Source organism: Chanos chanos, chromosome 8 (genome assembly GCF_902362185.1).
Source record: "Chanos chanos chromosome 8, fChaCha1.1, whole genome shotgun sequence".
NCBI classification, from domain to species: Eukaryota; Metazoa; Chordata; class Actinopteri; order Gonorynchiformes; family Chanidae; genus Chanos; species Chanos chanos.
The window spans coordinates 20,727,531-20,799,619 of NC_044502.1; the positions used below are offsets into that span (position 1 = coordinate 20,727,531).

A 72,089-nucleotide genomic window follows, 5' to 3' on the forward strand; every position below is an offset into this window, starting at 1 on the left:
AGTCTGCAGGCTTTGTCCTCGCAGAGACACTGTACTGCTGGAGGTATCTCTGGAGACCTGAAACTTGTTCTTCAGTTGCTCACTGTAAAATGCGTTACCACTACCACATGTTTGTCCAACCCATTCCAGTGCTTTTCCTGCAGGGTGTCGAATCCAGTTTGTACAGTAGCTGCTATCAGTCAGTGAATAACCAGAGACCTTACAGGACAAAGTCATGGTCTGATCCGGCTTCACAACCATAGAGCCAGGCTGAGTCAGCTCTACGCACTGAATTCCTGTCAGAGCACAAACACAGACAAATATAAATAATTTAATTCACATTCCCCCTGCACTTTTAAAATACAGGTGAATTCATTGGTGCTCACTGTTTACAGCTGCCAGCAGCAGCAGCAGCAGTAGCAGAGAGGAGGAGACCATGGTCTAAGAGGAGACAGATGGGTTTGGAGCTGGTTTTTCTCTGCTTACATACACTCAGACATGGTTTAAATATGAAGATGTGGGATAGTGAATTTGTTTAGAGCAGTGTCTCTCATCCACTTCACCACTGAGAGTCACATGGCTGTTATCAGTTAGACAGGTTTACTCTTAAAACCCTTATTAAAAGCTAAGCAGTTATACCATATATTCTAATGTTAAATTTCAGTCTAATTTCACTGTTGGAATTTTGTTGTTTCCCACAACCTGTAACATCAAATGAACGTCCAAGTCTATTTTAGGCTGGGTATTTCCCTTTTCTCTTTTAATAAAACTGACTGGCACCACCAGGGGGCATATTAAGTGATGAGTTGCCAGCAATGGTGAGCCATTAACCTATTCTGTCCTTTATTGATTTTGATACTCTTTACCTTCCAACTAAAAAGTCAAGGAGAATGTTGAAATGCTGAAAGTTTCCAGAGCTTTAAATATTCTGAGGTGGTGTGGTGGATTATAATTCTTAAACTTCCTGTTCACTCTTGGCCCCCCCAGTCAGATACTCAGAACAGTCATTTTGCTTAGAGGACTAACACAGCAGAAGGGACCTTCACACTCAGCTGTCTGCCAGTAATTTCCTTCGTTTTAATTCACTTGCCCCAGAAAAGGTCCTCTGATGTCTTATTGTATGATGACTTTTGACAGTAGTAATTGAGATTTCTAGTGGCTGTTGGAGAAATAAAGTGTTTCTTTGTTTTATGATAATCACTGTGACAATTATGTAGCCATTTTTATGTGAGTTAATCAATGTAATCATTTGTATTAAGATTCACAATGACATAATGACTCGTATTAAAATAAATATTGAAGTTCTTTTTTATTCAGAAATATGACATATGTGAACATATGTCAGGAAGGACTCAAGTGCGGAGTAACAGAAGGTTCTTTAATCACAAGACGGTGGGTGTACAAACTGGACACAGATGGAATATAAAGAGCAAACACACAAAATACTCGGTAAAGGTACGGGGTTACCAGGGGACCGAGTTGAATACAATGGCTTGCAGTGAGAATCAGCTTAGTACACACAGGAGAGCAGACCTCGCGGGGAAATGCACCAACAGAGGGAATTAAATAGAGAAGGGTATCAGAGTGAGGGCAGGTGTGAGAGATGAGAGTGACCAGACCAGTGATTAGTAAACCGGCAACGCCGAGCAAGTCCTGTTGTAAGAACCGAGGTCATTATCCCCAGAGACCTGTAAACAGACAGCTAAACTACTACATGAAAGGAAAAAAAATAAACCAGTATTGTCTGTCATGTAACATTAGGGCATTAATGTTGTTCTTCTTGTTTAACTTTGTATCTGACAACTATGTCTGGTAAATAATTCTGTGATTTAAACAATTTTTCTTCCACAATGAACTATATGTTCTTTTGAAAATATTTTTATGCATCTTTGCTGGACAAAGCATCTGTAAAATGTTCGTGTAGATGTTATTTATAGTCTATCATGAAATTTGCTGAGAGTGCAGGTGTTTCCTGTGGGTCATGCTTCAGTTCTTCTGAAGTGAGTCTCATATTTCTTAACAGTATTTCTTAAAGTAAAAGATACAAACTACTACAGTAACTTAGTATGGTAGATTAAATGTAATGGGTGTTCAATTATGAATGTCTATATAATTTACCAATTGTGTATAATCTTGTAAGGAGAAGAACTAATAAGTTCTTACCTAATTGTACAAAGTGATGGAAATAATAAAATTAAAAGATACAAAGAAAAGAAAAAAAATGATTGAGAGCAATGCTGATGTTGAGGAATTTTTAAAACACATATCCCATGAAAACACACACACAGACACACACACACACAAAATATATGAAAGAAGAAAGAGCATAGTGTGACCTCAAATAATTATAAAACAACTTCACATTAGAGAAGTGAGAGATAAAAGATATTATAGTGAAAACAAGTTCTTTTTATTTTTAGAGGCACTGAGTTCCAGTCTCCAGCAAGGCACCAAAGCATTGCCACATTTAAATGTTAATTATAGGATTTTGGACAAAAAAAAGGGAATGAAGGTTAACAGAATTTGTAATATTTGTTCTTTTCCTTCAATCAACAGTGTGACAAGTCAAATACTTTACAGAAATACACTCTATAATGTGGAAATGAAATGTTTATGTAAATGACTTGAAAACAGAACTGAGGGACTTCCCCATGCTTTAACTGTGTGAATACAGCCTGCTGGTTTTGAGGACAGTGATGACCCAGCAGGCCTAGACTTTCATCATCTAGGGGTCAAGGTCATTTGATGTTTGATATTATAGATTCTGGGGGGCATTTTGAACCCCAGTTATGTGCTGCTTTATTAAAGTAATTTATTTCTTATTTTTCGAAAAAAATCAGATCTGTCTCTACAGAGCCTATCTTGATAGAGTTTGACTCCAGGCCTTAAATTTTATCATTTACAGGACAAGGCCATTTGACCTTTAATATTAGAGATTCTGGGGAGGCATTTAGGCCATAAACCAAACACTCAGGCTTTAGATCCTTCAACAAAAAGGACACGTCGTTCACTTGGCTAAGCTACTTAAAAACAAAATACCCTTAAACCTGCTGTAATCTGCAAGTTTTCTAAAAAAATAAATAGATGATATGAATACCAACTATGTGGTGCTTTATTAAACAGACTGCATCTATTTCTCAAAACATCCATTTTGATGCATGCAGTGCCTTTCATAAAGGAGTCCTTTAGACGATGGTATATTCATTCACTCTCACTCACTCACTCATTATTTAAGCCGCTTATCCTAATGAGGGCCTCGGGGGTGCTGGAGCCTATCCCAGCGCTCATAGGGCGAAAGGCGGGGAAACACCCTGGACAGGTCGCCAGTCCATCGTAGGGCAGACACACAGACAAACACACTCACACACACATTCACACCTAGGGGCAACTTAGTGTCTCCAGTTCACCTAACCTGTATGTCTTTGGACTGTGGGAGGAAACCAGAGCTCCCGGAGGAAACCCACGCAGACACGGGGAGAACATGCAAACTCCACACAGAGAGGATCATGGCCGCCCGGCCGGGAGACGACAGCACTACCTGCTGCGCCACCGTGCTGCCCTGCATTCATTCAGTGCGGTGAAAATATGATACATATGAATATTACAGCATGCACTCAAAACTTGTATGTGTTTCTTGAGTGAGATATGAATCTCTAAATCATCACTACAAAATACACATGAGTCAATTTAAAAAGTTGTTGAACTGTGAGAACCAAGTCTTTTCAAAGTAATGATGACTTTGGCCTTCCTGTATCAACACCAGATATTTCATTGGTTTACTGGATCTCCGTAAAAGGTTTAGTTGACATCACCTTGCTGAAATGAAGAAGCCTTCCCTCTTCAGTGCAAGGAGCCAGCCAAACACTAAGCATACTAATACACAGTAAAGGAATGCATGCCTGGTATGAGTCTGATGCAGGCATAATTTCATCACTGGTACCTGTGATTTCTCTCCAAGATACTGGGCACTGGACAGGAGGGCCCATTTTAATCAACTGAAATGGAAAATGGAGAAAAGGTTGAATGCATTCAAACATTTAACGGCCATTGAACATTAAACACTAACAGCTATTAACACTCTCTCTCTCTCTCTCTCTCTCTCTCTCTCTCTCTCTCTCTCTCTCTCTCTCTCTCTCTCTCTCCTCTGGAGCCTATCCCAGCAATCATAGGGCAAAAGGCAGGGAAACGCCCTGGACAGGTCGCCAGTCACACTCACTCACACATTTATACCTAGGGGCAATTTGGTGTCTTCAATTCGCCTATCCTGCATGTCTTTGGACTGTGAAGGGAAACCCACGCAGACACAGGAGGCCAGGAATCAAACTCAAGACCTTTTTGCTGTGAGGTGACAGTGCTACCCACTGCACCACCATGCCACTTATTAGCAATTCGATTTATATATTCAGAGTTACATTTATATATTCATGAATTCTATTTATATATTCAGAGTTGCATTTACATATATCACAAACATTTATATACTACACACACACACACACATATATATATATATATATATATATATATATATATTCAGAGATTATATTTATATATTTAGGTTTTCATTTTAAAAATTCAGGCCTATTTTATATATACTTATATATACAAGCTCATATATTCAGAGTTACGTTTATATATTCAGGAATCATATTTATATACTCAGCTTATATTTATATATTTCCTGTTTGGCTCTTCCCAATACACCAACACACACACACACACACACACTATTTCGCATGAATAATCACGTTTGCAAATAGTCTTCTGGTGTTGTGTTGTGGGAGCATCTTATTATTCAGAACATGTGCTAATGATAACTGAAATTAATCTGTCCAAAGGTCATAAAAATCATATAGTGGTTGAATCCATGTGAAATCATTCGAATCCATGTAAAATATTTTCCTCTCAAAAGTATGCTCTTTGTTTTAAGTATTTTACACACATACACTTCCACTAGTGATTTCATCAGGTTTTTGTACAGCACTTCCTCCTATTCACTGTGACTCTCTGGTACAGCAATACATGGCTGTTATGAACTGGGAAATATAATGTTTGTGTGATCCATATCACACTTTTTTTCTTTGATTTCTGAGGGACACCCACTGAATATTGTATAATTTAGCCTTTAGAACATAACTGTGATCAAACTTCTGGATTAACATCAGGGTCATGCAGAAGAACACAACTGTGTTGTGGGAGCATCAGGCAAACAGGGGCAGACTCCCCACCATCACACTCAGCCTGACCAGTGTATTTGGAAACCCTTAATGTAACTGGGCCACCAGCACAGCTGAAAGGGAATCTGGATGAATAGTGTGAGTCTCCACATATGCTTGAACAGTGACAGGTGAAAAGACGACTTAACTGACTTTTCATATAATGGAGGAGACAAACTGTCACAACCCAATGCTCCCCTTCCCCGGAATTCTAATGGACTTTTATTTATGTGTGTTTTACTTTCTTTGTTTTATTGACTCTTGCCCACTTGTTAGCTCATTTAGTTCTGTGTATTTAGGTCTCTGTTTTCTCTCGGGTGTTTGCGAAGTCTTGTGTTCTCCTCTGAAAGCATTACTGAGCCGTGTTATACTTTTGACTATCCTGTTTTTTTTTATTCTCTCTCCTGCTCATTTGGACATCATCTCTTGGATTCACTGTGATATTATCTTCACCCCTAATTGACCTGGTTTTTTTGAATTGTTAATGTTTATGGATCATCCTATTAAACTCTGCAACTAGATCGCATCGTGATTGGTGACACAAACACCAGTCCTCACTCTCCCGCACTGGTGCTGGGCTCATGCAGTGACAAGGAGATGCAAGAGTACAAGGAACTGGATGTGCCAAACTGGGACAAAGAAGGGGGGGGGGGGGGGGGGGAAATAAATATTGCATCAAAAAAATAAACCTCAGTAAAAAGAACAAAACTATATTGAAACTTTGTATATGTTTGTGTATACGGTCATGATTATATACATAGCTGTGTCTTCAGGCTGCATGTTCTGTCCTTGTAAAAGTATTGTGTTGCTGGGAATACTTATGAAGTCACTAAACTTGTTTTCCAGTGAATCTTTCTGAGCTGCATTCCCATCGTAGCAAATGACATTGATCCACTTCATAAGTTTACCTGCCAGATGATGAATCCAGCCTGCACACCAGCCTCCACTGTCCGTGATGGATATTCCAGTGACTTTAGAAGTGATTTTCATAAACTCAGTTGGCTTTAAAAGCAGTGAACTTGGTCAGATAAGGTCAGTATCAAAGTCCACATCTAAGGAAGCAAAAAAAGAAAGCATATTAAATTAATTATATACACAAATTAAATTATATGCACGCAGAGACCACAGCTCAGAAAACACATGGGAGGTGTAGACTTTGCACTGACTGATCCAGTGGAGGGGTTTAAATAGCGAGAGGCAGCAGGGAAAACTAAAATGAAAGCAGGTGCGCAGGATGAGGGTGATCAGACTGGTGATTAGTAAACCGGCCACGCTGAGCGCGGGATGGCTGAGACCGGCGAGGGAGGAAGCAAGGTCATTACAGTATTCACGCCTCCATGTTACTCTGAAGATGGATCTATCATATTAGTGAGGAGAAAATGATCCCATAAACAATACTAACACAAACAACGATAGACGAAGGACAAGTGAAACACAAGGGCTTAAATACAGAGGGAAACTAAACAGGGCAAAACAGGATTGGTTCAAATTAACAAGGTTAATAATTAGACAAACAGGAACAGGTGAGGGGCGGAGACAGACAGAGCAGGAGCACAAAGACAGAACAAAACAAAATGGAGGTGCAGGCTGTGACAGAGCCCCCCCCTTAAGGGGCGGCTCCCAGACGACCCAAAACAAAAACAAAGTCCAGAACAGACCGGGTGGGTGGGGGGGCGCACAGAGGGATGACCGAAGGTGCTGCAGCCGACGGGCCCCCTCTGCGGCCGAGCAGGTGAGGGGTTGGCTGGAACAGACTTTCCAAACCGGCAGAGGAACAGGAACGGAGCAGACTCTTCAAACAGCCTCGACGTCGGCTAGAGGGCTGAGCTGGGTCGGGGAAAGGGCCTCGGGAACAGGACAGGGCGTCAGCATGGGAGCTGACCAGGACAGGGCGTCAGCATGGGAGCTGACCAGGACAGGGCGTCAGCATGGGAGCTGACCTGGACAGGGCGTCAGCATGGGAGCTGACCTGGACAGGGCGTCAGCATGGGAGCTGACCTGGACAGGGCGTCAGCATGGGAGCTGACCAGGACAGGGCGTCAGCATGGGAGCTGACCTGGACAGGGCGTCAGCATGGGAGCTGACCAGGACAGGGCGTCAGCATGGGAGCTGACCAGGACAGGGCGTCAGCATGGGAGCTGACCAGGACAGGGCGTCAGCATGGGAGCTGACCTGGGCCGGGAAAGCGGCCTCGGGAACAGGGCAGGACAGCGCATCCTCCATGGTGTGCCGGGCAGCGCATTCCTCGCGCTGGGCAGCGCATCCTCCATGGTGCGCCAGGCAGCGCATCCTCCATGGTGCGCCAGGCAGCGCATTCCTCGCGCATCCTCCATGGTGCGCCAGGCAGCGCATTCCTCGCGCTGGGCAGCGCACCCTCCATGGCGCGCCGGGCAGCGCATTCCTCGCGCTGGGCAGCGCACCCTCCATGGCGCGCCGGGCAGCGCACCCTCCATGGTGCGCCGGGCAGCGCATTCCTCGCGCTGGGCAGCGCACCCTCCATGGTGCGCCGGGCAGCGCACCCTCCATGGTGCGCCAGGTAGCGCATTCCTCGCGCTGGTGAGCGCACCCTCCATGGTGCGCCAGGCAGCGCACCCTCCATGGCGCGCCGGGCAGCGCATTCCTCGCGCTGGGCAGCGCACCCTCCATGGTGCGCCGGGCAGCGCATTCCTCGCGCTGGGCAGCGCACCCTCCGTGGAGCCTTCGGAGTCACTGCTTGAAGGGGATTCAGGGTGGCAGAGACAGGAGACCCAGGAGCGGACACAGCCCTAGAGATGGTTGGGCCCAGCACCACAGTCCATGTGGTGCCTGGGTCTAGGGCTGGGAGCCCCCCCCCCAAAAATTCCCCCCCCGGGTTAGGGGCTGGAGAACCTACCGAGAGAGGGAGCCCCGCCGCACCACATTACTAAAGCATTTAAAACATAAATTCACTTTAAGGAATCTTCTAGTATATAATGTCAGGAATCAGAAAACTGATAGACTTTAGCACATGAGGACTGTGCTCTTAGCAACAGATTCTAATTTTGACTCCTAAAATCACTGACTCCTAAAAAAATGAACATTCTTTATGTAAAACTGCACCTGTGCAATTTTAGTGATGTTGTGGCAAGGTGATAAACAGTAGTCTACTGTAAATCTGGAGCTGGTGAATAATACGAGGTTTCATATTTAAAACTAAAACAAACAAACAAAATTTGATAAACATATCACTGAGAAAACAAAAAAATATCAGAGCAGTCAGAAAGCTTGGTTTGGACCATTTCCTGCAGATTTTCCAGTAGTATGATTATTTTCTACCCAAAGGGACCCCTTTTTAAGATTTTGGATTAACAACTTTAGAACTTGTCTTATCTACTACCTGTCAGCTTTCTCTCTGTAACGACTTCGTCTCCTCCCGCACCAACTCCAGCCATTCAGCGATCGGCGTCGCCGGTTTACTTATCATCGGCCTGGCCTTTCATCATTCACACCTGTGTTCACTTTGTTTTCCCTGATTCCCCCCTCTTTATTAACCTCAGTATTTCCCTTAGTTGTTGTGAAGTCTACACTTGCCCATGTGTATTCTGAGTGCTCTGAATCTTGTTTGTATTATTCCTAGTGTAATTCTGAGTCTTGGTCCTGGTTTACTTTCCAGTTTAGTTTACCGTTTGCTTTTCTGTTTTTTATCTACTTAGTTTTTGGAATCTGTGTTTGTTTGTATTCGCCTGGTTCACATTAAAAATACATCTATGCACTTGCCTCCAGCTTCCTGGTGACTTCATGACACTCTCTCTCCTTTATAGTTCATGTGAGGGAGTCCAGTCCCCATTGATGCCACTTACAGAGCTTAACTCACACCTGTCATATTCACGTCTGTAATAGTATTCAAATGATACGGCTGTCAGCCAATCATATAAAAGGCCTTATATTTGCTAATTTGTTCAAGTTGTTTACATGTAGTTCACTGTGCCAAAACTGTGTATTATTTGCTATAAAGTCTGTGTGTATGGTTATGAAATCTTCATTATCAGTCTTAAAGAACAGACATATGGAGATATTCATGTCCACATGGTCAGTATGTGACTTGCCCCAAATCCTGGTCATTTTCATGGAGCCAAACAGGTCATATTTAGAGGTCATTTGTGTTAGGTTTTCAGGGAAAACACTGTTTAAAAAGTTTCTCTCAGTGACTCCATATGATTTTGACTTACGAGGATTATCCATTTATCTCAATGGCCTTCTACCATAATCACAAGCATCACTTCAGATTCTTATTGAGATAAATGTTCCTTTTGTGTTTTTAAAGTGAGGAATAGACAGGAAAGCGATGGACTGGCAACCTGTCCAGGGTTTTCCCCGCCTTTTGCCCAGTGAGTGCTGAGATAGGCTCCAGCATCCTGTGACCCTAATGAGGATAAGTGACTTTGAGAATGAATGAATGAATGAATGAATGAATGAATGAATGGTCAAAGGGGATGTGAAGTACATCTGTCATGTTCAGAGAACTAACACTCAGAGGACACTATGGAGGAAAGAGATAAAACTCCAATGTTAATATTATAATACTGCCATATTTGTTAGGGCCGGTGAGGCCTGGTTGGCTGTGGACCCAAAAGCAGACTCAGAGCTCAGAGTGAATTTTAGTTGGAGTTTAATAATTACAATGATTTCCAAAAATCCAAAGGGATGAATCACAGTGGTATCAGAGGGGCAAAGACAGAGGCAGAGGTCAAAACAGGCAGAGAAGGTCGAAAGGCAACAGGCAAAAACACTTTTTCCAAAAACAGGCAATGGTCCAAAGGCAACAGGCAAAAAACTCTTTTTCCAAAAACAGGCAATGGTCAAAAAGGCAACAGGCAACAACACTTATTCGAGAACAGGCAATGGTCAAAAAAGGGGAACAAGAAAGAAGCGAGACAAACCAATACATGGAACAGGAAAGATGGCTAGATAATCCAGCAACTGGAGTGGAAACAGACAGGAAACAAACAGAAATCAGGCAGGGAACAGAGTAAGACATGGACCGGAGCATACAGAAACAGACAGACAAGACATATATGACAGGACACAAGGAAAACAAGGACTAAGATCTGGAGGAGCAGGGCTGGACCGTGACAATATTAACGTTGGTCTTTCTGGTGTTGATTTTGTACCTGATATGTGTGGTAAAAAATTATAATACTGTATTCTCTGCCATAGTGCTTGAACAACTGTTGCCATGGAAACATCACATCCCCCAAATAAATAATTTCCATTTTATTTCTTCTTTAGGGAATTCTTCAAGGGTCCCTACTTTTAAGACTTTCTTCTGTTGATGCATTTTCATTTAATCCATCTGTGTGTTCAGGTGTTTCCTGTGGGTCATGCTTCAGTTATTCTGAACTGTCTCAGATTTTTTAACAGTACTCTAAGCTTTAAATCACAATAGAAACTTGCTAAAAATGTAACTAATATAACGGATGTGCAATTTTCAACTTCCACATATCTTATTGAGAGCTTATGTACTCTGTAAAAATAGGAAATTAATCAGGTTTCTGTACAAAAGTATTTTAAAAAAATCATTCTCTTACAAACCAGCACATTATCTGATGAAGCATTTTCCTGCTTTGTAAAACTCAATGATGGGAATAAAAAGACGACAAAAGTGGTTAAAACAACAACTTTAAAAGAGACTGCATATTTTTTTCCCATGCAAATACTGAGGAGTCAAACCACTGCCACCTATAAAAATATATGACTAACAAAATCATTTTGAGATTGATTTTGAGAGATCTTTGGAGGGAAATGGAGTTACAGAAAAAGGTATTTGTTCTTGTTTGGACTTATCTCTCAAATGAATGTGTTACAATTCAAATATTTTATGGAAATACGATGTGTGAAATGGAACTGAAATGTTTATGTAAAAGACTTGAAAACATGAAAAAGGGATGTCCCCATGCTTTAACTGTGTAATTACACTCAGCTGGTTTTGAGTTTAGTGATGGTCCAGTAATGTTACACCTCTCACAGTAATGAAACAGTCCTGCATTTTTACACATGCAAGTCAAATATGTGAATATAGACCTGTAAGTGAGAGCTGTATTGGTACTGGACTATGAGGCACTGGTCGTATTTGTCACCGGCCTCAACCTGGGGTGTCGGCCAGAACACCACTTAAGGCCAGGATGCAACTTAGGGAACAGCAGAACCGTTGAGAGAGAGAGTTGCGACACTGACTGATCTCGCCGCTACGCGATCACGTGGTTCATGTACACATTCAATAGTTCCAAAACATACCACGCGCTGTCAAGTTCTCTATAGGACAGACAGCAGCGTAAGCGACATCAAACGGTAAATATTAAAATATTAAACCATTTGTGTGTATTATTAACTGCCTTTACACTTACTGTCTATATGTTAATGTCAGTTTGGTATGTGGAGAGGCAGAGTGACAACTTAATCAGTTTATCATTATTTACATCATTTTTGTTTTTGGAGGGAAAGAGCTTGTTCATGTTAACATACATTAAGTTAGCATACCTTACATAACGCAAGATCCTGGAGTAGTCGGATTTAATTATTTGGCGTGAATCGACCTCCCTTCACTTTCCTGAGGATTTCAAATATTAAACGGGTTTTGCCAGATACTAAGTATCAGTTATATTATTGGTTTCATAACATTTTTCTGCATTGAGCAGACACAAAAAGACACTACCCTAGATCACTTACCTGCATTGTCAAAGATCAAACATTTGATGTTGGAATGTGTTACTGAGTGGGCATTCAGTCTGTTGATGTCCAGGTTTTTGATGAGACGAAAATGGCAACCCTAGCTCCACCACGCATCACTGATATTATCTTAAGACTTTCACATACAACATAAGAATGTATCATAACAAATAAATATCAATGAATGCCAATAACTGCTCAAATTACATAAGCAAGTTTGGTCAATAGTGCAAAACATACAAGGCAACCAACTACATTCAAGAAAACAATTGTAACACATGCTATGGCCCGGCTGATGAGACCACAACATAAAAAGGGAGACTGACAAATATTTAGGTTTTAAATAAATAATAGAATTTATTCATTTATAAGACCACGAAGACCAAATCTCCTCCAGCATCTACAGCAATGACAACCAATCCACTACCAAGCACCTTGGTCGTTGCCATGGACGTACTTGCTCTGTCGATTCCTAGCTCACCTGCAGCTTCAAGCTATGCAGGGTCGGTGAGCCTAGTTGCTCAAACAGCCTCATCATCGCTCCACCAGCCTAAATAACCACCAGACAGCCTGGTCATTGCCCTCCCGGCCTCACCATCACTTTGGTTTACTGTGTGTTTTGTAGCTTTTATTAATAAGTGTTTGTATGTTATTTGAATAACTTTCCCATTTTTGTTTAAATGTTTTCTTTGATCATTAACTCTGTTAATAAAAAAATATTTTATGGATGGAAACACATCTCCTCTCTCATAGTATAATGAACCTGGGTGCCTTTTTGAGTTATCCATACCGGAAAGTAAATATCAGATAAGCCCTTCCGCTCTGTCACTCAATTCATATTACACAGAGATAAAAAATAACATGGTATAGGCATCAAAGACCCAATAAGCCCTACTTATTCACAATGATTGCACCCCGACTGAACAAAATGCAATGATCAGGGTAGCCTCTGTGGGTGAAATTCTCAGCCTGGGCCAAATGAGACTGAGTCCCAACGCCACACGATACCTGTTCTGTGACAAAAACAACAGAAATCTAACAATGAGTCAGATGTAGTGTAAGTTTATTGTATAGTTCAAAAGGCATACAACAAACTGAGTCAGGTCCCGGGGAGTGACTGACATATTCTCACAAAGCACCGATTCTTATACCTGTTCATATCAATTCCCCAAAAAAGATACACATTACCTCATCTCTTTGTAGTGGGGCGCCTCTGCCGGCCCAGCCTCACAGATTCCCTCTCAACTCTGTATGACATCACATCATTATTTCTTATTTTCCTTTTGCTCGTAAAACAAGTGGTCACCAATAGTTTCTGCCCTGTTCATTAGTGGTATATGACGTGCCATGAGACCTTGAACGTTTAGCCATCTGCCTGCGTTGCTAATGACAACACCACTCTGGCAGAGGCTCCTTCCTTATCTCACAGGCAGTCCTTAAGGGCCTCACTGACCTCTTCTTTTTGAACACAGAGAACTTGATATTTCTTGTAATACAAAAGATTGTATAGTTATAACTTTTAATATAAATGATTACATTGATTCACCCCTATAATAATGAATACATTGTGGTTACATTGTTTATCATGGTTACTACGGTTAGCTTAAAGGAGAGTAATAATTTTCCAGCACCTCTCCCACCCTGTCTGATGTTCACCACAAATTAATTGGCAAACAACAGATAGGCTATGTTCATAAAATGTATTTCATCAAGAACACATTCTCGTTTTTCCTCAGTTTGTCTAAAACCAACGAGCTAACTACCTAATATCAGATTAGCCAAATTACATTAGCCACATTAATTCTCATCGGGTGTACTAACATGGTAGTGAAATGGAAACGTTAGCCTCGATAGCTGGCTGAGCTACCTTCGATCATAACTATTAATTAGGATACACATTAATAGCACGTACAAAAAAAACAATATTTACTGAATTTATGGCAGACAATGCATTAAATATTTTTTTTAAAAAAATCCTATTTTATCAACTTACCGCTGGAAGCGCTTGGCAAGCAATGGAAATGCATGCTGTTCTATGCCGTGAATATCAATGTTTGGAACTATTCACTGTCCCCATGACCCGGAAATTGGCCGGAATTGTGGCCGCCATTTTGTACAATGGTCCCCTATGGGAGTGTCGCAACTCTCTCTCTCTCTCAACGGCTCTGGGGCACAGGTAAGGACTTCACAAGGACACAGAATAAAGACTGAATAGTAGTTTTATTAAACGTAGTATATGTGTGGTTCTGTGAAGAAACAAAGCAAGCAATAAGTACAACTCTACAAACAACATTGCACGTTCATACAGACTTGCATACCACATTTTATCAATGTCTAACAAATGCGCTCGAGAAACTACGAGCGGAGACTGTTTAGCTTAAGTTACATAGCAAGCTAACTGTAAGTGAACGTTTCCGTCATACCAGAACTCTTGCTATTCACAGTCAACTGCCTATGCGAACTATATTGGTGTAGGAATCACAACTCACTTTTTTTCATTAACGCACAGCTGATAAAGTGAAATCGTAACAATCCGTAAATAACCATATAAACAGGAACGCGGCACACCAGTGTAAAATGTCGTTCTTTTCTAAACGAAAGGGGGTCCATTAATTATGACTTAGGCGCTGCACTTAACTCGAGCGCCGCCCCATTTATAGATTTAAGGACTTAAAAGGTATAAATTAAACTTCGTCATGCATGAGGCCATCACAAACCGAAACTATATCCCCCGTCTAAACCTACGTCAACAAACAAACACAAAACGAAACCAAACGGTTTACGGCCTTTTGTACAAGACCAGTGTATTATTCATGACTGAATAAAGGCTTTTCATGACTTGTCATTTGACGCAGTTCTTGCCAGAATCATGAAATATAAATTAAGTCTTTTGCCATAATTTCACTTTGAGACTGAAAGAACAAATGAAAAATATGACTGTGACATTGTGACATGATATTTGAGCTACAGCTGTGTGTGGACGTATGGATGTATACAGTATTTTAAAAGAGAAAAAATACAGCCTCCTTTCCATCTAAAAAATTCTCCCCCATCCAGAACCAAAAGGAAAAAAAAAATATCTGCTTGATATTTGTGGGTGTGTTCCCCAATCGAAACATGTCCACAGCATAATCACTGTGTCTGCCCTCACTACATATCTATTATGGATATGTTCTCTATTCTCTATTGAAGACACTAAATAGACCACCACAATATCTAAAATATTAGTGTACGCTTTATAGTTTAAATATCACTGTGTCAGACCGTCAGTGGTGAAGCATGAGGAAGTACTTTATGTACAGCTTTGTGACTCTTCTCTCTCACTGTTTCTAGTAATACACAGCTGTCTCTTCACTCTTCAGACTGTTCATCTGTAAATACAGTTCACTGCTGGAGTCATCTCTGGAGATGGTGAATCTTCCCTCAACAGACTGGGGATAGTGGGAGTCATAGCTGTTTCTATAAGTACCTGTTTTACAAATGCAATCCATTCCAGACCTCTCTCAGGAGCCTGTCTGATCCAAGCCATACCATAGTCTCTGAATGTGAAACCTGAAGTTGTACAGGTCAGTTTACCAAATTTAATGGTCACTGATTCAGACTCAGTCATTGTATGTCCCTTTACGCCTGTCAGCAGGAAATAGGACAATTTAAAGAGCAAATTCACAATCATTTGAGATAATATGTGGTTCTTTTGACACACAAAGAAAAAAAGAGTCACCTATTAACCACACAGTTAATAGAAGGAGCTCTGTGAGAGTCATGGCTTTAGTAGAGAAATCAGTTTAAAGCCAATCAAACTGTGCAGCTGTGGGGCCGACGAATTTCTTTGCTACGTCACAAAAACCAAACTTAGTAAAACTTTACAGATATGAATATAAACGCTGTTAGCCGACGTCATGGTCAAAAAGAAAGGGAAAAATTCTTTTATCCCTTCTGACCATGCTACAAGAGAGATTTTGGCTTGATATAAAGATTTGCATTGAAATTGTTTTTTTTATGTAATATTTTATGTTGAGCCTTATTTATTCTTATAGTTGGATTTGGTCAGGGGTTTAACTTGAAAGACTTGAGCTGTATGATGCCTGCTGCTTTGCGTAAGTACAGTTGCCTTTGATGGGCCTGTAATGGCCAATGCATGTTGGATGTCTACCAATACAAGTGTATACAAGTGTTTCTTATTCAGTTAGACTGACATTATATCTAAGTTTTACATCATCTCTCAGCATTAGTAACATGTCCCATATTGTCCCACACAAACTTACTACTTGTCCCCCATTTGGTCTGTTTGCATCTGGTCACCCTGTACCTTTGACCCCAAGTAAAGGACAGTTGCATAACCATCAAATATGTAATTAATGAACCTCTCATTTAGACTTTTTTAAATTATGTTTTCAGTGTGTTTTTGTATGCTCCATTTGAAGTGTCCATTGTAATTTAGCTGCGACAGAGCAATGACATTAAAGGCTACATGGGCCTACCACTGCTATATTATATACCACGCAACACCTAAGAAGTTTGTGTGGTTATCAAAATATAGCCTAAATATTACATATAGGCTAACTGATAGAAAGTTACAGTGAGGAAGGGGGGCAGGCTTCTATACCCAGTCCCACCTAGACCACTGACTGTTATTAGCATTTGAAAGGCCAAGCCATCAGCTAACGACTGCGGTCACGCGGATGCCTGAAAACTGCCGTCTAACAGCTGTATTCGGACATTTGCGGTTTTCAGGTCCGCATGACAAAGTTCTGCGGGCATCCGAATACCTCCGGAAAACAGCAGGTTTAGCGGAAGTTTACTTTGTCCGGATATTTCCGAATACACCACTTTTCACGCAGTGACAGATATTCTGAAAAACTATTTATAGCTCAGCGCTCTGAACACTGAACCTAGAAATTATTCAGGATAACTCTTCATTAGCCATAGATATAATAAATAACAGCGTTAAAGTAGCAAGTACAATAACACTCTTCGAATTCAATACCTCTAGCTAAGTTCCTGGATCACCACATTCAGTAACTTGGAAATAATTTATCATGTACTCAGAGTAGGAATACATTTCAAAAACGGACAGTTTTAGGACTAACAGGGGGATGTGTAACTTTTATGTTTCATTCTAATGTTGAATTCCGTTGGGGCTTGTGTGAGTACTTTTGGGTTGCTCGCTCTCTCTATCTCTCTATCGCTTTCGCTCTCTGCTTCTGTTGCAGCCCAGCCGAAGCAATCTGTAACCCTAGTGACGGTTGGACCAGGCTATAAAAAGGGTGATGGTCCAAGATGGCGGTCTCTCTTCTCCCTCCGATTGCTTGCTGGTTGGTGCCTGCAGTGACGAATAACTTTGCCCGATGCTTGCGATTCTGTTTCCAAAGGAACTTACGAACTCTTTATACTGCTGACGTGAGCGAGTTTAAACGGACGTTACCTGATACTTGCACTTTGCTTGTTCTTGCAGTCTTGCACCCGAAGCTGAAGTAACCTGTGGACTGGAACGAACACGCTATGGAGACAGAATATGGCCAGTCGCCGGCTCGCTCACCCGAGTCAGAGCCCCGTTTACGGAGGGAGCCTACACCGACTGCTATCTAAGACAGAAACTTTTGTTGGTGATAAGGAGAGGAGGGTTTGTCTATTTTATGTCTTTTGGCGTCTGTTTTATAGTTTTATTGGGCTATTTTAGATTCGGTGCTGCTTATCCAGCGGGTAAATACCTCTGATTTGTAGTGCGTTTTGTGTACAGTGCAGTCAGTCGAGTAAAAGTATTTATTAGCGTGTTCACTGTGGTGTGGGTTGGGTTTTCTTTTCTTATGATTTTGCGCACGGATCATGAACTGACTGCAGTTTGGTTATTGCTGTGCCAACGCTCTGTTCAGTTTTCAGCCGCTGATTGAGTTAGTGTTGTTAGAGATTTGTTTTATATGGTTTTACGTCGCGGAGGCAACGCCTTTAGGCCCCAACCATTTCAGCTCATTGTTTTATTTTTAGTTATTATTTTATAAATTTTATATGTATATTTTGTAACTTTTTACTTGTAATAGAAACAAACTTTTATTTTCTGTATCTGGGTCTTGCTCTGTCAGAATGTGTGACAGTGAGGTCACACATTCTGATGGCCTTAAGTTGTCAGCATGAGGTCAGCTTAATTAGTTGTTGGTTCTGTTTGAAATGCACAAATAGGCTACTGTGCAATCAACAGCATTTAATCTGACAAGCAGCTAAGCCTTTATTATGGAAACCCGAAGATGCCATCAGTTTACATTTAAAATTTGATTCCGTTTTCTCATAATAACGCTTTATTCTTCTTAGTTTTCTCGATCTCGAGTTAATTAAGTCATTATCATGAAATAACGAAACTTTGTTTTCCTGTGATAATGACTTAATTAATTCGATATGTCGGGAAAACGGTGCATTGTTCATTTAGTTTCGTCATTTTGTGATAATGACATCAATAAGTCAACATCTGGAGATGTCAGAGGAAACAAAGAAAAATAACATGTTATCACCAGAAAACAGAATTAAATATAAATTCACAGCATCTTATGGCTTCTGTACTTCATGATGTGATAAACCAGCAATTTGCATAACAAACTTGTCTGTGCGAGCAATTTTAAGCTGCCGAGTAGCAACAGTGCCTACTAGGGTCACAGAATTCGATGGTCACAGAATTCGGTGTAACACCTGTTAAGTCTTTTAGCGTCACGAATCTTCGTAGTGATGATGAGGCTGGGCTGATTCTTCGCGGAGACAAGCAGGTCAGAACAGACGGACTACATTACGGCTGATACAACTGGAGCTCAACTGACGCTTAGCTTAACTGTAGCGTGTCGGGACCTAAAGCTGAACTGTAGCGTAGCTGAACTGTACGATAGCAGAGAGTCTGGCATTTTATCTGATTTGCAGATGGGGGGGTCGCTGCCTGAAACTAGGAGACACTCCTTGGAATTTGGAAAGTATTAATTTGAGCTCGAAATAATTTTACATAACTTTTTCCCATTAAAGAATAGTTCAATTACATCTGCGTAGTAGTCGTATCCGCTGCATTTTATGCTTCTGAACCAGACCAAATATGGTTTCTTTATCATTAAAAACAGCATAGTTACAGCGATGGTCATAAATTTAGCTGCTCGTGACTTGTCTCCTGGTTATTTTTAAGTTTTACCGCGCTTTTATGACCACAGGAACAGTTATGATTCGTTCTGCGTACAATATTGTATGGTTAGTTTCATTTCTCATTTGTTCTACATAGTTTGTGCCCGAATGAAGCAATGCAGATGGGGCCTGTGGCATGGTCTGAATTCCATTCTCACAGGGAAATTAACCTCCAGAGGTGATCTAGTCTCCTTCACAATTAAACGTCATCAGCATTTGACCAAATGACTAAAACGTCTGGCCTGGCGTCTGTTAGGTGTTATAGCGAGTGGTTTCTGCTTCGGTGTGCATTGGTCCTGAACGCAGGGAGGCCTGGGCCATAAAGAGAGAGCTGGGATCAAAGGGGATAGGGATAGAGAGGCAGAGTGAGAGTGATAGAAAGAGATTAGGAAGGGTGAAAAAGAGGGAGAGGGTTTACACAACTGCAACTTTAATTACTAAGGAACACTTAAGGTTAACAAATGTCCTTTTCTTTCTGAAAGCTGCACAGTGTCCGCCCAACAAGATTAAGAGGACAGAATGTGATTTCATAGATCATTATGCATGTCAGTGACACCTCACAGCATCTTCAATGTCCTTCCCTGTATTAAGTCTCACGTGTGGGAGAGACTCCAGGGTCAGGGCCAGATACGACCGAGTCCCTACTCCACACTAAATGCTGTACTTCTTATGCTGAGTTTAAAATGAATTCTAAGTCTCAAAAAGCAGTCGAAGTCTTCAGAAGTCCGATGCAGTGCAAGTTTATTGCATTCAGTAGTGAGCAGAATACAACAAACTGAGTCAGGTCCCAGGGAGTGACTGAATCTAATACAGAAAATCACTTGCTTATATCTAAAATTTTATCAATATGCTAAACCTATGCATCCAATAAGCACGTGACATGGTTGTATGGTAACACCCCTTACATCATCTGTTTTTGCATGGTCCAACCCCCTCGCTTCCAGAATTTTCCCAGAATTCATTGTTCAGTACACCACTATTTCTTAAGTTTTCCTTTTTGGGTTAAATAAAAAATAATATTCAACCATGTCCCCATCTCACCTCAGATACTCTACCCATAATGCAGATGTTATCTTTCAAGCGATGGGGCTTGTCCATGCAAGGCGGACACTGAAGCAGCTACATCATGGCCATTACTTATGCTTCCCTGTCACTATGACCTAGATTTTACCCTGTTCATATTGCCTTCATATTTTGCTGACCTTGCATTTTCCCTTTTTTGGTATACCGAGGCCCCCTTCCGTTGGCCTCAACATTCAGAGGCCTTCTTCCATTTCTCCAACACACCAATGCTGTGGAAAATGTTTTTATAAGTACAACACAGATCAGGAGCCTCATTAATAAATCATGTGTACTGTACTGCAATGTTCCCACTTGTCCTTAGTTTCCTGAATTCTCTGTGACTATTTAGACATATTGTCCAAAATGAAATGTCCACAAATCCTTATTAAGAAATGGAACGTATGTTAATGAAACTCCAGACAATACAGTTCCCGCTAACACAAGTGTGATTCATTAACAGTTTTGTAAGTCTTAAGAGAACAGCTGTAAATAATGAAAGGCATTAACTGTAATTTATCCTTCAGGTAAGTCAGATGAATTTTCTTTTGGAGTTTTGTGTTCTTTCTGTAATTCTTCAGGGTGGTACTGTACTTTTTGACTGACAGTAGAGTTATAGATTACTACACTATGTTGTGTAGAGATGCAGAAGACTCTACACTGTTTGTGTCAAGTAACCATGAGAGTGTTATGTAGAACTTAATGACATCCATCACTTGTATGGTTTATATTACACTTAGAAGACTTTACAGAAAAATAATTGTTGTACCCATCACTACTGCTTTTGGCTTCCAGTCTGCCAAATCAAAGTCCAAGTCAGAAAAAACACAACAGCCAAACCCTGGTTTCTTGGGAGAAAATATTGACATTACTCCACATTGTTAAAATGTTGTCATTATTATGCATGTATGCCAGACTGTAACATTGAAGATGTTTGTGCTCAGACTTTCAGCTCGTTTGTAACATTGTGTCTGGCGAGCACAGTAATACATAGCTTTGTCCTCAGTCTGCATGTTCTGTCCTTGTAAAGACAGCGTGTTGTTAAAAAGGAGATCCTGAACTTGTTTTTCAGTGAGTCTTTGTAGTCTGTGATACCACCACTACAGATATAATCAATCCATTCCAGCGCTTTTCCTGCAGGCTTTTGTATCTAGTGAGAACAGTAGCTGTTATCAGCCAGTGAATATCCTGAGACCTTACAGGACAAAGTCATGGTCTTACCAGCCTTCACAATCATTTCAGTTCAGTTCAGTACAGTGAAAATCAGTAGAAGCATATTAGAGTAAAATTATTATTTAGAATTAATTATACTGTTTCAAAGAAATCAATATTTGTTCTCAGTGTATGTAGCTGTCAAAACCAACAAGACCGCAGATATGGTGCACATGTTTTTTGTCAGAGCAGAACACAGAGGAAGTGATTTTCTCTCATTTCTACAGCTCAAGGGAAAGTTACAGGGAAAACATTGCATTAACTGGAGATTGAAAGAGAAAGAGTGGCCTCTACATGTGCCTAGTAAGCAAGTTAGAGATCCCATTTTAGACTTGTAAGTGTGATATATTACAATGTTATGTAATTTTTGGAAAACTCTGTAAAAATTCAAATTAAATTATCAGTCATCATGGTCAACTGATTAATTAACGGCTCTCTCAAGTAAATGCTTTCTCTTTTTTGTTTTAAACTAGATTCCGTATTGTTGATATATGTTAGGTAGGGAAGATGTGATTAGTTTTGTGTTCCCATAGATGATCCACTGTTCTGTGGCAAGATCTGAATGTGTGGGCTGGATATGTAACAGATAAAAGGGTGAAATCTTTACCTTGCTACACAGTCTGTTCTAATTTCCTTCTATGTTTTGTTTGTTAATTGTTAAGGTTTATGATGAGTGAGTGAGGTGAGGGGAGCAGTAGTGCAGACGAAAGATGTGAGGAGACAGTGTTTCAGTGAGGACTGGAACAGAGACCCAGCAAACTGATCTCACCAACTCCAGAACAGAGAAAGTCAACTGTGCACTTGGCTTTTTTAACATTTTAACAGAGACACTTCCCTTCATGGCTAAGACAGTGTGCACAAGTCTGAATGAGCTGCTAATGACTCAGCATCACATAAGAAGAAACAGTATTTAGTGATTAGATTATTCCATTAGGTATTAAATCATAAAAAAAAAGCAAAGTCTTCACATGTAGGGTTGTCGTAATACAATGAAAAGCTAGTTTCTCTCTGTTTCCCCTCTCTCCCTCTCTCCATTCATGTCAGGAAGGTATAAATATCTATTCATATACAACAGCGCTGCCCAATTTGGGGCCTGCGGGCCACATTTGGCCAACTCTCCCTTTGTTTGGCCCACCATGACATTTGACAAGTCTGTGCTTATGCTCCTCTCATTTTGAAAGTGTTGTAAAATCCTAACTGTAATGACTACGAAATGAAAATTTTGTGTAGCTATAAAGTACACAATCTGAGTTTTACAGCAATGCACAGTACAGTGCTGTTAACCTCTTTGTGCAGTTAAGCTTCCCCATTAAATTACGTACATGCTATCTATGAAGAATTACGGTATTCTCTCTCTCTCCCGCGCTCTCCCCTCTGTTTTTCATTTTTAATATTTTGTTTCCATATAATGTTTACACAACAACAGAGGGGAGTGATAATCATAAAATATTGATCATATGAAGTATTGAGGGTGTTTCAATATTATTATTTTTAAAGAAATGCTCATGTGCTGTGTGTGTATTTTACATCACTGGCTTTGAATCAGCCAGTCAAGATGGAGCAATGGAGGCAGTGGCACATTGATAAAAGAAAATTTAGAAAAAATTGGCAAGACAACAATTTGTTTTACAGAAATAAATTTGACAGCAGTTTGTTTCGTTTGAAGTTATTATTCGATGAAGTTATTAAGAATAAAACAAGGTGCGGTAGCATTTTTCGGGTAATTTTCATGGGACCAAAATGGTATGTGGGGTAGTGTTGGAGAGACTACCAAGTCAGGGCCAGATGTGACTGAGTCCCAACACCACACTTTAGCCTTTCTTCAATGTTACATCTTCATTAACCCTTCAGTGTGGAAGTTCTTTTAACAGTTATACCCGTCGCTGAGTACGTTTTTTTGCTCGTGCGCCAGCGTTCCACAATAAAATTCGAGAAGCTGTTACTTTGAATTGGATTTCATACTTGTATTTGCTCAGTCGCTAAGTTAAACAAAAAAAATTGTCTGCGCAAGCGCTGAATGCCACTGGCCTGAAACTGCTTTGGTGAAACTCTGGTGGTGTAAAACTTCGGCTCTGCAGACGTGGATATGAACCTGTCGGTTTGAAACTAACATTATAAAGCAATATATAATCTAAGCCGTTTCCCACAGTTTGCTCGGAAATCAACTGGACAGTATTTTATCTTCTTATGTCTATGGTAGGCTATTTTAATTATATTGAACAACGTCGCTGCGTCACATAACTTGCAAGCCACGTGGCACACCGCTATACAGTAGGCTAGCATACAAGGCAACAAAACACACGTCAAAAACAAAACCCAAGGGTCGGCTCATTTCAGGAGCATTACATTTAAAACCCAAGCCGTTTCCCACAGTTGGCTGCTGCCGAAAGACGTTCCTCAAACCAACAGGAGCTGCTGCTGCTGAAAATGTAAAAAAAAGCGAATGGACTGCCATCTCCTGTAAGTACGAATCCTGTTTTTCATGATATAAATGTTGAAATGTTCCACTCTGCAGGGAAAAATGATGTAGACTCATAAGCAAAATCTGAGACTGGTGCTATTTGTAAAACAGTGAAAAATTAGTTGAAGTGAGAATGATGTAGGATTGTGAGAAAATGGACTTTATGTCTGGTTTTTCTAATTAATCATTGCAGATATTACAGTCGAAAAGGTTTTACAAAGCACCTGCTATATGTTTTATGCCATAATATTATATGTTATATTACATGTCAGTATGATTGGAATGATTGGAAGCTGTCACACAAACTAGAGAGGATCTTAAAGAAAATATTTATTCAAAACATCCCAGTCACACTTTCACACACATACATACTATACTAAATACTAGGCTTACAACTGCTACAAAACTACTTCTATATAAGTACTATACTATAACTACTAAGTACTGCTACAAACTACAACTATATAACTACAATAAATAATATGCTAAAACACTACAACTACACAACAGTACTACTTCCACTATTACTACACTACTACCTCCAACTACTATTTAAACTCTACAACTAAACAACAACGACAACTACTACTAAGTGCAACTGCTACTACTGCTACTACTACTAAGAGTTACTAATACTACTACTACTACTAAGTCCTACTAACAATAACATTTATTGATGAATATAATTTAGATTATACTTTCTAATGATATTCTATTTTCTTTTGTGTTGCAGGTCTGAGCATAGATCTAAAAATGCTTGAGGGTATGATACTCTTGAAAACAGGGGAACACACACAATGGTGTGTTGCAGGGAACACGCATGTACTTTGTCAGCCTCCTCTGCTGTGGACGTCTGGTGGTATTCTGACACACTTTGCACCTCCGCCTCGTTCTACTGCCTTGTCGTTCAGTGGTCATCACTGGTGTGGGGAAGTGACGGCCAGTGAGGTGGGATTGTCCAACGAAGGCCGTCCACTAGATGATGACCGCCGAGGAGTGTGGAATTCTTCCAACAGCTGGTGGATCATGTTCACTCGAAATTGGTGATAGGTGAGCACCTGTCCTGTGAGCCTGCGATGGAGTACGTAACTATTGAAAGTAGCCACATCCACAAGATGGAAAAAAAGTTTTCTGTACCATTTCAGGGTTTTCCTTGTGCACTCCACAAAGCTGTTCTGTTTGTCAAAATTGTCAACAGAGCCCATCTTTTGATTATACTCAATTACACACGCTGGTTTTGACACTCTGTTTCCTGTGGCATGGTTTACTTTGCCTGTGACCTGCATTTCAGCTTTGTGCACTGTGGACAACACATGGACATCTCTCTTATCATGCCACTTTGTTGCCAGCATGGTGCCGTTGTTATAAAAAGCCACCTCACCCCTGCCCATTTTTTTTTTTTTCAAATTGTGGCATCCCCTTTCTTGTGGGCCTTACGGTGCCACAGGCCCCAGTTTGGTTGTCCAGTAGGCGCTGGAAGAGGGCAGGACTTGAGTACCAGTTGTCCATGAAAACGGTATGCCCTTTGTTTAGATAGGGCTGCAAAAGGGTGAGGACAACCGCTCCAGACATCCCAACACCATCAAATGGAAGAATATCTGTGGAGCTCCCAGTATATACGATTAAGTCTTGGACATAACCGGTCAGGACATCACACAGCACAAACAGCTTCACCCCAAATCTGTGCCGCTTTGAGAGGATATACTGTTAAAAAGACAGTCGTCCTTTCCATTTCAGTATGGATTCATCAATGCAGAGGTCCTTGTGGGGGTAGAAAACGTGGGAGAATGACTTTAAAATTGAATTCAGAATATTCAAAGTCTCAAAAACAGTCAACGTCTTGATGAGTCAAAGTGTACAAAGTGCCGATGTCCCTCCATGTTCCCTTCATACATGGTCAAAAGCATTGTTTTACATCCAGGAAAAAAAAACATCCATGGCAAAGAAGCAGTGTCTTCCCTTATTATCTCTACTTGTATGTGTTCCAGGCTCTGAAATATTGATTGGAGTAAAGAAATACATGTTCTCTCAAGACTCATTTTACTGTATGACATTATTCAAGCTATATTCTTTACTATCACGGCCTCATTTTAGAAAAAGGCAATAACTCTGATAGATGCTATATTCAATTGAGTGGTTGAATTTTATACCCCATATTTGGGCTTCACGGTGGCCCAGGGATCGAATCCAGGCCGTCTCGGGTCCTTTTTGTGTGGACTTTGCATGTTTTCCCCATGTTGGTGTGGGTTATCTCCCATCGCAAAGACGTACATGCTAGGATTATCACTCCTGTCAATGACATTGACCAAGGCATTGACAAAAAGACCTGAAGTTAGTTGTGTCTTTACTTGTGTTACCTTTTACCTCTTCACTTGGACCGAGACTACCGGCTGGCTCGTTATGTGATGCGTTAAATTTGAAACCAGACACATCAGCAGCTCTTGAGATATCCACATACAATACGGGTTTTCCCATTGTAGGTGATGAGACTGAAGGAACAGGACTGCGGTATGACAGCTTTTATTGCCTTTATTTTCTTTCTCACAGGAACTGTTGAAGCCCTAAGATGCCATCAGTTTACATTTTAATTTTAATTCTGTTTTCTCGTGATAACGTGTTATTTTTCTTTGTTTTCTTTAGTTTTCAAGTTATTTATGTCATTATCACGAAATAACAAAACTTTTCTTTTCCTGTGATAATGGCATAATTAATTCATTATCATGTTTTCTCAAGATCTTGAATTAATTATGTCGTTATCTCAGTCACAGCCAAAATCGATTACATACATGGCACTCAGGTCAGAAAGGGAACATGGCAAACCCAAAATATTTTTGCTCTATTGTCTTATTTTGTTTGTCCTCTTCATGAGATTTTCACATAGAGAATAGCTCCTGTTCAGTCCCATATCAGTGTTTCTCACTGAGACATGCCTTAGTAGCTTTTGTTCAGCACAGCTTTTTGTGTGACTGTGAGTCTCTGGCACAGTGTAAATAATTACCATGGAGGCTTTACTTAGTGTTTTGTTAGTTTTAATTAAAAACTCTCAGGCAGCAGAACAACATATATCAACACCTTTTTAACTCCCTCCAGGTCACATAGCCCCCTATGCTTTTCTGCACCACTGTACACCCCACAGTATATGCTCAAGCATATTATACTACCGTATATGACATCTCCCCCTCTTGTGTTATTTCGATAACATATAAGGAACAGTTTCATAGAAAATGGCTATTTTAACTGTACATATCATAAACCAAGATTAACTCAAACTGAGAAATTTAAGCATATCAGTCTCTTTTTTACTCAACAAAGGTACTGTAATATTAGTGTCAGCATTATCAACATCAGCGTCACAGTCTGACCAAGTAGAGGGGTTGTGGGTGTAGCCACAATCTGACTGATAGGAACAGTTTCTAACATGGTGGCTCCGTCAGAGTGGGCATCTTTCCCTGTGCTCTCACCAGGCACTGCTGTGATGGGCTTGGGGACTGGCCCTGGTCGGAAGTGACAGCGGTTCCACCGCAGCTCGACTCCTTGCTGTGTCCTGATGACGAAGGATCTCGGGGTGGTGCTCTCACTTGAGATCACAGCTGGCAAAGATCACGACTTCATGGTCCGACTTGGAGAATACAACATCCCCTGGTTGCAGGGCAGGTAGAGGCCTGGCTCCATGATAGTGGTTGAAGTAGTGAACCTGTTTAGTCTTTTCTCTCCTATCCTTTTCTTTCACAGCTATTCTGCTGGGCCATTTTGATAGGAGATTTTTCTCCAAAGTGGGGAGTGTGATTCTGATGTTACGTCCCTGGTGGAGTGAGGTATCTAGGGGTACGTAAGGGGGATGTGGCATAAAGGAACCCACCACCTGTGCTGGTTTTGGGACGGTGTGATGGGGAAGGAAAACACGGACATGGGGAATTGTTGTGAAAGAAAAGTGCATGATATATACAAAATATTTACAAGGACACACAAAACACGAAGGTGGGAGAGGACGATAAACGGTGCCAAAGAAATGAAACTAGTAAAACAAAAACCACTCTGTCTACCGAAAAACACACACTAGACTACAAAACAAGAAGGTGGCAGGGCCAAAGAAAACCTGACTACACTAACTAACTAGTAACAAAAATACAAGAGTGGCACCCGCCTCTAACCTATCCCTATACAGCGTTAACACTACCGCAGGGATCCCCTTCCTTACCTGTCCTTCTCCCCGCAATAACCAAAACACCAAAACCAGAGCGCAATCCACAAACAAAGCCAATAAACGAGAATACAGGGTCGAACACAGAATGGCAAGTTTGTAATAACAGCAAAAACACACGAAAAGCCAAAAGGCAACAACGAGATCGAAATCTACAATGCAGCACATCTAGCCTCTTTAAATGTTGGCGCTCCGCCAGATGGTATTGCCAGCCCACCACAGCTGGGTACCTGTGTCAGGAGAGAGAGAGAGAGAGAGAGAAAGAAAGAGACGCAAACGAAACAAGGCATACAAATAAAACACACAGTGTGCCGCACGTAACACTGATTTTTCTCCCCATCAACAGCTTGGCTGGGCTGAAGCCTATGGTCGAGGGGACCTATAATTCATTAGAGCCGTCACAGGATCTTCTTGCTTGAGAATTTTGTTTGCCGTCTGTATGGCTCTCCCTGCATGCCCAGTGTTAATTTTGGCAGCTGATTTTGATTCAGTCTTAGTTTTAGTCTTTTTTTCTAAAATACAAATTCGTTTTTGTCATATTTTAGTCATTTGATCATTATTAGTTTTAGTCTAGTTTTAGTAAATGAAAACTAGACAAGTTTTAGTAACATTTTCATCAATTTGCATTTTTTTTTTATTAAATCATAACAGTGATTTCATCAAGCACACAGATATTCTTAGGCTTGCCATAGGTATGCAAAATTAACATTACCAAGTCAAGTGAACAAGAAAACATAGCCGTCTGCTTCTAGCTAACAAAGTCAAGCCTTAAAGTTGATTTTGATAGAAGTCTAACTTTTTAATCATATATTTCTTGGTGGCGTGTCTTCAAATGCCTCTTGAGGTTTGAGGTATTTTTCCAATCGATTTTGCACCCACATTGTTTGCAGTGCATTTTATTTTCAGTTGTATTATAGTTAAAAAGAATCACAAATCCATTCTTTTTCTTCTTCAGAGAGTAGCCATGATATGAGTTGCCAACAGCGTTGCCAGATGGGAAATGTTAAAGAATCGTACCAGAGGCTTAAAATTATTGTATTTTGAGGGAAATTATCATATTCGAGTCATAACCAAGACAGCAAATATGTGTAAATATGTAATTTCAGAAAACACATATCCACTGAGACGAACGACTTTTTGACACCGCCGACAAGCCACATAGTTTAAAGACAAATTTTGCCTCTCTCTTGTCCCCACCTTCCTGTTCAGCACCTTTTTTTGCTGTTTTCACATGGATGCAGCAGTAAGTTATATCTAGTGCAAACTCTCTTCATATGAGTGGGCGCTCATTTGACGAGCTCATTTGACTTGTAATATTATAACGATAATTGCATTGCACTGGGTAAATATAGTACTGGCCCATAATTTACTGCAGTCAGTATAAAATACCCCAAGCTTCTGATTTGCAAAGAAGAATCGATTAATGGTTAAGTTAACAACATTCGTGCTCGTGAGTTAATCATCACAACAAGAATGATTGGCTGGGAAGAGTGTGAGAAGAGATGCGTAAACACAGACATAGGATCCATATTTTACTATCCTGATCATGTCGGGAAATGAATTAAAATGAGATAGCCTATCCTGATTACAACTACTAATGCTAAGTGTCACAAAATGATCAAATTATCCTATATTGTGGGACTTTTGACTGGTTGCCAAGTTAAGGTTAGTTAAAATGTTTAACGTTCGATTTCCAGAGGAGGCAGGCTATAATTGCTTTTCCATTCGTCTGTCTCTGACATTATCGTTTCATTAGTATTCGGCAACGAAAATGGTAATATATTTCGTCACAGTTTTTATTTTCAAAGGTGCATTTTTATTTAGTTATCGTCTTGTTTTCGTTGACGAACATTTTTCGGCACAGTTTTCATCGACGAAATTAACATTGTGCATGCCCATTGCCATGTGGATGGTGAGGGCTGGATATGCAGTGTTTGACGTCGAGATGCCTCACGAACTCCTGGAACTCTGCACTCGAAAACTAGGGTCTATTATTGCTCACCACCTCATCTGGAATACAAAATCTGGCGAAGACTGTTTTTAGCTTTTGGATAACTTGTGCACTCGTCGTTGAGGGCAGGTGCAGTATTTCTGAGTAATAGTCTGAAACTACTAGGTAGTTGTGAAGTTGCTGTTCACAGATGACCATTGCACTTCTCTTCTAGGGTCGCTCTGGAGGCGGTGTAGAGATAAGGGGTTCTGATGTGCATAAGGCTCTGAGGAGAACAAACCCACGGAAGGTGGCTGTCCCAGAGTGTGCATTCAGTTTGCTCAGCAGAGCTGGCTGATGTGTTTACAGACATTCAATCTGTCCCTCAGGCAAGCCTCTGTGCCTTCCTGTTTCAAGTCCACCACCATTGTGCCGCTCCCAAAGAAAAGCATCATGACCTGCCTGAATGACTATCGCCCTGTGGCACTCACTGCAATTGTGATGAAGTGTTTTGAAAGGACAGTCATGACTCACATCCAGGAGATCATTCCAGACACTTTAGACCTCCTGCAGTTTGCTTACCAATGAAACCAGTCTACTGATGATGCAGTCCACACTGCCATACACACAGTCCTCACACACCTAGAGGGCAAGGACACGTATGTTAGAATGCTGTTTATCGACTACAGCTCAGCATTCAATACGGTCATCCCCAACAAACTCTCTGAAAAGCTCCTCACCCTTGGACTGGCACCCATCCTCTGTAACTGGGTACTGAACTTTTTAACAGACAGATCCCAGTCAGTCAGAGTTGGCAGCTGCACATCAAGCACAAGAACTGTTAGCACTGGGACCCCCCAGGGCTGTGTGCTGAGCCCCCTGCTGTACACACTCTTCACGCACGACTGTGTGGTCTCCTAGAACAGCACCAGCATCATCAAGTTTGCTGATGACACTACAGTCATTGGACTGATCACTGGAGGGGACGAGACAGTGTACAGGAGGGAGGTGGCAGATCTGGTGGCCTGGTGTCATAACAACAATCTCTCACTTAATGAAGACAAGACTAAGGAAATGATTGTTGACCCCAGGTGGAGGGGGGAGCTGCACATAGGTGAGACTGAGGTAGAGAGGGTGAAAACCTTCAAATTCCTCAGCGTACACATCAGTGATGATCTCACCTGGTCTTACAACACACAGCACATCATCAGGAAGTCCCGGCAATGACTGTACTTTCTAAGAAGGCTGAGGAAATTTGGCATGTCAGCCAAAATTCTCAGCAACTTCTACAGGAGTATGATCGAGAGTGTCCTTACCAGCTCCATCACAGTCTGGTATGGAAACTGTACTGCTCAGGACAGGAAGGCTCTTCAGCACGTGATTCAAACTGCACAGTCCATTTCAGGAGCAGCCTTCCCCCTGCTGCAGGACACTTACAACACTAGGGTCATCAGGAGGGCCCACAACATCACCAGGCACAGTACACACCCCCAACATAACCTTCTCACTTCTACCATCAGGCAAGCGCTATAGAAATGTGAAGTCCAGGACATCAAGACTGACAAACAGCTTCTACCCACCAGCAATCAGGCTTGTGAATGACTCTTTCAGACATGGCCCCTTCCAACCTCTTTGACTGGAGGATCACTGACTGACACACAAACATTACTTAATGAACAATACTCAACTCTGCACACACAACACAGCTATTATTGCTGCTGTCCCACTACTGTCATCTTGCAATAATGCACAGTGCACTTTATGACCGCTGCTCTCTGCCCCTTTGCACACACTGCACATGTAACTGCAACATTGCACATTCACTATAACAACTGCACTTTAATGCTAATACTCCAATTACTAAGTTATATAAAATCCAAATTTAGCATTAACTTTAGTTTCTCAGTACAGTATGGGGAAGTGATGAACATGAGTTAGGTGATTAATATTTATGGTTTTTTTTACATTTATTTGATTCTTTATTGTTAGATGTCTTACAGTTTTGAAAGTCTCTTTTTAAAGGAAAATACTGTAATGTAAAAATAATATGAATATTAACATTGTAATTCTTATAATTCTTCTCTGTAAATCTGTTAAATTCTTAATCACATTCACTATTTAATCAGCTGTAGGCAGAAAGCAAGGACGTTCCACCAAACATCTTAAAAGTTCTGAATCGGCCCACACCAGCTCAGTATAAACAACATTCCCTGTTTCTGTGTTACTGCTGGTAGTGGTGTATGTATATGTGTTTTGTGTGTGTGTGCGCGCGCGTGTCTGTGTGTATACATGTGTGTATGAATACATTTGTTGCCTGTATGTGATCTCTCACAGTTGACAAATATGATGTTAAAGTGAAATGATAAACACACTAACTCTGCTGTTTTAAATGTAATAATTAATTAGTGTGTCATGTCTGTTGAGACAGGAAGCAGCTACCAGCAGTAACAGTGAAGATGCAGATAACACAGTTCTTCATGAAAATGACTAAAAAAATATGTGTGTATTTCTGCAAAAGAAATTAGTTGTGGGCATTTGCAAATTTCAGTATATATTTCTTATTTGACAAGTATGATAATAAAAAAATTAAATTATCATTAGACTAGATGTGAAACAAAGATCATCATGTGATAGGATTCTGAGTTTTCACTTAATGAACTGGATTGTATTTACTGTATTTACTTATTTACTTTGTTTTGTAGAGTTGTCTTTTCTTTCTTTAAAAGTTCTGTCTTTCATTACACTTTAGTTGAAGGATTTCTGAAGTAATCCTCCTACTATAGATGATTTGCTGCAGATGCTTTCCAATGGCTCCATTGGGTTTTTGTACAGCACTGCCTCCCCTTTTCCCACTGTCACCCTCTGGCACAGTAATACACAGCTGTGTCTTCAGTCTTCAGACTGTTCATCTGTAGATAGAGCTGATTCTTACTGTTGTCTCTGGAGATGGTGAACCTTCCCTGAACACCACTGGAGTAATGTATGCTACTACTGTCAGCACTGATATATGACACCCATTCCAGTCCTTTTCCAGGAGCCTGTCTAATCCAAGTCATCCAGTAGCTACCAAAGTTAAACCCATAGGCTGCACAGTTCAGTTTATGAGATCCACCAGGTTTAATGGTCACTGGTTCCCACTCAATCAGTGTCTGACCCATCACATCTGCCAAAATAAGAGAATATAATAAACAGCTGAATAAAAAAAACATCATGTGAAATTTGAAAATATTCGAATTCTCTCAACAAAATTAAATTAAATATTTAGAAATGTCTTACGCTGGTTAAACGTCAACATGGCTATGAAAAGTAAGGTATGTCTTGACTCCATAGCTGAGTTGATAGGAGCTGCTCCTGTAAATACTGTACAAACTGACAGAGATGAAAAGAGACATGAGATTATAAAGGACTGAAGTGGAGTATAACTTTGCATAGTCCACCCTCTAGAGATACAATGAAAATTAGATACACTGAAAAGCAACACGTTCAGAGTTAGGAATGAAAGGACACTTGCAAATGTTTAAGATTAATATTAAGAATTAAATATTAATATAAACATTATGTATTAAAACATTATGTGTTAAGACTAATGTTTAGATTAATACCAACTAACCAATAAATAAACAGATATGTGAGTACAAAGATGAAGTACATGAAGTACAAATTCAGTAGTTTGATCACAAGCATAAAAATTTCTTAAACCCTAACTAAAAATAGTTTATTTAAATCTCTACTGCAAAAGTGTTTCTTCAATAATTTTATGACATGGACACGCCAAGCCAAGAAAAGTTTCTCTCAGGGCTGTCAATCCTTGTGGACTCTTATTTTAAATTGGGTCATGAAGCTTTTCTATTCTAAATAGCTAGTTCTACCTCATTCCTAAGATGTTTACTTACCTACTTACTTACTTAATCCTCTTCGTTCCCTGTGGAACATAAGGCTGCAACTATCTGTCTCCATCTAGTCCTATCCTGTGCAGCATGTTGTGCCTCGCCCCAAGTTAAGTTAGCCTCTTGCAGTTCTAAAGTTAGAGTTTTCCGCCAGGTTGTTTTTGGCCTCCCTGGTTTCCTCTTTCCAGGTGGGGTCCATCTCAGGGCTACTTTAGGAATGCGGTCCTGGTCCATTCTAAGGACATGTCCAAGCCATTGGAGCCGTCGGTGTTTAATTTCCAGCACCACATTGCGACAGTTGTGTTTTTATATAGGTCTTCATTGGATATCTTTTGTGGCCAGAAGATGCGATATATCCAATGCATTGTGGAATGCATTGATCTTTTTCATGTCACTCTCAACCACTCGCCAGCATTCTGAGCCATACAGCCAAACTGATTTGACATTACTGTTGTACAGTCGGATCTTGGTTTTTAGGCTGTACTGCTTTCCAGATAGTTTGGAGTCTTGCGAATGCACTGCGAGCTTTCCCGAGCCTTATACTGATGTCTTTGCTGCATGCATTGTCTTTACTGAGGAGACTTCTCAGATACGTAAAGTCCTCGACATATTCGAGAGGGTTACTGTCCACAGTGATTGGTGCATGTGGTGTTGAGTTTATGCACATCACTTGAGTTTTGAAGATATTAATATTCAAACCCAGCTGTCTGGCACATCTGTTAGTCCTGTCTGTTTTCTCTTGCAGGTGAGTGTGATTTGTGGAGAGAATAGCCAGGTCATCAGCAGAATCAAGGTCTTCTAGCTGGGTAAAGAGAGTCCACTGGATGCCTCTGGGCTTGTCTGAAGTGGTCTTTTGCATGGTCCAGTCAATGGCAAACAGGAAGAGTATCGGGGAGATGATGCATCCCTGGCGTACACCAGATTCCACGGAGAACCAATCAGTAAGGTTGCCATTTATGATGACACTGCACTCAAATTGATTGTAAAACATCTTCATCAATGTGGTCATCTTTGGGGGAACTCCATATGATTGCACGATCTTCCACAGGGTGTCACGGTGTAAGCTGTCAAAAGCTTTCTGGAAGTCAATGAAGTTGATGAGTACTGGATTGTTCCACTCCAGGCATTGCTCAATGATGTTCCTTAGAGCAAAGATCTGGTCTGTGCACCCTCTTCCTCTCCTGAAGCCTGCCTGTTCCTGCCTCAGTTTGGTGTCAATTGCCATGTCAATTCTGCCCAGCAAAACTCTGCAAAAGACCTTGGATGGTATGGACAGCAATGTGATGCCTTGGCAGTTTTTGCAATTTTGTAGATTGCCTTTCTTTGGAATTTTGGCAATCAGACTTTTTGCCCAGTCCTCAGGAATGACATTTCTGTCCCAGATGTTCCTGAACAGATCAGTGAGAACCTTGACCGAGGTGTCGAGGTCAGCCTTCAGCATCTCAGCATGAATGGAGTCAATGCCTGCAGCTTTTCCATTCTTTGTTGTTTTAACCCTCTGGAGTCTGAGGCCTGTCAGCCACTGCTGAGGTAGTCTGACATGCCTTGACATTTTTATATATTTCACCTATCTAAAAACATTGATCCCAAAGTGTTGCATATGCTTATATTCACCACAAACTCAGCACCAGTAATCTGAGAAGCAGTAAGAATTTCATAATCTATTTTTTGTTTAAATCAACTTTAAACATACACTTTTCAAAAACCTGTTTTCAGAGGTGCTGAGATATTGTAAAAAACACATTATAATCCTTTCTGGCCAAGACTTTTGAGCTCTGAACCATGTAAACACAGTTGTTGGCTACACATAGGTGAGTAAAGCATTCAGAAATTTCATGTTGTTTGACCACTAAAGTCTTATAACTTTGGACTGACACTATTTTTTTCAAAGTCAGTGGCCTACACAATGAATATTGATGAGGTAGGTGTCACCACACCTGTAACAGTCCCCCGCCCCACTGTCAAAGCTAATGGTCCATCAGTCTGGAATGTCATTGCCACCTGTCATTGTGTTTGGAAAGTCAGTGTGAGTTGTAAGAAAAGAAGAGACAATAAAGGCCTTTTCACAGTTCATTGAATATGCTGTGTACGAACCCAAAGATACAATAGATAACAGAAGGTCACATTTCAAGTTTATTGTCATATACTTGATAACAGTGCAACATCATTACTAGTAATGCATTACAATAGCCTACACTGATGAGACTAATTGTCATAGTAAGGGCAGTATAATCTCCATGAGTCTGATTTATTTGGCTCCAATGATTACAACACTCTTATTTTGTATAGCACACACTATTACGCTACAGGAGCCTGATATGTTACTCTGAACACGGAGGGAAAAAAACATTGTATCCAACTACTTCCGCTGTGTACAATCCGTCGTCGTACCACTACTTCCCCCATTCATTTTCAGTCGAAAAATAACCGATTAAAAACGGCAATAAAAAAACAACAAGTGGGCCAACTAAACAAACAGCAGTCAACATCATAATACTTACAAACAAGAGCAAATACTCCTATAAAAGCACTATACCTTTTGCAAAAAAACAAGTGATTCTCAGCCACAGATAGCAACGCGCTGGCTACGTGAGGTTGTTTACCCAGCAGATCACGAGTTTTGCCAACAATCGTCAGGCTATGTACATTCAGCAATCACATTAATAACTCTAAACACGATCAATCGCTTCGCGGATCATTGAATCCAACTATCTGCTGCCGCTGCGTGCAAACCCTCCGAGCCGTAAAACTTTCCCCACTCATTTTCAGTGGGAAAATAACAGTGTCTTTTGTTGCCATAACAACAGCTAACAGGCTAGTTTTGCTAACGACAAGCAGTAAACGCAAACACTTACCAGAAACTCCGAGGATTCGTCCAATTTGACTCAAAACAGATAGATGCGTGCTTGTGCCATCGTGTAGCTCCTTGGTCAGTGTAAAAACAACCCAAACATGTGCTCTTGTTTACAGGACTCAAACTGGGCGTTTACAAGCATTTTCTTGCCTCGTACTGACCCAATAACGACTCGCGAATTACTATCCCGTTATCATATGAATAGATCTATTTGCAAATGGGTGGGCCATCAAGAGCTACTTTCTGACTCAGAGACTGAAATGTGCATGTTGTTCTTTTTATTCCCCTCACATATTTCTACAAAATAAATTCACGTTTTATCTATATACATTTTAAAGTAGACCGTTGAAGGTTTCGGATGATATGCTTTTCATGTTTCTAGGACAAAAACTGGCGAAGTTTTTGAAGCAGTTTGTCGAAATTTCTGTTGCATTCCGCCCGTGGAATGGCCGACTCCAAAGGGTTAATGGTACTCTTGACTTCTGTTTCAGTTGGGGGGCTGGTGTCGATGTTGAGTATGCTATCTGCAGGTGTGGGGTCAGCAGGATGTTCTGGTTCAGGGCGGTTGAGGATTTCACAAAAGTGCTGCGCCCATCTTGCTGCCTGTTCAGCCTCTGTTAAGAGAGTCTTACCGTCCTTACCTTTTACAGGAGCAGACTGGCTGATGTTCTTGCCACAGAGTTGTTTGGTGAGTTTGTGTACTCATTTCGCTCATTTCGTTTTTAACAGCGACCTGTTCTGCTTTGCAGGCAAGCATCTCAACAAAGGCCCTTTTGTCATTCCTCTTTTTGACCTGCTTATCTTTGGTCTTATAGGCTTCCTGGACTTGTTCAGCATCTTGGCCTTGAGTTGTTTTCTTTGTTCTATTTTCTGCCAAGTGCCAGGTGTCAGCCACTCCTTGTTCGTCTTTTCTCTGTAGCCCAGGACCTTGGTTGCTGTCTCACCATAGGTGTTCTTGATGGTTTCCCATTTGGTGTGAATATCAGGGTCCTCATCAGTTGAATCAGCCAAAGTATCAAGAGCACCAAAGCAATTTCTCAGCTCCAGCACAAACTGTTTGCTGATATTCTGGCATTTCAGTTTGCCGATGTCAAGTTGTCTCCTGCGTTGACCCTGCTGTTTTGCTTTCTGGAGTTTCAGCTTGATGTTAGCTGTCACCAGATAGTGGTCACTGTTGACATCCGCACCACGACAAGCTCTAACATCTTGGAGAGACCTTCGCCACTTCCCGTTGATTAAGATGTGGTCGATCTGGTTAGTTGTAAGACCATCAGGTGACCTCCAAGCGAGTTTATGGATGTTCTTATGTGGGAAGATGGTGCCACCAACTACGCAGTTATTTTGAAGGCAAACGTCAACAAGATGCTCACCATTAGGCGCTTTCGCACCGGAGGAACTTTTCATAGTTCTTAGAACTGTTGGAGAAAGTACCCCCTTTTTGGCGTGTTCGCACCACAGGAACTTAGAACGATTTTAGTTCTAAGAACGCCGTTTTGAGGGGCTTTTCTCGCCCCTACTCCAGGGTAGGTACTTTTGCAGCACAATAGGAACCTTGTGACGTAGGTGTACAGCCATTGGTCCAGACGCAGGTATACGATGATTGCAACCACCATTTTTAAAGATCCGTGCAAAATATGAAGTCTTAGAACGTATTTCATTTAGCTTTTGATATTCATGTCTCAAAATGTCTGGAATTGTAGGAGGGGGCACATAGTTTTTATGTTTTATTTTACGGGTATTTTATATCCCCCAACAATGACCATTTTGCAACGTCCAATGTATATTTGTACATTGAAGAGGTAGCGTACACTCCGCTTCGGTAGGTGCTTGTGTGTCCGCTTGTGTGGCTGTGATCCGCATTTTAACCTAAATTAAGAATGTGTTTATCCAGCTTACGATTTTAGGGCTGCAGCGGGGAAAAAGGGGGAAAAAAAAAAAACACGATGCCGCGAGCAAGGGTCAGGCACAAGCGCTATGCTAGCACCCGAAAAGTACTATGCCCATCAAGTCATTCACTGCTACTGCGGTGGTAAATGCATAAATGCATTGGGAAATTATTTTCTCCATTGGACCGGGTCTATCGCCATACAGTTTTATTTTCGTTAATGAGAAGGCAGTTATAGGTTATCTAATGTGCAATCAATATTTCTGTCATTCAAATTCAATACAACTCATTGCGTATACTGTAGTCTAGTTTGTCGATTTCTTTTGCCGCAGTAATGGTTCTTTTTTTCCTTTTGGAGGTATTTAAAAGGTCTTAAAAGTCATTAAATTTGTACTTCAAAATGTGCAGCTATCCTGGTTAGTCATAAACAACAGCTCTTAGCTGCTATACCGTCGGCCGGCTTACGTCACTTCAGCGTTCCTACTGGCGGTGCGAAAGCAAACAGAAAAAAGGCCCTAGAACGAATGTAGTTCTAGGGGAAGCTCGACAGGGGGTAGTTCCTATCGAATTAGACCCTAGAACTGTTCGGTGCGAAAGCGCCTATTGTTGCTCTTCACACCACAGCCGTGGCTCCCTATAGCTCTGTCACAGTTGTCATTATTGGTTCCAACCTTGGTGTTCATGTCACCCATGATCAGCAACAAATCGTGTTGAGGGACCTTGGAGATAGTTCGTTGTAGTAGACTCGAGCCTTAGATGTTTGATTTGATTGAACCATTCCTCTATAGCATATGACTCACTTTTCTTTACTGAATGCAACTACACCACTCCCAGTCACTAAAGGTGGAGATTAAGTTAACTACTGGTAGGTTTATCTCCTACTCTAGTACTATTCAACTGGATGAATAAAAGCAGATGGAGCTGATGTTCAACACAGAGGTTTGCTGCATTAATCTGAAAAACCTCAAGAGGACTTGATTAATAGAAGAAGTGATGTGAGCAGAGTACAGATGTGAACCATAAAACATAAATTATGACAGTTAAAGGCATAATAACCCAGTATAATAATTATATCCAGTAGCTTACTGCTCTATGTTGCTTTTAAACAAAGAAATATGTGTAAGATTTGAGTCAGTCCTTTTAATATCCATTTAAGATATTATTTTTCTTATTTAATATGTTAGCGCTGCTAAGTTAGACAGACATGTTTGGTGTGCTTAGAAACTGTAGGCTTCATATGGTGTTGGTTTTTACTGTTCTTCACTAAACAAGAGGGAATCTGGTGCTACAGCTGATTCACCAGCCTCGTGACCTTAGAGCACAGTCATAAACACTCAGTAATAAACATGAGCACCGAGCACAGTCATAAACAGCAGTGTCTTCTGTTCTCTTACCCTTGGCCTCTGTGTACTGTGTACTTATGGAGCCATCTTGACTCAGAGTGAACTGGTCTTTCAGAGCCTCTGCATAAATAGCAGAATTTAGCAGAGTCACTGTCCACTGTCTCCCAATCCATTCCAGTGCTTTCCCTGGTCTCTGTCTGATCCTGTGCATAATACATGAATACGTGAGACAGTTCACAGAGCCTGACCATATTCCGGTTCCGGTTTGTTCCTGTGCGACTCTGCAGCTGCCCTACGCGTGAACTGCCTAATTTAAATACCAACGCCTAATTTAATACCAATTAAATCTCCGACTAAGGTACGTGAAACTTTCACTATGGCAAATACTCAGCCTGTTCAGTGTGTCGAGTGCAGGATGTTTAGCCATTCTTCCTCCGTCATTAATAATAGCTCTGTTTATGCTAAATGTGCATAAGTTAGCTCCCTGACGGAGAAGATTGTAGCATTAGAGATGCGCACCCAGATGCTAGAGAGGCTTAGTGAGAGTGAGAACAGCCTAGTTCCTGTAAAAGAAAATCTGGATGGCTCAGGAAGAGTTAGCAGCTCCCCGACTCCGGCACTAGAGCCCTCACAGTGGGGCAATTGGGTGACAACTCGGCGGCATAAGTGCAACGCCAAAGCTAACGCTAAGGCTAGCCCATGAGAGACACACCACTCCCCGCTTCACGTGTCAAACAGGTTTGCCCCCCTCAGTGAAACACCCGCTGAGAAACCCGAAAGAGCTCTGGTTATAGGAGATTCCATTCTACGGCACGTGAAATTAGCTAGACCTTTAGGGGCACCAGCAGCCTTAGTTAGCTGTATACCGGGAGCCAGGGCGCCAGACATAGCAAGTAATCTAAAAGTGTTAAGTAAGCTCAGGTTTTCAAAGATAGTTTTTCATGTAGGAGCTAACGATATACGCCTTCGTCAATCAGAGATTACTAAAAGTAATATCATAGAGGTGTGTAAATTAGCGAAGGCGATGTCCGATGCAGTAATATGCTCTGGCCCCATCCCAATCCGGCGAGGCGATGTATCTTACAGCAGGTTATGGTCGCTGAACTGCTGGATGTCCAGGTGGTGTTCTGACAACAATGTGGGCTTTATAGACAATTGGAATAGTTTTGAGGGCAAGGCTGGCCTCTTAGGGTGGGACGGTGTCCATCCCACTCGGGAAGGTGCTGCTCTCATTTCTTGTAACATAGCGCGTAGTCTCAGAACAGTTAATCCGTGACAATCCAGAGCCAAGGCCAGGGAGCAGGCAAGCAGGCTAAACCGACCGTCTGCTAGCTGCACAGAGTCGTCACCCAGGTTAAACTATATTGAGACTGTGTCTGTTCCCCGACCTATACGAAAATTTAGAAACACTCAGAGAATTTGTTCTAGTGATCTTATTAACACTGATTTAAATCATACCGAATGTACCGCCAGCACCTTCGATCTAAAGCTAGGACTGTTAAATATTAGATCTCTTACACCTAAAGCGCTCATTGTCAATGAAATTATTACTGATCAGGAGTTTAATGTACTGTGTTTAACAGAAAAGTGGATCAAACCAAATGAGTACGTCGCATTAAATGAAGCTAGTCCTCCCGGATACAGTTATATACACTAGCCTCGTGTAACTAGCAGAGGAGGAGGCGTTGCAGTTATTTATAATGATAACCTAGGCATCATACAAAAACCTCTACATAAATTCAATGCGTTTGAAGTTCTTTATACAAACATAACATATGTAGCCACAAAAAATAAGTCTACCCAGTCTATCACACTAATTATTATCTATAAACCCCCTGGGCCGTACTCTGAATTCCTCTGTGAATTTGCAGATTTTATCTCAAACCTTGTTATTTCTTTAGACAAAGCTCTAATTGTCAGAGACTTTAACATTCATTATGATAACCCGCAGGAGCCTCTGAGAACAGCGTTCGTGTCCATTCTAGATTGAGTAGGGATTAATCAGATGGTCATAGGGCCCACTCATAATGGTGGCCACACCCTTGATCTTATACTAACACTCGGATTAAATGTAGGAAGTATAGTCACATTTCCACAATCTGAAGCTATCTCAGATCATTATGTTATCTCATTCAAAATGTTTCTTAGTAATAATATATGCACCTCGCCACGCTATCATAATAAACGTACGTTTACGCCAGCTACTACGCAGAACTTTATCAATAGTCTCCCAGAGTTATCAACTTTGATTGTAACACTGTCACACCCCACAGAACTTGATCAGGCAACTGAATCTTTAGAGTTAACATTCCACAACACCTTAGATAATGTGGCCCCACTTAAAAGGAAAATAATCAGCGAGAAAAAACTAGCTCCCTGGTATAATGAGCACACATGCGCCTTAAAACTTACCACTCGAAAATTAGAACGTAAATGGCGGCAAACTAAATTGGTAGTATTCCAGTTAGCATGGAAGGAGAGCCTCCTGAGCTATAGAAAAGCTCTTAGTGCCGCTAGATCAATGTATCTTTCCACCCTAATAGAAGACAACAAAAATAATCCTAGATTTTTATTTAATATCGTATCAAAACTAACTGGGAATAAGAGCACCTCGGAAATAGGCACACCATCAATATTGTGGCGACGCATTCATGAATTTTTTCAACAGCAAAATTGAAAATATCAGGCAAACAATCCAGGCTATAAATTTTAAACCAAATAATTTGATCACTAACACTGTAGATAACAATATAACTATATCAGATCAGCGATTAGAATGTTTTACTCCCCTTCAGGCGACCGAATTAACAGACACTAATTTCTTCATCAAAATCACCAACTTGTGTACTAGATCCCTTACCTACACGTTTCCTTAAGCAGATACTACCAGTAGTCATCGAACCGCTTCTAAAAATAATCAATTCCTCCCTTAGCACTGGATATGTACCTAAATCTTTTAAACTAGCAGTTATCAAACCCCTAATTAAAAAACCTGACCTTGACCCCTGTTCGTTGTCCAACTACAGGCCAATATCTAACCTCCCCTTTATCTCCAAGATCCTAGAAAGGGCTGTAGCACAGCAGTTATGCTCATACTTACATAAGAATAACATCCATGAACCGTATCAGTCAGGATTTAGGCCTCATCACAGCACAGAGACAGCACTGGTTAAAGTTGCAAATGACCTATTACTGGCCTCTGATCAGGGTTGTGTCTCCTTGCTTGTGTTGCTTGACCTCAGTGCAGCCTTTGACACCATTGATCATACCATTCTCCTTGATAGACTAGAAAATGTTTTTGGAGTTACGGGAACGGCCCTCTTATGGCTTAGGTCCTACTTGACTGATCGTTATCAGTTTGTTGATGTAAATGGTGAGTCCTCTGCACATACTGAGGTAAAGTTTGGAGTCCCGCAAGGTTCTGTTTTAGGCCCACTGCTTTTCTCTTTATATATGCTACCTCCAGGTAATGTTATTCGTAAACACGGTATTAGCTTCCACTGCTATGCTGATGACACACAGTTGTATGTCTCAGCGAAGCCAGACGAGAGACACCAACTTAACAAAATTGAGGAATGTCTAAAGGATATTAGGCACTGGATGCTTACTAACTTCCTCTCACTCAACTCTGAAAAAACAGAAGTACTTGTACTAGGATCACATGCAGCTAGGAGTAGGTGCGGCAGTAAAAGACCTTGGTGTAATTATTGACCCCAGTCTTTCATTTGAAGCTCATGTAGATAATATTACCAGGATAGCTTTCTTTCATCTTAGAAATATTAACAGGATAAGAAATGCATTGTAATTTCAGGATGCTGAAAAATTGGTTCATGCTTTCATTACCTCTAGGTTAGACTACTGTAATGCCTTACTGTCTGGATGTTCTAATAGGTGTATAAATAAGCTACAGTTAGTTCAGAATGCAGCAGCCAGAATTCTTACTAGAACCAAAAAATATGATCACATCACCCCTATCTTATCCACACTGGCTCCCAGTCAAATCTAGTATTGATTATAAAATCTTACTATTAACATATAGAGCATTAAATGGTCTTGCGCCACAGTACCTGCACGAACTCCTGGTCTTTTACGATCCACCACGCCAACTTAGATCAAAAGGTGCAGGCTATTTGTTGGTACCTCGAGTTATGATGGCTACAGCAGGGGGCAGAGCCTTCTCTTACAGAGCCCCACAGTTATGGAATAGCCTCCCAATTAATGTTCGAGACTCAGACACAGTCTCTATGTTTAAGTCAAGGCTGAAAACCTATCTGTTTAGCCAAGCCTTTTGCTAATAGGTCTTTACTAGGCAAAGGAGCAGATCTGGAGGTTCTCGGGCATAGATTGTTTGGTGAACTGGGATGTTTGGATGCTGTCGCCCCCCCACTCTAACATGTTCACTCAGGTTTGTTGACTGTGGAGTGGGTGGCCGCCTTGTGTCCCAGAGTGCCATCATGTCCGTATTACCTTCTAGCTCTCCCTTTTAACTATGCTGTACTAGCTAGTCTTGCTGGAGTCTCTGCCTGCACTTGGCACACGATGTATATTTACCTTAACCATTATGTGGAAATGAACATCTAACAATGTCTCTCTCTCTCTCTCTCTCTCTCTCTCTCTCTCTCTCTCTCTCTCTTTCTCTCTCTCTCTCTCTCTCTGTCGAGCCACACATGCTACTCCTGAGACACCAGTGATCCTGACTCCTCCCGCCCTGTGGACTGATCCATCCTGGTGTTATCATCTTTCATCCCCCTGTCAGCCTCCTGTCTACATCGCCATCCCCTTTGTTCATGCCCCAATTTACTTTCAGTTGTAACTGCCCACGTGGTCGGCACCTATTGCACACCTGTCTGGCCAAGGAGGGGTCTCCTCTCTCTCTGGTCCTCCTCAAGATTTCTGCCATTTTCCCATTTCTCTTTTGGGATTTTGGGGAGTTTTTCTTGCCCGCGAAGAGGATTAAGTCAGGGGGTGCCGTCATATTTTGATTTGACTGTTGTGGCCTGTAAAGCCCTTTGAGACTGTAATATTGGGCTCTAGATAAACTTGAACTTGAACTTATATATGTGTGTGTGTGTGTGTGTGTGTGTGTGTGTATATATGTATACACACGAGTCATATCAGGGAACAGAGCAGGAGACTAATAGCAGTCTGATAGCATCACAGAGGATATCTATTAGAACAAAAACCACAACAACATTTAATTCATAATTGCAATAAAATGTCACTAAATGCAGCTACAATCCATATAATCTCTTTTTCTGGTTACGGTTATCCAGAATTTATGTGAAAATTAAAATCCATCATAATTACTAAACTGTCTCATGTGAAGTTGTAAGGTACACAAAGAGGAAACAATGATTATAAAGGGTTGTTGTTGAGGAGGAGTTTAGATAGTCTGCCCTCTAGAGGCTTACACATACACAGTGAGGAGAACCTCTTCTGTTCTCTGTTTCATTCAGTGCTTATTCGCAAGAGTTCAGTGGATATTCTTTCAGGGACATGACCAGATTTCATCAGTCATTGAACATAATGAACTTCTCCATATGCTTCTCCTTGGTATTTATCACACTAATATATTTGTCTGCTGTGTCAGTGAACTCTATTTTGAAGGCTCTACAATTTGTCTTCCATCATTTTTTAGCAACAGGGTTTTCTGAAGTAACTCTCCCCCTGGAGATGATATGCTGTAGATGCACTCTTATCTTTGACTCCATCAGGTTTTTGCACAGCCCTGCTTTCCTTTATCTCACTGTGACTCTCTGGTGCAGAAATACACAGCTGTGTCTTCAGTCTTCAGACTGTTCATCTGTAGATAGAGCTGATTCTTACTGTTGTCTCTGGAGATGGTGAACCTTCCCTCAACAGCACTGGAGTAATATATGCTATTACTGTCATGTGTAATTGTTGAAACCCATTCCAGTCCTTTTCCAGGAGCCTGTCTGACCCAAGACATATAGAAGCCACCAAAGTTAAACCCAGAGGCTGTACAGGTCAGTTTGTGAGATCCACCAGGTTTAATGATCACTGGTTCAGACTCAGTCAGTGTCTGACCCATCACACCTGTATACAAAGAGAATATAATAAATTAAACTACAATTTAAATTCAACAACATCACATGAAACTGGAAAACTTTCAAAACCATACATCAACATGAAATGAAATGTTCAGAAATCATCTTACACTGTTTGAACATCAACATGACAATCAAAAACAAAATATCTCTTGACTCCATAACTGAGCTGACAGGAGCTGCTTCTGAAAATCCCTTAGACACAGCCAGGGATGAAAAGAGACGTGATTATAAAGGACTGAAGTGGAGTATAACTTTGCATAGTCCACCCTCTAGAGTCTTAAACAGATACAGTGAGAAACATTGTGATCAGAGTTTGAAATCTGTGAAGATTGTTCCCTATCATAGATCAGAAAAATTCAGCTATATCTGTTACATTTCATTCAAAACTATACAGTAATTTATGAAAACCCAACTTTGTCACCGTATAGCACACACATGGTTCATACAATCCAATTCTGTTTGAACCAGTTACACACTGCTGTGCTCAATCTAAAATACTTTTAATGTTTCTACTTTTCTAATGACATAGTCTGGGTTTGATTTTTTTCAAAGATATTGTTAGAGTAAAGTACATGAATATATTGACCAAACACAACACACAAGACCAGTACTGCACACTGATGAAAATATTTATTTCTCTCCATATTGAAAATCAGTCAATACATCCATGTATTTCCAAAGGTTGCATTTTGCACTGAAAATCATAACAGAACATATTCTATCTATCTGGACGTAACACTTCGTCCACATCACTATGGGTATGGCTACATCCTCTCTTGCACGACAGTGACGGAAGAGTCTTCTTGAACGGTGAATCCATCCTTGCACAGACCCTGCATCAATTTGGTCACAGGCCTCCTCCATGGTTTGAATGAGGGGTATCCTGACATAGGACTGGAGATTGAAAATGCTCCACTGCCATGCTGAAAAAAACCTCAATAGGGTTAAGGAAGGGAGAGTATGGTTGGAGGTATTGGAGTGAAAAGTGTGGATGCTGATGAAACCAGTTTGGACTAGCGCAGACTGGTGGAAAGATATGTTGTCTCAGATGACAGTGTATCTCATCTGCTCTGCATCCATTTGGTCCTCTGCTGTAACAATGTTGTGTAGTCTGTCCACAAATGTTAGTATGTGGGCTGTGTTGTAAGGACGCAAGTTGGCATGGAGGTGGAGGACCTGTTTCTGCGTGATTGCAGTGCACATTGTGCTGTTACTACCACGTTGGCCTGGGGCATTCAAAATAGCTCTGTGGCCAATGTTCCATTTTTGCTGAAGACAGGTAAGCTCACCTGTTGCTTTTTTATAGTGCTTATGCCTGATTTGTGAGTTTACAGTTAAGCACGAAAGTGTCTGTACACCTGACAACCGTGTTTGGTCAATTGATTCATAATTGTGGTATTTTGAAGGGCAACATCTTGAATTGGCAAAGAAGTGACATCATGTTAGATTTCTGTGTCTAATGTAGAGAAGTGTGTTTAGTGTTTTGCAAAACACTGTGTGTAGACTGAGACTGTAGTGTGAGACTGAGAATGTGCTTATAGTTGTGCAGATCTGGGCTGAGATTTCGCTCCTTGAATGTCAGGTTTAACTAACTGTGTGTTATTTTTAATTTTAGTGTGTAAGCAATCGTAAAAAAAAAAAAAAAAAACTGTGAAGATGTGGAATAATTTTTAAGTTGAAGGAAGTAGGGACTCATTCATATTTGGAAACCACCAAAACAGTTACACAAGCAAAAATACAGCTTTACTGACATTTACCTAAAAATCACTCAGATAACAGAACCCTGGTATATTGAACCTGAGAGGATATTATTATTAACATCTAATATAAAGAACCATAAAAAAACAATTACACACTCAAGAAACCAACTATAAGGAAAGGTAAGGGTATTACTTAAATGTTGGGGTTGTAGAAGGATGATACCCTAATGTTTCTCTTGTCCCTAACCTCTGCCATGAACAAGTTCATGTCTTACATGGTTTTGAATGTGAAATAAAATGGGGCTCTTATTTTATCACCATCATCCATAAGTGCCATACAATGTTCATGCAGTTGTGCAAGGGCATTCAGTGCATCTTCCTCCGCCATGCGAAGAATCTGTGGCATCAACCATTAGCTCTTCAGCACATGTTGATGTTTCTAAAGCCATTCAGCACCTGCTCTGATGTTTCTGATCACATCGTTGTTCTTTGTGAGAAATATCTGAAAACAAAAAGTAATCAACATTTTGACAATATGAGGTAAACCTCATAAAATGTAAAGAGTAAATGTCTAAACACTCTGAAGACCTGTATAGTAACACAACTGTTTTCTGTGCATCCCTCAAGACTCTGTGGTGGCCTGACCCCCTCCAGTGCCCCTCCACCATGCTCCATTTCTCCTCTTCCATTCCTTGACTGTAAAATAGCACAATGTGATATACCATATTTAAATTGTCCACAGAGCCACAATCATATTAACACAATGCAACATATTTAAAGAAGTGTATTACTTGTCCCATATATCATACAGCTCCAGACTAAGTGCTGATGAATTTCTAATTCACTTACTTGAAAATTCAAGTATTTGCATCAGTCCATTTCACAGAACCCAAACAACAAAGGTCAAGATCCCTACCCTAGTTTTGAGATATCATATGTCAAATTATAGAGTAATGAGTATTAAATCAACCTACCACACTGTCAGTAGGGCAGACCCAACTGCCATGGCCTCCTCACTCCAGAGTGCAAATTGCCTTCCATGTCTATGATAAAAAATAAATAAATAAATAAATAAAATGAGAATGTAAAGCATGACAGTTTGTAAAAAGAAAAAAAAAAAAAAAAGCTTGAAAATCCTACCCGGGGAGAGCATAATTCTCCATGAGGAGTAAGCACCACCACCGTCTGATGACTGGAATGTCATGCTGATGACATGAATATTAATGTTTAAAATGAAAAAAAGTGACAATAATTTAAGTTTAATGTGCCTCAGTAATACTTCCAGCAGTGAAATCAAAGGACTCATTCAAGATGATGTGTAGGGCATACTGAAACATATCAATTTTGCAATATGTTACTTTTTATTCTACAGACTGGATAGAAACTGATAGGTCTAATAACTTACCATAATCATGAAGATCCCACACGATGTCATGTGGAGTTGCTGGGGGATAAGCTGAAATGGCAAAGAGCATTTAAAAGGAAAAGAAATCGAACAGGACATATGACAGAATTACAAGGCTATTTAGACTGTGCACACATACAATAAGCCTCAAACTATAACTTTTACAATTTCTTGTCATGAGTGTGTACAAGTAAAAAGATGGTATGTAACTGATTGCATTCAATTTAGTATTAAGATGTCGCTGCCTAAAGAATATAAAATTGCAGTAGCAGCCTATTTACAGGTTATAGTTAGTTATATAGTTAGTTACATAGTTATGGTTATATATACAGTTAGCTCGCTAGACAGATGAAGCTTTCTGAAGTTATAGATACATTCGCCAAAGACAACTTACCTTCTTGTTGGACTGCCTAGTTAAAATGTAATTTAAAGATGATCTTTACGTTTACTTGCTGAGAATGGCTTATAATATTCAACTGAACAAAATGGGCAGTGAAATTTGCCGCAGCATGTGCGACATCGCTCATACACTGGCAATGAAAACCCCTCTTGAATGGTAATATGCATGGCAACACATACAAACAACACCAACGATCTATAATATATCCCTGTATGTCGGTTCACATGATGCCCTACTGCGCATGTGTTCAGTGGCACTGGCCTGAAACTGCTGGAGTAAAACTGCGGCTCTGCAGGCAGACCCTTCTCGAGCCATCTATAGAGCATTGGCTTGGTGGCTCTGAGTTGAGCAAGTGAGTGAGGCAGAGGGAGAGATGACGGAGTTTTGAGAAAAGCGAACAGTAATAAACAAAAAAACAAAAACAAAAAAACCCCAAAACAAACCAAAAACCAACAACAACAACAACAAAAACATGAGACTACCAGATATGTAGTAATAAGAGTAGTTCAGTGTAAAGTGTGTTTGCAAGTTATACTGCTGTAAAAACCTGAGCATAAGACTGCAAACTAGTGAAAAGCTGAATATTTACACCGTGATAGCTCAGTAAAACTTTGACGCCATTGCTGATATTGTGTAGTTAGTCCTTCAAGTTAGCTAGTCTAGCTTGCGCCCACAAGGGACATTTCAAACTGCCCAGATGGCGCTCCAGGTGACCTAGAGAAAGCTTTGTAGCTCCTCTGGCAACGAAGGAGAAAGAAGATTTCCCTTGTCTGTCCGCTACAGTCAGCCATCATCCCACCAGTTTGACCCAACCACTACGTTTGGAGACTCAACATTAGGACTCTGACTCAGCCTCCACTATTGTGAGTATGCACCTTTTATTTGCTGCTCAGTTAGAGTGAAACGGTTTCAACTGTTTTTGGCCACTACGTTCCCCAACATCGACCAGGCCTGTAACAGGGTTTGTTTTCTTTAATTTTCCTTTTCTGGTTGCCGGCTTTTGTTAGTGTGTGTGGGCCCACCTGGTTATTAAGTGTCAGTTAGAGGCACCATAGGATTTCTTTCTTTTTTTTTTTTTTTTTGTTCTTTGACATTGCTCTGGGGTATTTGTGGTTGAACAAAAAGTACATTAAATTATAAAATATATGTAAACTATAGTAACAAGCATACCTTGAACGGACCTAGATAAGATTTATTTGTGTGAATATAAATTTGTTTCTTTTGTGAAAGGTCAGTAACCTACTATTTTCTTGGTTTACTACTATTTATTTTATTGTGAATCTTTTATTTTCTTGATATTATCATTTTCCCCTTTAGCTAATAAATGTTGAGTTAATTTGTGGGGACATAGTTGTTCTATGATTTCTTGTGGGTATAAACCTAGGAATAAGGGTTTAACTAAAATTAAATTTATGAACTCAGGGTGCTACCTATAGGAAAAGGTACTGAAAGCGTTAGATCAATCATTGATAATACAGCAGGAAAAGATGTATTAAAATATGATTGGGAAACTAGCATTGATACAGACTAAACGTACATTGTGTAAGGCATAGGACAGAGTGGTTGGCCAAGATGGTGGGAAAACCTTGCTTTAGTGCAGAGAACAAATGGTCAACTCTGTTTAATAGTCATTAATCATTTAATGTAGCTTTCTCACTGTCTCCCTTGACCAGTCACATCTTTTCTCTCTCTCTCTCCCCCCTTTTTATTTAAACAACCAATACTTGTACTCATTTTAGACACCCTATGGGAAAAGTCCATGTTTCTAGATGTAACGCAAAATACTAAGCTAGACATTAGAATCTAATACACAACGACATCAATAACACCAACATATAGTTCTGTTGAAACACTGAATTCCTCAACTTAGTCATGGCATCAACTATGAGAACACAAGGCACACAGTCAATGAACATTTCACAACAGTTCTTCACTTTACAATAAAATGTTTGAAACATGAAGATGATGTAACTGGCTGGCTGCTAATAGGTCTAGAGAACTGAGCAGAGTCCTCTGAGGAACTTGGCATGCAGTCCTCGTTCTGTGATGCTGCCTGACAAGCTGATTGCACTGATGTCACAGGCAGCCCTTATGGAGGAGCTGGCAGTGCAACAGACTGTTCCTGGATTAGACTGAATGGACTGAATGACAGCACAAGGTCCTTTCCAGTGAGATGCTAGCTTACACCTGGATCATTCAGACAGACTAACTCTCCTTTCTGGCAAGGCAAGTGTATCACCTTTTTTGTCATATTGTGCCTTCTGCTGGAGATGGGAACATTGACTTGTTCATATTCTTGGATCAACTGGCAGGCCAGCTGTAGCTTCCTGCAGACAGACATGATGTGTTCTACAGGAGTTCCAGGAGTTGCACCAGAAGGCTTGCTGGGAGCAGAGAGATGCTGATGAAAAGACAACCTGTCTTCACAACCATGGACTGAGAAGAAGGGGGTGTATCCTGTTCTGGTGTGAACACTGGTATTACAGGAGAGCTGGATCAAGGGTAATAGCATCTCCCATGGATCTGGCTCCTAATACATACATTTTGCCACCATGGCTTCCCAGATGGGCACTCCAGGGTCAGAAAGATTTCATAGGAAACCCAATGCATTTTGTTTTGTTGTCTTATATCTGCTCTCTCCATGAAATTTCCAAATTGAGTATATCTAGTCCCAGTGTTTCTCATTGACACATACCTAAATATTTTTTATTCAGCAGTGCAGCTTTTTGTGTGACTGTGAGTCTCTGGCACAGTAATAAACAGCTGTGTCTTCAGCTGTCAGGCTTTTCACCTCTAAATGCAGATTGTTTTGGCTGGTGTCTTGGGTGATGGAGAACTGACCCTGGAGAGACTGGGCAAATGCTATAGCAGTGCATCTGTCAATGTATCTAATCCACTCCAGTCCTTTCCATGGTTTCTGACAGATCCAGTGCATCCAGTTGCTTCTCATAGAGAATCCAGACATAGTACAGGACAGAGTGACAGACTGTCCAGGATTCTTCACCACAGACTCGCCACATATGAGGTCAGTGACTGTCCACAAACACCTGGGAAAAAGAGAGAATTAACATCAAGTCATATGAGATTTTTATATCTGAGAAATTCCTCGCTGGGCAGCATGGTGGCGCAATGGGTAACGCTGATGGGTTCAATTCCCAGCTGGGCGGCCAGGGCCCCTATCTGTGTGGAGTTTACATGTTCTCCACATGCCTGCGTGGGTGTTCTCCACATGTTTGCGTGGGTTTCCTCCAGGAGCTTCGGTTTCCTCCCACAGCCCACAGTCCAAAGACATGCAGCTCAGGTGAATTGGAGACACTAAATTGAGCCTAGGTATGAATGTGTGTGTGTGTGTGTGTGTGTGTGTGTGTGTTAGTCTGTGTGTCTGCCCTGCGATAGACTGGCAACCTGTCTAGGGTGTTTCCCCACCTTTTGCCCAGTGAACACTGGGATAGGCTCCGGCACCCTTTAATTAGGATAAGCGGCTTTGAAAATGAGTGAGTGAGTGAGTGAGTGAGTGAGTGAGTGAGTGAGTGAGAGAAATTCGTCAAAAAAATATAGTACTCAATTGAGGTGAAAGCCAGGAACACTCCATATTTCAGAACATCCATTGTTTTTTGAGAAATGCGAAACTACAGCAGTGTGAAAACTCATCACCTCTATAAGCATCTGAGACTGTATGTAAATGAGGACTGAATATGGCTCTTAGTATTGTGGACAAAATTTGCTTAGATTGTAAAGATGAAAAGAAAGACAGTGATTGGTCATGGAAAAATGTTGTCATTGTTCACTGCATATTAGTCACTCCATGAAATAAAACTAAATCAGATGTGATATTCCCTTTGGTTTCTTAGCACAGTATGGGAAAAGATCAGCATGAGATAGCTGATTAACCTTTATGGTTCAGATTTTTTTTTAAAAATATAAAAAAATATGACATGAAAACATAAAAATATGAATGTTCACATTTCAGTGTGTATGTGTGCATGCGTGGGTTTGTGTGTGTGTGTCTGTACGTGTCAGTACTCCTGTCAGGACTTTGTTTTTTGGCCGCCCTGCTGGCCATTCTGGGAATTGTGCTGCCATGTGCCTTTGTTTGTGTCTTGTTTTGCCATGTGCTTCTGTTTGTTCCCATGTTCTCCTGTCCCCGCCCCTCACCTGATCCCTATTATCACCTTATTGTCTTCCACCAATCACCTGTCCTTGAAGACAATTGTTCTGTGTATTTAAGTCCTGTGCTGGTGTCTGTTCTTTGTCAGATTGTGACCGTTTCCTGTGTGTGAAAGTTGCCCTCTGTGATTTGTGAGTTTGATCGTGTTACCTGGACCTGTTTTTCGCTTTACGTTTTGGATTTGGTTGCCTTTTGGATCTCTGGTTTTGACCTTGTTTATACTCTGTTTTTGACCTATCTTTTGAATAACGATTCGGATTTGTTTGCTCTCTGGATTCCTGGTTTAGACCTTGGACTGGACACTGTTTCTGAGATTGGCTCCTGATTTTTGCCCTTTTGAATAAATCTTATTTTACCCAGTGGGGTCTGCGATTGGGTCTTGGTCTGTCCAAACCTCACAGTACGTCTGTGTATGAGTTCATTTGTTGCCTGTATCTGATCTCTCACAGCTGAAAAATGTGATGTTGAACTGAAATGATAAACACAGTAACCCTGCTAATCTGATAATTTATTGATAATTTTTTTTATTTATTGTCTCATGTCTGTTGAGACAGGAAGCAGCTGCCAGCAGTAACAACGATGCAGAAATCAAAGTTCTTCATGAAACTCACAATAAAAATATAAGTCTGTTTAGGCAAAAGAAATGAGTTTTAGACATTTGTAAATCTTGACATTTTTTTATTAGACCTGTACTAATAATACTTGAAATTAAATTATCCTGAGACTAGCTCTGTTTTAGAGTTTTCTCCTAATACTCTGGACTGTATTTACTGTAAATACTCCTTTGTATAGTAGTTATTTTTTTCTTCATCCTGCCTTCAGCGTGACAGTCGTTTAACACTTTTCCAGTGTCATGTATTTATTATTTATTATTGTTATTATTCTTTTCTCCTGATTTTTTTTTTTTTTACACATGTACTTCTACCAATATCTCTTTCATGTTTTTGTACAGCACTGCCTCCCTTTATCTCTCTGTGAGTCTCTGACACAGTAATACACAGCTGTGTCTTCAGTCTTCAGACTGTTCATCTGTAGATAGAGCTGATTCTTACTGTTATCTCTGGAGATGGTGAACCTTCCCTGAACACAACTGGAGTAATACATTTTACTACTGTCATATTTGATATGACACCCATTCCAGTCCTTTTCCAGGAGTCTGTCTGATCCAGTGCATGCTATAGCTCCCAAAGTCAAACCCAGATGCTGTACAGGTCAGTTTATGAGATCCACCAGGTTAATGATCACTGGTTCAGACTCAGTCAGCGTCTGACCCATTACAGCTGCCAAAATAAAAATATAGTAAATAATCACGTAAACCCTTAATTATAAGAACATCATATGAAATTGGAAAATATTAAAAATCTCTCATCAAAATGATATAAATTTTTTGAAAATGTCTTACATCGTTTAAACATGAGCATGACAAGAAAAATCAAAATATCTCTTGACTCCATAGCTGAGCTGACAGGAGCTGCTTCTGAAAATACTGTACACACAGACAGAGATGAGGAGACGTGTGATTATAAAGGACTGAAGTGGAGTATAACTTTGCATAGTCCACCCTCTAGAGGCTTAATTAGAAACAATGAGAAGCAATGTGCTCTGGGTTAGGAATCAAAAAACACTTTAAAATATTTAATAAGGAAGATTACTATTTATATTGCATTCGTATGCAGGATTAGCAAACAAACCAACCAACCAATAAATAAATGAATGAATAAAGTGAACAAAGATGAAATTAAAGTACAAATTGATTAATTTGCTCACAAATGTACAAAAAACCTTTAACACTAACCAAAAACTTTTTCTTTTTCTTTTTTTTTCTTTTTTTTTAATCTCTTTTACAACTGAGTTCTTCAATAATATTGTGGCATGGACACAATGAGATATGGAAAGCCTTGTGGACTCTTTTGTTTTAAATTGGGTTGTGGAGCTTTTCTATTCCACATAACTGATTATCTCTTATCCTTCAGATGTTTGATTGGACTGAACCATGCCTGTGTAGTATATGACTCCTCTTTCTTTATTGAATGGAATACACTGCTCCCACTGGAGATTAAGTTAGTTACTGGTAGGTTTATCTCCTCATCTGGTACTATTCAACTGGGTGAATAAAAGCAGATGGAGCTGCTGATCAACACAAACAGAAGTTTATTGCTTGAATTTCAAATCTCCTAAGTGGGTTTGGTTCATACAAGAAGTGATATGAGTAGAGTACAGATGTCAAGTATAAGGCAAAACAGTGAAAGGCAAAATAATTTGATCCATCTCTCTCATTTAAAGCAGAAACACTCACTACTCTAATTCATACTCACTGGTGGATGGCTGCAGTACCACATGCAAAACATAGTGGCCTGAAAGGTCAGTGTTCTAAAAATTATGCCACACTATGCAAACCCAATAACTCAGATAACAGCAGTGTCATGTTATGCGTTCCAGCAGAGGATAGTTGATGCAGCTGTTTGTTTGTCACAAACCACAAATAAATGCAATAAAACAATCCAAACACAAACAGCAAAGTACCAAACAAGACTGAGGTGGAAAATTAGAAGAATAGTAAAATAAATCACCCCCTCACATAAGGTTCACAGCTATGTCATGTTGTTCTATAACATTTGTGAATGAGTCAAGGAATGTCGATTGTACTTGTGGCATGGTCCGAAATTCCATTCACAGGGGGTACTAACCTCTGAGGTGACATGGTCTTCATTTGAGATGATAAACCTGGCATCTTTTAGGAGTTGTGACAACTGAGTTTCTGCTTTGATGTGCATTATTTCTGAATGCAGGGTCGGCTCGGGCAATGGGAGAGCATGGTCAGGATCAAAGTGAAAGGGAAAGGGAAAGACAGGAGGAATTAGGGAAGGAGGTGTCAGAGAAGGCTGGGGGTGGGGCGGGAGTGGAGTCTAGACAATTTCTAATATCACATTCAGAGAAACATTTTTTAACCCATGTAAATGTAAAAAGTCTCTCCTATTGCCGCACGACAGGTACAAATAAACTGAAATAATCCATACACCAGCTATGCACTCTTAATTTGTCTAATGGCATCTGTAGTGGGTAACTCCAGTCTAAAGTAAGACCTGAGGGCTCTCTCATCCTTAACAGGACTGCTGAAATCGATATCACAGGTCATTTATCTGTTAGTATAGGCCACATTGAGGATTTGTACAGCTCCTCTACCAGATGGAAATAATGTGTGTAACGGGCACAGTAATATATAGCTTTGTGTTCAGTCTGCAGATTATTCCCTTGTAATGTTATTGTGTTACTGCTGGTGTCTCTTGAGATGCTGAACTGGTTTTTCAGAGACTCCCTGTAGTATGAGCTCCCATCATAGCTGATCGATCCAATAAACTCCAGAGCTTTTCCTGCTGGTTGACAAATTTAAGCTGTAGCATAGTCTGTAGCAGAATATAAGGGCTTGCAGATGAAGGTCATTTGCTGACCTGGACGAATTCAGGCTGAATCAGCGCATCAGAGTGGACACCTGGAAGTGATTCAATCATTGTCACAAAGACCTGACACTCAAATGCTGTTAATAAAATGGATTGCAAAATATTGCATCTTTAATCTCTTATTAGATAAAGGAAACTCACAGGATGTGGCTACCAAGAGCTGCACTAGAGACACAGAGAACATAATTGGTTTTGAAATTAAATAGTAACTTTTGAGTATGGCTCCTCTAGAGCTCAGAGATTGTTTAGGATTAAAACAGAGATTGGCCACGCGAGACAGAAGTAAGGAGAATTTGCATAGAGGAGTCACGCCACACGCATATTTTTCCATATTTTTTTCTTCTTTGTAATTTCTGGCACATTAAGTATTTAAACTTTAAAAGAAGAAGAAGAACAAGAAGAAGAAGAAGAAAAAGAAGAAGAATCAAATTACAGCATCATGCAAATTGTGTAAAACCTTGAATTTGTGACCTTTAATTCCAGTTATTTCAATGCAAAAGAGTGAGATGATTTCATTTTTTTGTTAAATTTTTTTCTTTATCTGTTTCTTTATATATTCATCAACTTATGTCAAGGCCAGATTAATATCTATCATAAGTTTCTAGCGGTTTAAATTCTATCCATATGTTTATAAAATGTGCCTTTCAGATGTCACTGAAAATATGCAGTGTCATTTACAGATAGATATCGCCCTCTGCAGGTCAGCAGCAGCACTTGAAGGAGAGTGATTTTATACTCCAACACTTTGTGAAGTTTCCCTTTTTACTCTGTTTTTATGCCTTAACAATATTACATTTTAAATCGTTGAGATTCTCGAATGGCTCGTTCAGCTTCTTGTCCATGTCCAGTCAGCCCGTGTATAAGATTTTCAATGAGTCACCCTTTTATTACTCCAGAAACACACACACACACACACAATTTATGGGCCTTCATTCTCCAAGGAACTTGTCACGCTGGAGGTGTGGTGCAGGACCCAAGTGCAGAGACACAATGATGAAGGTGACAAACGGAAGACTTTACTTGAACTGAAGATCAAAATACATGTGCACAACAGGAACAAAAACCAATAACAAAAAGGTGCAGCTTGACAGTGCGCAAAATACAAACAACGATAGACAAAAGACAAGTTCAAGTTCATTTAGAGCCCAATATCACTGTTTACAGTCTCAAAGGGCTTTACAGGCCACAACAGTCAAATCAAAATATGACGGCACCCCCTGACTTAATCCTCAAGGCAAACACTAGGACTTAAATAGAAGGAGAAACTAAACAGGGCAAAACAGGATTGGGTAAAATTAACAAGGTCAATAATTAGACAAACGGGAACAGGTGAGGGGCAGAGACAGACAGAGATCAGGCACACAAAGACATGACAAACTAAAAGTCCAAACTGAGGTGCAGGCTGTGACAGAACTGGGATTAGGTAAAACATAACAGAATCCAGTGCCAACTTCATATGACTGACTCAGTAATATATTTTGGCAGACATGTGTTGACAGTTACATTGAATGATTAGAGTGCTGATCAGTCCCTCCAGGCTTTCGCGGGCCTTTTTTTGGGATTGCTGTGGCCTAAAATGCCTGATTTCATGGCAGCTTTTCTAAAAAATTGCGATGCATGTTGCAATGGTCTTAGACGTTTTTTTTTTTTACAATGAAATTGCGGGAGCAAGTGAAAATTCCAAAAAATAGTTAAGAATACTTAGTGTGTAAGCTTTGGACAGTGTGTAAGCTTTGTTGGCATTTCTACCTTGCACGACCAAGAATGTACTCCTGCAGTGTGTGCAGAACGCAGCATTTTCGTTGCAGGCGACTTCATGAAGAAACGGGTAGCCTTCTAGAGGTCTTTAGAAAAGACTGACTTTCTCTTCGGCATGACGCTAACCGTTAAGGCTGATTTATACTTCTGCATAGGCTCTACGTGGAACCTGCGCCATAGCCTTCGCAAGTGGCCTATGCCGTTGTGAGCATTCATACTTCTGCATTGGTGTGTCTGCGTCGCTCTGTATTTACATCGCCAAAACGCTAGTTTGCAGAGGGATTTCTATGCCGCTGTGTTGATTTCCTCGTGCATTACAAACGATGGCAAAAATAATGTTAAATAAACAGTCAGAATTCAGTCCTCGCACAGCAATATCTGTAAAACAAGTTTTGCATTCAAAAGACTAGTGTCTAAACTTTGGGGGACAAACAAACGGAGCTCTCACATAAGTGCTCAGTTTGCTATTTTGCCGAAAATTTTCAGTGGCGACTGAACCTGAGTGGGTCATGTTGGAATCGGAGCTAATAAATGTTGAACAAAGGTTGCTTTTACTGAAATTACTGCAACACAGAAAAGAGAGAAGACATCGGAGCAGATGGTGTGTAGGACCATTGAACCGATTGAGGCGGAAGGAGGGTGATGCTATCAAGCAGACAGTTACAGTTGTTGTGGTCTGCTTCAACTCGTGTCGCCGTGACGTGTAGTTACATTTCTGGGGAGGTACACATGAGGCTACAGAGTAGGCTACGGCGTAGGGTACATGGCGTAGGTACAGCGTAGATTTGCCACAAAGGTATAAATTGACCTTTAGCGTACTGACAGATTCTGTCAGAAAGAATCAGCTTTATATTAATAACTTTGACAGCAACACACTGATTGTGCGAGGGACTGCTATGGTTAGTGAACTACGATGATTGGTAAAATTTGTAGAAAAGTTGCGTTGATTAGACAAAATTGCAAGGGCGCGCAGAATTCACGGTGATTGGTTGAATTTGCGTTAATTGTTGTGATTGTGATGCGGCATCGCGAAACTCTGGAGGGACTGGCTTATAGACAACATTCATAATAAAGTCCAAGTTTATTTATTTATTTATTTTGTTATAAACAATCACATCATATGTCGTTGAAAGTCAAATCTGCTGAGGAGTTCTGTTTCACAGCAAATATAGGACCAAAGACAGTGTCCACTTCTCCAAATTCACTTTCACTTCTGTAGCTCATCGGACATGCAGATAAAAGAGAAGTATGAGTTGTTTAAACGTATTCTCTTTACTGCAACACACAGTCCATTGACCATACTGTACATGTACATGTTTTAGCTGTGACAGCACTGTGAGATAATTCATTTGTTTCCTCATTTACTGTAAACTATGCTCCAGTCACTATGTGTATTCACAAAAACCACACAATAAAAATTATTTGCTTGTTTTAGTTCTCTACTCAATCCAAGTGCCACCCTGACCGATCTTTTAATCTCATTGTGCTTTTTAAGAAGATTTCATTAAGTATTTATCTGTAAACTTGACAGAAAAATGTTGTTAAAATTGTAATTATGTCAGTGTTGAAAAATAAGCATTTACTGATACATCAGCGTTCGCATTTCCTCCTTAAGATGAAATGCTCTCATAAAGGAGAATTTGACCTTACGCTGTATCACAGGTAATCTTCCAGTTTTACTATGGGAGTGATTTGTCTGACTCCATAGTGCTGAGACAGACTGCAGCTATAGGCCACATGTATTTAAAACACTATAGCCATGTTTTGGAAAATGTTAAAGCTGTACTGATTAGGGTGAATTTCAGCTGAACTACTTCTTCATTGAAACTCTTTTCTATGTTGTCCACCAAAGCCTTTTATTAAATATATGTATACAGTAAATTTAAATAAATTAACTAAACTTAAAAAAATCATGCAAACTCATTGCCTTGAGTTAAGCAAGTAAAGTTACTTAATAAAAGCAATCTTGTTTTAATTATGAGTGACTATTTTTCAGTGACCCACACTTTCACAATGATTAATATTTACTAATACAGAGAAGCATTTTCAACTTGTGCCAGCCAACTTAGCAACACTCTGTATTTATTTGTGTCCAAAGCTTACACACTAAGTATTCTTAATAGCATGGATATAAGTGCATTAATGAGTTTTAGATGAGTTAACAGTAAGTGATGCTCTCTAGTAGAATATACTGTGTCGACTTTGACTTTCTCTGGAATGATGATGCAGCTTTTGACCGCATGGGTAATCTGAACCCCTCTTCTCAGCTTTCACTCTAACGATATTGGATACAGCAATGAAGCCAGATACCAGACACAGTGATAACGCAATTTTCGCCATAAAACCGCGGAAAATTCCAAACACTCTCTCTTTCCAGCTCTTCAATTCTCCAACTCCCTAGTAGCGGCTCGCTCTATCAGCGGCTCGCTCTAGCAGCAGCTCGCTAGCAGCGGGTGTCTCTAGTGGGTGTTCTTTCCTGCATACAGAGACTCCGTTACTCTCTGGCATTGGATCTCTCGGGCGAGTGATCCTATTGGGATAAAGAGACACCGTTTCTCTGCCGAAGAAAAGAACAGGGAAACAATGAAGTGAGACATTTGTACGGCCAGATGACAGGTCAGAAGGCTCGGGCTTGGTTGAGGAAGCAGCGGGCTCAGGAGACGGCTGATCATAAACAGGTGGAATGACAATACTGTCTCCAACCGATGACTTTACCGGTAGCCCAATCTAGATGGGGGTTGTGTTGAGATAACAAAGAATGACCCAAAATCAGAGGTGCATTAAGGGAGGAAATCAGATGAAACTGAATCAACACAATGGTTATAACCTAGTGGAAATTCCAGTTGAAAAACCAGTAGCTAGTCTATTGGGATGAACTAGTCTCTATTGGTCTGTACTGGTTTCAATTGGTTCCAACTGGGTTTTCAGATTCTATTGGTTTGCCCAGTTAAGAATACCAGTTGAAACCGTTTAAAACCCGTTCAGACCAATAGAGCCATGGACAGTGGCTGCTCCACCGGTTCCACCCAGTTGAAACCAATAGGATGTAACTGGTGTTGTCTGCTATTCATTTCAACTGGAAACAATTGGTCTCAACTGGTCTAACAAACCCAATACCTGCACTTGGTGAGAAAGTGCTGTACATTGAGAATGCGCTCAAAAATAATGAAATATAATGAAATGAATTGTTTGATTCATCAATTAACAACGTACAAAGTGCACTAAAGAGAATACATTGGGGTTTTTTTTAAATGTCCAGTCATTTGTAAAACGTTTGAACCATTAGTGTTTCTTTTAAAAATAAGTGTTTTTAAATTGAACATGAATTCATACTCAATTTAAAAACACTAAGGCAGCACTGGATGGGAGGTCACCGCCATTAAGAACGACAAAGTATGATTTTAAAAGTGAAATTCTGTATTGTACCATTATCAGCGAATGTTGTATGCCTGGTTATAACCGTGTTTAGGCCTATTAAGTAGCCTAGAATTTGACACTGCCGTTTAAATGTTTAGAAATTTCCATCCTCCAACGTACTGTATAGCCTATTAAATCAATTAAACAAAACATTTCCTGAGGTACTGTACTGCCACTTAAAAATGATTTTATATTCGTATTTTTATGTTTCTATATTTTCTTTATGTTTACATTTTGTAGTTATATTTTAATTCCTTCTATGTTGCTTGGCACTCTGACTCTCGTTGTACATTTACGATGACAATAAAGGCATTCCTTACATTTACTTGTTGCCTGTATTTCAGTATTTTCTGTTAAATTGTTATTATCAAGGTGTATATATAGATTGCAGTATACAAAGGTGTGTGTGTTCTCAGCCTGTGTGGACGTGGTGGAAGTAAACTGTTAAAACATAAATTGCATGCAGTGATGTATTCACTATAATTACAGGTTCCACCAACTGAAATTAGTTTAATCCATTTAAATGCCAACTGTAACATTTCACACACCACGTGAGTTCACGTGAACTCAATAACCCAGTTGTCTCCAGCTAAAACCAGTACAGACCATCTGAGACCAGTTCAGACCAATACATTCCAGTAGAAATTTCTATTGGTTTTTCTACTGGGCATTCCAGTTGAAACCAGTTGAATGTGTTTCAATTTCCCTATAAAAACCAATAGGAACCAGTTGAAATTGCTATTGGTTTTCAACTGTATTTCTACTGGGATTTTTTACTGGAATTTCCACTAGGTAATTACCAGAAAGGACCAGAAATAGTGGCTCTGAACGATGAGTCACACGGGCTAGAAGTCGTCCATCTAATGCGTTGGCGTTCACAGTGTGAGCGAGCGGCTCGAGTGAAATTCTGGCTTGAGAGGCTAGGGTAGCATCCATGAAATTCTCATCAGCTTCAGAGTCTACCAACGCAAGCAGGGGTAAGGATTGTTGTTTCTAGCACAGTGTTGCAGGCAATTGCATTCTGGGTCGTGAAATAGGGGAGGCCATTCGGCTCACCAGCACCCCCACTGCAGCTGGTGAGCCTATTATTTTGGGCGAAGAGAGCAGGTGGCAAGAAAGTGACTGGTCTGTCCGCAATACAGACACTCAACCGCTCTCATCCTGCGGAGACGTTCGGCTACTGGTTTTTCAACTGGAATTTCCACTAGGTTATAACCATTGTGTCGATTCAGTTTCATCTGATTTCCTCCCTTAATGCACCTCTGATTTTGGGTCATTCTTTGTTATCTCAACACAACCCCCATCTAGATTGGGCTACCGGTAAAGTCAGTGGAGACAGTATTGTCATTCCACCTGTTTACGATCAGCCGTCTCCTGAGCCCGCTGCTTCCTCAACCAAGCCCGAGCCTTCTGACCTGTCATCCCAGAATATCACGATCTAGGTGATTCACGATCTCCATTTCCGCAACGTCCAATGTATACTTGTACGGTAAAGAGGTAGTGTACACTCCGCTTTGGTAGGTGCTTGTGTGGCTGTGATCCACATTTTAACCTAGAATAGAATGTGTTTATCCAGCTTACGATTTGAAGGCTGCAGCGAGGAAATGCTAGCACCCAAAGTACTATGCCCATTGAGTCGTTCACTGCTACTGCGGTGGTTAATGCAGGGGGACTTAGCATGCCGTTGCTATACCACCGTCGACCGGCTTATGTCACCTCAGCGTTCCTACTGGCGGTGGGAATGCAGGAAAAAAGCCCTAGGGCGTATGTAGTTCTAGGTGAAGCTCCCCAGGGGGTAGTTCCTATCGAATAAGACCCTATAACTGTTCGGTCCAAAAGCGCCTACTGTCAATATGGGAGAAGGCTTCAGTCCTCTCATTAACTGTGAGAAAGGACTGGTTTCAGGACAAAGGGTCTATGGACAGAGTCTGAACTAAGATAATGTCACTTAATGTGGACTTTCAAAAATATTAATGTGTCATAACAAACACTTCATTTCACTCGCTGCACTGATCTATCCCTCAGTTAAAACATATTAGGTTCACGGTGAGGTTATCAGAGTGTTTTGTAAAGTGACTCTATGATGGTCAAAGCTGCTGTATTGTTTTAACAAGTTCATCATTCTTTATTGTCTCTTTGTCTCCTTGTCATTCAGAGTCAGGAGATGGGGAAATAGAAACTATTTAGTCACTAATCCTGAGCAGCTCAGCTGACTCAGTAACATTGTTATTGGACATAGAGAAAAAAAAATCAAGGGACAGTTTCACGTGAGATTTTGTTACATTTTGTCTTGGAGACATTTCAGTATGCAGGATTTGGCTTTCTATATTTTCTATGATTTCTATATTTTAACAATGAAATTTTATAGATGAAAAATTTTTATTTATTAAATTTGTTGATTCATTTAGACATTTCAAACTTAAATTATGAATCCCTTAAGCATTGCGGTTGTCAGTCGTCAACAGATGAATTGTTACATCCCCCGTATCATACACATTTTGTATTTCATAGACCATAACACTGGGATAAGACAGGACAGTCCACAGCTCCATGGTTCTGTTGTATAATAAGCTGTTGACAGGTGAGTAAATCAGTCAAACATGCAGCTGATGGGTTTGTTATACAGACCTTTAGTAGAGAGTGAACTGCTGTACATTGTCCTCTGGAAATTCAAATGCAGATTGTAGGGGAAAATGATTTTGTTCTCTTCTCTCTTGTTATTCAGTTATTCTGAACTGTCTCGTATTTGTACTCATATACAGAGTTTATTTACTTTTTCTCAAAAATGACATTAATCAGGTCTTTTTAAAATTGTGCAAAAGTGAAAATAATGATACAAAAAAACCTCTCATGAGAAACCACTTCTTATTATAGATCATGCCTAATGAAGCCTTTTCCCGCAATATTTTAAGCAAAACAAAGTCTTCTGTGACTTTAAAAGAGATTCCATTACATTCTCCATGAAGGTACTCAGGAGTCAAGCTATTGTCACATATAAATGTATAAAACTAATAAAGCAATTCTGAAATTAATTCTGATATATGCTTTTGGGGGAATCAGTGTTACAGAAAACATTTGCTCTTGTTTGGCATTTTCTTTCAAACAGATGGGTGACACTACATTTGCATAAAGTAACTGAAAAGTATGAAATGGAAATGAAACATTTATGTAAAGGACTTGAAAATAAGAGAGGGGAAATTCCCCATGCTTTAACTGTAGTATTGCACCCAGCAGGTTTTGAGGACACAGTCCAGTAATGTTACACTTCTCAAATTCAGAATCAGAATTAGAATCACCTTTATTTGCCATGGTACATTACGTGTACAAGAAATTGTACTTGGTGTTCGCCATGCGGTTCACAAAATACACAATAAATATACAATTAATACACAATATATACAACACTGTGCAATACAGGACCTGCAATATACGTATTATAGACAATACAATTCAATATGCAGTACAATGTACAATCTGCAATACACAGTATGATATACAGTACAACAGTCAACACCAGGATAGTGTGTGATGTAATTTAATTGATAGGTGCTAAATGGTAGATGATATATAGAATTCACAGTAGGTCAGTGGTGTGTGGTATGAATGATCGATACAGAGGCACAGAAGGTGGTAATGTAGTATGAGTAGTCAATACTGAAGGCACAGTGGTTCCACATAAATACAAATACAACTGTAACCCCCTTCTTCCCTGGCGCCAGAAGGTACTCACGAGTCACACTCCTGTTGATATAATAAAACAGAATCCTGGGTTCCCTACCATTGATGGTGAGCTAGCTGGATCTCCTGTTTACCACTAAAATTAGGACCTGCGGGTCTAGGGTTAGAAAAGGTGAGGATTGCAGATACTAATGGACGATAACAAAAGGAAAACCTAAGTAAGATGAGAATAAACTAAATAGAGCAGTGCCTCCGCTGAAGAAATACGATACCAGTGCTACCTGGCAGAAAATATGTAGATCTTCAGATATATTTAATATAAAAGTAATAAATGCAATGAATGATCCCTACTATCGGTATTTCAGTTGAACAACAGTAATGAAATGACACGTTGATGAAATTTAACAAATTGGTGACATTTATTTTACCCTTTGTAACTTCTCATGAAATAAAGAAGTGAGTGTTGTGGGGCCTAGCTGAATACTTTGACCGTCACCAGACCTCTTTGGTCTCTTAGTGAGGTGTAGTGGTAAAATACGATCACAGGTATATATTTTGTTAAGTGAATGGAATGTGTGGACATACTTTTCATCTTGTGTTACGCTTCTCTCACTCAAACACTGGTTTATCAACCAAGCTCTCACACACCTGCCCCACTGTTTTAGAGAGTTCTCATTATCTATGGGCGTCAAGGCCGAAGGCCCTTGGCTGCACGGGTATATCTGTGTGTGTGTGAGACCTTTTTGTCAGTCTTCCACCATCAAGACTCAGTCTTCCACCGTCAAGACTCAGTCTTCCACCGTCAAGACTCAGTCTTCCACCGTCAAGACTCCGTCTGGGTGCCTCTCTGATGACCTCCTCTCCGCTTTTGCTGTATACGCTACCTTTTACTCAATAAAGACAAAAAAACTACCTTAAGTCATCGTCATGCCTGTTTATTATTTTCAACACTTTTAAAAACATTAATGCCCAACAGTGGGGATATGTTCTTGCGTGCATGTATGTGTGTGAAATGTGCGTGCGTTAGTGAAAGTGTATGTGGATGAGAGCGTATGGGCGTGTGTGTGTGTGAGAGAGATTATCTAACATGAAATAACAAATATACTTTCAAATCAGTTTTGTCACCATACCCAATTACGTGGCAACCTGACAAATAATAACTCTTATCAAAAGAAAACAATTGCAATCCGAATACTCTCCCCGCACTCGCTATGCTAGGCAACCCACTAACTTCACAAAATGACAGCGAAACAATACAGTTGTAACACAGCGGTCTCAGATTACAATGGATACTGATCACAAAACAAAATACACTGAACACACAAGCAAAAATTTCGACTCTTCACTACACCTTACAAACTTGCAATAAACCGTTGGGGTCTGTTATGTTGGTGCACAATGAGACAAACTCACAGTTCGTGAAACTCCGAATGGAGAATGAGATCCGACATAGACGACATCAAAGTTCACTCACTTGGTTCTGCAGTCGCGCTTACCCTGCGGGACGAAGGACAGTTTAGCCTCACAAAATAAACCCTGTAAGCTCCTCTGGAGCAGCAGTTCCTCAGCAGATCAGCTACAATGTGGCTTCACAGGCTGGCAAAGTCCGCTTTCACTCGATCTAGTCCCCGGTTTCTCCGACAGAAAACTTCGTGGCACCAAATCCAACTTCCCTCTCCACTCCGCCGTGCAGCAGTAGCTTCTAGATGCTGGCTTAATGTCTCACAGTTTCTGATTGGCCCAACACACATCACAACTTTAAACTCGCGCAGGATTGGTTACATCATTAAGGTTTTTTCACAAGTTGCGGGGCAACACACATTATTACCAAATAAGTAAAAACAAAGGATTATGGTAGTTGTAGTTACTTTCAATATACAACGTACAGAGCATTAACATCAACCAAAATATCACTAATATCAGAAAGGCATTAACAAAGTTTTTTTTTTTCTAAGGACCTTACACAACAAACAGTGCAAGAATTCAGGAGGTGTTGAGAAGTACTACCACTTTGGGATAGAAGCTGTTTTGCTGTCATGTGCTCTTGCTCTTGATACACCTGTACTGTCGTGCGGAGGGGAGTCTTACAAACAGGCTGTGGGCTAGGTGGGAGGGATCAGCCAAGTTCAAGTTCAAGTTCAAGTTTATTTAGAGCCCAATATCACCGTTTACAGTCACAAAGGGCTTTACAGGCCACAACAGTCAAATCGAAATATGACAGCAACCCCTGACTTAATCCTCATGGCGAGGATGGCAAGAAAAAACTCCCCAAAAACCCAAAAGGGAAATGGGAAAATGGAAGAAATCTTGAGAAGGACCACAGAGAGAGGAGACCCCTCCTTGGCCAGACAGGTGTGCAATAGGTGCCGACCACGTGGGCAGTTACAATTGAAAGTAAATTGGGGCATGAACAAAGGGGATGGCGATGTAGACAGGAGGCTGACATGGGGATGAAAGATGATAACACCAGGATAGATCGGTGCACAGGGCGGAAGGAGTCAGGACCACTGGTGTCTCAGGAGTAGCATGTGTGGCTCGACAGAAAGAGAGAGATAGAAAGAAAGAGAGAGAGAGAGAGAAAGAGAGAGAGAGAGAGAGAGAGAGAGAGAGACATTGTTAGATGTTCATTTCCACATAATGGTTAAGGTAAATATACATCGTGTGCCGAGTGCAGGCAGAGACTCCAGCAAGACTAGCTAGTACAGCATAGTTAAAAGGGAGAGCTAGAAGGTAATACGGACATGATGGCACTCTGGGACACAAGGCGGCCACCCACTCCACAGTCAACAAACCTGAGTGAACATGTTAGAGTGGGGGGGCGACAGCATCCAAACATCCCAGTTCACCAAACATTCTATGCCTGAGAACCCTCCAGATCTGCTCCTTTGCCTAATAAGGAGCTATTAACAAAAGACTTGGCTAAACAGATAAGTTTTCAGCCTTGACTTAAACATAGAGACTGTGTCTGAGTCTCGGACATTAATTGGGAGGCTATTCCATAACTGTGGGGCTCTGTAAGAGAAGGCTCTGCCCCCTGCTGTAGCCATCATAGGTACCAACAAATAGCCTGCACCTTTTGATCTAAGTTGGCGTGGTGGATCATAAAAGACCAGGAGTTCGCGCAGGTACTGTGGCGCAAGATCATTTAATGCTCTATATGTTAATAGTAAGATTTTATAATCAATACTAGATTTGACTGGGAGCCAGTGCAGTGTGGATAAGATAGGGGTGATGTGATCATATTTTTTGGTTCTAGTGAGAACTCTGGCTGCTGCATTCTGAACTAACTGTAGCTTATTTATACACCTATTAGAACATCCAGACAGTAAGACATTACAGTAGTCTAACCTAGAGGTAATGAAAGCATGAACCAATTTTTCGGCATCTTGAAATGACAATGCATTTCTTATCCTGTTAATATCAATCTTCCATGCACATTTCCTGGAGTGGTGTAGGTCCTTGATAGAGGGCAGGGGGCCACTGATGACCCTCTGAGCCGTACATACGACTCTTTGTATTTTGGCCTTGGAGCAGGCGGACGTGGAGTCTTACCAGACAGTGGTGTGGTCAGGATGCTGTCTATGATGACCCTGTAGAACTGAAGCAGGATGTGTGGGCTAACATGGACTCTTTTCAGCTATATCTGGGCCAGGACGGCTTGCCATCATTGATGGAACAATGAATTGTGAACTATACCAGCACATTCTAAAGGAAAATGTCAGGACATCTGTTCGTGAACTGAAACTTAAGAGAACGTGGGTCATGCAGCAAGACAACGACCCTAAGCACACAAGTCATTCTACCAAAGAATGGTTAAGGAAGAACAAGGTTAATGTTTTGGAATGGCCAAGTCAAAGTCCTGACCTAAACCCTATAGAAATGTTGTGGAAGGACCTGAAGTGAGCAGTTCATGTGAGGAAACCCACCAAAATCCCAGAGTTGAAGCTGTTCTGCATAGAAGAATAGGCTAAAATTTCTCCAAGCCAATGTGCAGGACTGGTCAACAGTTACCAGAAACATTTAGTTGCAGTTATTGCTGCACAAGAGGGTCACACCAGATATTGAAAGCAAAGGTTCACATACTTTTGCCACTCACAAATATGTAATAATGGATCATTCTCAATAAATAAATGACCTCTACAACTCCACAACAAAGTATAATATTTTTGTCTCATTTGTTCAACTGGGTTCTCTTTATCTACTTTTAGGACTTTGATGATGTTTTAGGTCATATTTATGCAGAAATATAGAAAATTCTAAAGGGTTCACAAACTTTCAAGCAGCACTGTACATCCAGATAGCTAAACCCTCTAATTCCCATCAGGCTCATTGGGCATTGTTCTTTAGTCGTTTCAGTTTCAGGCTCACTTATCGCCCTGGTTCCAAGAGTACTACACCTGATGCTCTTTCTCACCAGTATGTCTCCGATTAAGCCGATTGTGGCTGCTGTTACTCCATGGTAAAAGAGACCCGACGGACTCAACCTGACTTAAGCAATTGTTCCCCTAATCGTCTCTTTGTGCCTGACTTTGTCCATTCCCAGGTTCTCCAGCAGGGGCACACTTCCCGATTCGCCTGCCATCCAGCCATTCGTCGCACCCCTTCGCTCCTGAAACAGCATTTCTGGTGGGCCACCATGGATGCTGACACCGGTGCCTTTGTGTCCGCCTTTACTGTGTGTTCTCGCAGAAAAGCCTCCCACTGGCCACCTGCGGGGCTGCTTCCCCCTGGTCTGTCCCTAGTCGCCCCTTGACTCACATTGTTCTTGACTTCGTCACTGGTCTACCTTCATCCCAATGCAATGCAGTAATACTCTCCATTATGGATCATTTTTTCTGAAGCTGTGCACATTGTGGCTCTCCCCAAACTTCCTACAGCTCACGAGATGGCCGATCTCCTTATCTATCATGTCTTCCGATTTCACGGCATACCCTCTGGCATCATTTTGGACCGGAGACCCCAATTCATCTATCAAGCCCGAAGATCCTTCTCTCAAGCCCTTGGCGCCTCGGTGAGTATCTCTTCAGGTTTCCACTCACAGACAAACAGACAGACTGAACAGGCCAGTCAGGACCTCGAAGCAGCTTTTCGCTGTGTCTCTGCGCAGAATCTGTCCTCCTGGAGCTCACAACTTACCTGGATCATGAATGCCCACAACTCTCTGACCAGCACTGCCACTAGGATGTCCCCTTTTGAATGTTCTTTAGGCTTTCAACCCCCTTTGTTCCCCGCTTAGGAGGATGAGACTGCTATACTATCTGTCCAGGCCCATCTCAGCCGATGCCACAAGATCTGGAAGGATGCCTGTTCAGCTCTGTTCTGTTCCGCCGACTGCAATAGATGCATCGCTGATCACCACCAGACTTCTGCACCCGACTACCAACTAGGTTAAAAAGTTTGGGTGCCTTCTAAAGAAATTCCACTAAAGACAGACTCTCTAGCCCCGCTGTATTCCTTTTGAAACTGAAAGCATCATTAATCACTCTGCTGTTAAATCCAAATTTCCCCAGCTCCATGAAGATTCATCCCACGTTAAAACCTGTATCTGTCCATGTCTGTTCCATGTCTCCCAGTTAAAACCTGTATCTGTCAGTCCATTATTCAGACTTCCATCACAACCATCCAGATAAGCCTGGTGCCCCCCCGGAGGCTCTCATTGAGGGGGGTTGCTGTCACGGTTGCGGCCGTGTTTCCTGTTATTCCTTATGCTTCTAGTGTTTTCCCTCTCCCCTGTGTCTCCTGTGCTCCCCCTGTTGCTCGTTTCTTCACCATTTAGAATTGTGAATTCTTACCTGTTCTCGTGTTTTCTGTTTGTTTACTGAACTAATCCTTGTCTCCCTGCGCCCAGGATCTTTCTCTTGCCTGCCTGTATCTCATGCTTTCCTCTCGCCTGCTGACCATTCATCCAGCCATGCTCACAGCCTTGTCTTCACTCATCTGCCTTGTCTACTTCACTAGCAACCAGTTTCCTTCTGCCCTCTGCTTTTGCCCGCTGACATCCACACTTCCATTCTCTGAAACTAAAATAAACCTAATCTCATTAATTCTAAAGCGGAGTCTGCGTCCTGCGTTTGGGTTTTCCCCATTGACTGCAGCAATTTCTGTTTGTTTTGCTCATGAGGTTTCACACAGAAAATATTTCATATTGAATCCTGTGTCAGTATTTCTCACTGA

General features: G+C 40.8%; 1 protein-coding gene and 1 gene segment (V, D, J or C); both read right to left on the minus strand.

Annotated features, from left to right (window-relative positions):
* Positions 1–417, minus strand: part of LOC115819437 (Ig heavy chain V region 914-like) — a 525-nt gene extending 108 nt beyond the window's left edge. The window contains 2 exon segments of the V gene segment in view: positions 1–275; positions 366–417. The exon segment at positions 1–275 is cut by the window's left edge and continues 108 nt beyond it. Of these exon segments, the coding sequence occupies positions 1–275; positions 366–417 (327 nt within the window).
* Positions 418–34,223: 33,806 nt separating this feature from the next.
* Positions 34,224–59,036, minus strand: LOC115819438 (uncharacterized). Its single transcript, XM_030782965.1, has 4 exons — positions 58,924–59,036; positions 39,912–40,063; positions 37,426–37,960; positions 34,224–35,274 (listed from the first exon to the last, which is right to left on the minus strand). The coding sequence occupies exons 1-4, from the start codon at positions 59,034–59,036 to the stop codon at positions 34,224–34,226; spliced, it is 1,851 nt and encodes a 616-aa protein (XP_030638825.1).
* Positions 59,037–72,089: the final 13,053 nt, after the last annotated feature.

Coding starts and splice junctions, on each gene's coding strand:
- LOC115819438 (XM_030782965.1), bottom strand. CDS start 59,036: ATGAATGCTCACAACGGCATAGGCCACTTGCGAAGGCTATGGCGCAGG. Junction 37,961..39,911: donor ACAGTACACAGAGGCCAAGG/GTAAGAGAACAG, acceptor ATAACTGCGTAG/TTGGTGGCACCATCTTCCCA. Junction 35,275..37,425: donor ATAAGACCAAAGATAAGCAG/GTCAAAAAGAGG, acceptor CAGACTCCAGAG/GGTTAAAACAACAAAGAATG.